Source organism: Sminthopsis crassicaudata, chromosome 1 (genome assembly GCF_048593235.1).
Source record: "Sminthopsis crassicaudata isolate SCR6 chromosome 1, ASM4859323v1, whole genome shotgun sequence".
In the NCBI taxonomy this organism is placed as follows: domain Eukaryota; kingdom Metazoa; phylum Chordata; class Mammalia; order Dasyuromorphia; family Dasyuridae; genus Sminthopsis; species Sminthopsis crassicaudata.
Window position 1 is genome coordinate 465876756 of NC_133617.1, and position 72089 is coordinate 465948844.

A 72089-nucleotide genomic window follows, 5' to 3' on the forward strand; every position below is an offset into this window, starting at 1 on the left:
GGTGGATCTGGGGATTTGTTTTCATTGTTCTTCCTAATGAAAGACACTGAACAAAGGTTATGGGGGGGCTCTCAAATAAAATGACTGACATACTTTTATATTTCAGGGCCATAACCCTTATGTCATCATCTCAAGTCTCCTAGATGCTTGTTTCCTTTACTTTTAATGCATCTTTTTGAAAAACCAGACACCAGTGAGCAATTGCAGCATGATCTTGCTGTGGTCTGGAATACCAGTGCTCAGATAGTTGATGAAAATGTGGGAGTATCTGGCACACAAAAGATACACCCCCCAAACTGACCTGGGTCTCCTCACGTCTGAAGAAACTGAAATACATGGCAATTAGACTCATAAAGCAAAGAGGATAGAAAACAAAGACATGACCCAGAAGCGAAGCAAGTGAAGAAAGTTTGGGAGACGTACAAGTTTTTACCCATTTCCTAGGAGCTTTGAAGATTCTGTGGCTCCCTGCATGCATGTGCTGAAAAGCTCTACAAGCTGACCTTCTCCCAGCTTCCAACAACCTTGCATTTTCCCCAGGAATTTATACTTGATGTGAAATGCATTTTGAAGTATGTACCAGGCCCCGGGAACTCTTCTCTGCCTTGGAGGAGCTGAAGGTGAGTTTCCTAATAGCATCTGTTTTTAATCATTTTTTGCAAATCCATTTTGAGATTTAAGATTTGTTTGTTACTTTTGGAAGGGCCTGTTGCCAGTCACCATGAAGTTCTTTGATTGAGTGTAGGAATTTGTGGAGAGTCTTAAGCAGAGAAGTTTACTAGGAGATGAGAGATGGTCCTGTTTTTTTGTTTTGTTTTGGTTTTTTGCATTCAGATAATTTTCTCATCCATTCTGACTATAGGCTGTACCAAAAGAAATTTCCTTAGTAGAGATGAATAATTAGAAAACTCACAAATTATTCATTCATTAATTCTTAAGTGCATACTTTTATTCAAGGGACTATACTGGATGCTAGTAAGAACAGTAAAATAAAATAAAATATTCAGTTTTATTCAAAGCATTCATTAAGCATTATGCTATGTGGTAGCAAAGAGATAAAGATAAAAAGGAACATGTTCCCAGCCTCTATGTAAATTTATAATCTAGTAAGGGGATATGGCACAAACAGTATTAGCTATTTAGTAAAGCTAAATTAATAAATCAACATGCAAGTAGCATGTGAACAAAGTGTTATTTGAAATCTGAAGTGGGAAAGGAGGGAAAGGTCATTATTGAAAAAAAGAGCATCAAGGAAGGCTTCCTGGGAGAGATGGCTTATATTCCAGGAGCAACAATGAGACTCTAACTTTGTTGGATCCATGATCTCATTAGTGTTGGTTATTCTCATGCCATGACAAATGGCAATAGTTTAAGGCCTTTTAATGTCTAATGTTGTTATACAGATATGCGCCATAGAATACAACTATCTCAGAACAATCCTAATTATAATTGACCTGACCCAAAGGGCAATAGAAAGATGCATGGAAGGAATTAATAGGCTGTAGCATATTATCACCTACAACCTGTGTGCAAAAAGTTCAGTAGAAAATGCATGTGGAAAAGGAGATGGGATTATCATGCAGTCAAAGTAAAGCATATCAGATTAGTAGCTCAAGTATTTGCTGCAAGTGTGCACCTGACATGATGAATGATATAGATAAAGAACTTCAGGAATGGATCCTCTTGGGAGAATTAAAGGAGGAGGGAAGAGATTAGACTCAAATAGGATGAAAAGGTAAGAATTGGTTGAGATCTATGTTAATGGAGGGAATACTAATGCCACTGAGAACATGAATCCATTGAAGAGAAAATAGGCATATGGTTATAGAATATGGAATATGGTTACCCTTTTTTGGAGTGTGGCACAAGAATAAGCTATGATATTTGCTGTTGTTCTCTAGTCTTTCCTTTCTTTGTGCTAATTTACAGATTTATACCTGAATTCCTCTAAATTTCACATTATTTATTTCATATGTATTTGGTTTGGCCTGACTGCTTTTAGAAACTTTATCATTGCCCTCTCACATAGTACGACTGATATGGAGGAGGTAGAATTCAAATGAACTGGGTTCACTATTGTTCCTTTTAAGCATGGATTGCTAAAGAAATTACTAGCAGATTTAGTATATCTATTTGGTATTGTCCTTACATGTTCATTGGCAAATGTTAATAGGATGATGTAGCTTAGTTGGGGCTAACATCTCTACAGAATAGCTTTTCCCTAAAATCCATTTCATTGTTTCATGGAGATGGGACTGCCTGTAATATTTTGTTCTCTTTGTAATGATTTAAAAAGAGCTTGTGTCCTAAGCTGGTCCTGCCCTTGGCTATCAGGTCTTTCTTCTATGTAAAATCAAGTGTTAGGTTCTTACTAAGTGCTAATGAGATAATGAGATATTAGGTTCTTACTAAGTGCTAAGTCGGTACTTGACAGTTCTCTAGTTCTGGCCTTTGGAAGGAGTTTTACTTGTGAATTTCTGGGGAAGAGCTTGCATGCTTAGGAGGAGCAAGTTCATTGGTTGAAGTAATTTTTCCCAGAAGCTCCTGCATTATCACACACCCATTCTCTGGGAGGATAAAAGAGGGAAGTCACTACTCTGGACCAGAGTTAACAGCAACTGTCTGGAGACAACGGTTCTCTACAGGAAGAAGAATCTGTCTGAGAGATTTGAGTTGACACAGCAGATCGTTAGCTTCTGGAGACAACAGCACATTACAATCAAGTATTAGTCAAATGATGCAGTCTCTGGGCTCTTTTAGTCTCCTTGATATTGTGATTGTTTTGCATCAGTTAAATTTGTGTAACACCATTTCTATGTTTCTCAGTTTTTGAAGTTGACAACTTATTTTAATAGGTGGGGGTTGCAGCTGCTATAATTGTATATACTAACTTCTCATTTTATCCAAAGAAGTAGCATGGTATACTAGAATGGGTGAGGGAATTGGTTTCAGGAGACCTAGTTTCATTTTATTCTTTTCCAAATCATAGTTTTCCCATTTATAAGTTGGCAATGCTTATAATTATATAATCTGTCTTAGAGGAGTTATTCTGAGGACAGTTTATTATAAAACTTAAAATATTATATGAGCATTAATTATTAGTCCTCTAGTTTTGCATTGATTTTGGTCTTTGCTTCAAAGTCATTGATCTGAATGTTCATAAAGCTGATTTGAAAACAACTCCTTTGTCAGCAACCACATGATTTTTCTTTAAGATATTTTAAATTTCTCTCTCTGTCTCTGTATGTCTCTGTCTCTCCCTATCTCCACCCTAAGGTTATTTCTTGTTCAATATCTATTGTCTTTTGATTTCTGATTTTTTTTTCTTTTATAACAAATGAATTAAAAAGCATTTATTGATTCTTACTATGTGCCAAGATAGTCCTAAGCACTGGAAGTACAAATAGAAAAACAAGATAGTCTCTTTCCTCAAGAAGCTCACAATCTATTTGGGTAATATAATACATATAGGAGGGTTCAGCTATAAGATAGATGAAAAGTTCTGGTGATCCTTGGAGTGCATCAATAGGCTAGTTGACAATGCCTGAGGTAGGTTGAGGGAATTGTGGAGGGTAGCTGGTGTGTATATATATATATGATAAATGTGGAAGAGGGCTTTTGTTGTTGAGTCATTTCAGTCATGTCCAACTCTCAGTGAGTCTATTTGGAATTTTCCTGGCAAAGATGTTGGAGTGGTTTGCCATTTCCTTCTCCAGCATATTTTATAGATAAGAAATTGAGGCAATTAGGGTTAAATGACCTTCTTAGGTCACAGAGCCAGCAAGTTTCTGAGACCAGATTTAAACTCAGTTCTTCCTGACTCCAAGGCCAACATCCTATCCATTATTCCACCTAGCTGCTCAAGAGACTTTGGAGGAAATCTCCAAATTTTTGGCTTCTTACATTTCTTGATTGCAAACTACATTATCCAACAAAACTCCTGCCATTATTTCTCATATTTATCTTTAGGATACATATTGATTTAATTTGTCTTATCAAGTTTTTCATAGAACCTCCTTTTAGAATACCTAGCTCCCTTCAAAGTTCATCTGAAGCACCAGCTCAGTGAGACCTTCCCTGATGTCCCCAATTGCTAATGCTGAACTTCTTCCCAAATGAAATTATCCTATAGTTATCCTATATTTATTTGGTATATAGTTTGTAGCTATTTAAATGTGTATATGATGTAAGCAGTTGAAGACAAGAATTGATTTGATTTTGCCTTTATGTCTTCAGTATCTAGCATAATTCCTGCCTCATTGTAGGTGGTTAATAAGTGTTTATTTGTTGATCTAATTCCTTCATCTCTTCTGCACAACAGATGTTGGCAAATGAATTATACATATCTTTATGGCATTGTTTATTTATATTAATCATGAATATTACAAGGTAAGATAACCAAAAATTCCTTGAAATTACTTTTCTTATAGCCCCTAGGTAAATGATGAAGGCAATTCCCTTGATTCCTTTATTACTACTTTGAAGAAGATCTGTGAGGTATCCTTTCATTTACTGTCTTCTGGTATCAATTATAGTATGAGTAATAACATGTTTATGCCTCCATCCACAGTGTTTCAATATGGTGGCCATTGGGTAATTATCTTATTTTAAGAAGTAATTATTGAATTAGTGTTCATGGATAGTTGAAAACTTTAGAATGAATGAAAAAATCTTTATTTATTTGTTACTATGTGCTAAGCATTATGCTAAATACTGGGAATTCAATTAAAAAATAAAGATAATTCCTGCTTTCAAGGAGCTAATGGGATGGAAATATATCCATTCCATAAGTAACCCATGCATCAAAGACTACAAGCATATGATTCTCCTCAGTGGTAAAGATTAACTAATTATCCAAAGCTCAATGCCTGTATAAGGGATAGAAGTAAGAACTAGACTGAAGAGAGTTCCTGGTTTTCTGGATACAAGCTTCAAGAAAAAAAGACATTTCTAATCTCTCTTCAGGTTCTTGAAGGAAAAGAAAGACTCTAGTAAGCAGCTTATATGCAAAGGAGCCAGCAAACTCTATTATTTCCCTATCCTTATCTTACTACATTAGAGATTTTGAGTAATTTTTCCGTGGGTGAGATCTGAGATACTCTCTCTTTTTAAGCTGTATTATGTCACTCTCAGAATGAGATCTCATTCACTCTGGAAATTCTTTGACATATATCTTCATATGTATACTTTATGTATGTATGTATGTATATATGTATGTATGTATCTCGAGACACTCTGTCCTTAAAGGATAGTAATCAAGAGTATAGCTTAAATTAAAAAAAAATATTTCTCACAGCCTATCAATATTTAAGGAAACAGATAGATGTAATTCTAGCCTGGTACCCCCACCCTGAGAACAGTAGAGTGGCTAGCACCTGAATGAAGTGAAACATGGCATAATCTGGTCTTCTGTGTAATGGGAAACGAAGGCAACCACCAATCACATAGTTGATATCCTGAGAAAGGAGTTCTAAGCACCATAGAGTTAAGTTCTAAAGTTTTGTTTCTGGTCTAGACTTTATAGTGGTTGGTGTGATGTCTGAGAAGATATCTTCTTCTATAGAAGTATAAGGGTATTGCTTGAGATTAAGAGTAATTTTGTATTTTTCAATCTATTTTATGATTTTCAATGGCCCCATCTTTTGACTGAATGCTCTGGTGACAAAGTTTTACTGCAATTAACTTGTCTGTTCCTCAAGCAGAGTATTTGCTAGTTCACCATGCTCTTAATAATGATGATAACAATGACAATAATAACTAGCATTTATGTAGTTTGTGAGGCACTTTACAAATCTTATCTTTTTAAGCTCAAGATAACTCTGGAAAGGAGGTGCTATTATTTTCTTTTTCCAGAAGAAACCAAGGCAGACAAAGATCAAATCTCCAGAGACTTACAGCTAGTTGGTAGATTTGAGGATGGATTTGAGCTCAGGATTTCCTGACTTCAGGTCCAGCTTTCAGTGTTTGTAAGCTGCCTTTCCAGGCTTTAAGGAAAGTAGAGTTTTTGTTACACCAACATAGGAATTTTAAAAATATTGTTTTATTTCCCCTCACAATTACATGCTAAAACCATTTTTTACACTAAAGTTTTGATTTGTAAATTCTATCCCTCCATCCATCTCTTCCCTTCCCCATCCCTGAGACAGCAAACAAATCAATATAGGTAGAAGACTTGAACAAAAACAAAAAGAATGAATGAAATTAAGGAGAAAAAGAGAAAAATGGTATGTTTCAGTCTATGTTCATACAATATCAGTTCAGTTCCCTCTCTGGAGGCAGATAGCATGTTCCATCATGAGTTCTTTAGGATTATTTTGGATCATCATATTAAGTCATTCACAAATCTTCCTTGTATGGTATTGGTATTACTACATATGCCATTCTACTGGTTCTGTTCATTTCCTTTTGCATCAGGTCATATAAGTTTTTTCAGGTTTTTCTGGAATTATCTTGTCATTTCTTATAGCACAGTAATATTTCAACACAATTATATATCATAGTTTGTTCTTCATTTGATCATCATTCAATTGATGGGTATCAATTTCCATTTCTTAGCCACCTCAAAAAGAGTTGCTATAAATAGTTTAGTACAAATAGGTCCTTTTCCCTTTTTTTTTTTTTTTTGGATCTCTATGCAATACAGACCTAGCAGGGGTATTGTTGAATCAAAAGGTATACACATTATAGATAGCCCTTTGGGCACAGTTTCAAATTGCTCTCCAGTTTTGAGAGCTCAATGTTACCTCCACACTGTGGAGGTATGTGAGGCACCAAAACAGGACTTTCTTTAAGTAAGCTGTATCTTATTAGCCCTAAGGAAATTATAATTGTCATATATACTAGAATGATAGTAATAGCTTGTATCTGTTATTGTTCATCCTACCTTTCTGAAGAGGACCAGAGGCAGGATGATGTCTTGACTTGTGTGTGAATTGGATTTAAATGAGACAGAATTACACAAAATTATCAACCTCACAGTTTCTTCCAGGGACATATCTATGCTGTACTTCACAGGTTTATAATCCATTAAATACATTATCTTATTTGTGAAATTAAGTAGTAAAAGAATTAGAATCTTCAGACTACAGATAAGTAAAATAGTATTTAGAGAGATCAAATGATTTGTCTAAGGTTAACTAGTACTGACTTTAGTGTAGATAACTATATTTTTGGGTCTGGAAGACTTAAACTCAAACATTGCTTCAGGTACTTATTGTGTAACCTTTGACAAGCTTTGGTTTCCTCATCTGTAAAGAGGAGATTGTAATAGCATCTACAACACTGAATTATTGTAAAGATCAAATATAATAATGCATGTAAAATGATTGGTGAAACAAAGAATTATATAAATGCCAGTGATGATTATTTATATTCCATATTCTTCTTGTAATTGTTACATCATTCTTCTTCCTCTTCCTTTTCTTCCTTTTCCTACTTCTCTTCCTCCTTCCATTACTTCTCCTTCTCTTCCTTCTCCCCTTCCTCCTCTGTTCAAGTGGGGAATTATATGGGTACTCTGTCCAAAGGAGTTTAGATTTTGATCACTTATACTTCATATTTTGGGCTGAGGGTAGATTTTTTTTTCTTTCCTTCTTATTTATTCTATTATTTTTTAAAACTGGCACAATTAACTCATCTCATGTATCTTTCATTTATGATTTCTTCAAATATAGCCCTGGTAAACTAGGCTTTGATAAAACTCATTGGGATTCAAATGGAGCTACTTGACCTTGCTTTTAAACTCAAATTACTTTGGCTCTCATGGACTGGCAATAAGAGGCTCCAGCCAAAGCCTCACTTGTTCATTGATTGGGTTCTGATGGCCTAGAGGGAATGTAAATAGCAGTTATTTCTATTCTGGCCAAAAGCTCTGAGGGTCTCCCTTTCCCTGATTTTTTTTTTTTTTTTTTTTGTGAAGGCAAACTAGGACATCTTTTACCTCAACTCTTAGCTTGGTTTTAACTACTGAATGGATGCTGCCTCAGATAACCTCAGATGTGGGAGAGGTCTCCCACTATATGCAGGACTATGTCCAGTCATGCTGACATGTGTCTTGCTATTAAACTCTAGTGACTCAGGAAGAGGGAGCAAGGCTGATTATTTTACACAGCTCTATCCCACTTAAATCCAAATCACTTGCAAGTCAAGACATCAACTCCTGATGGCATTGGTCCTTTAGAATGATGAAAGAACAATGTTGCATCATCTTGCCTCCCTTAGAATTCCTTTTCTACTTTTATTCTTAAGGTTTTAGGAGATATATGTACACATGTATATTCACATACATTTATATACTCATATGTTTTCTGAACACCTCCTCTCTTGTTTTATGGCAACACGGAGGTGTTTTTGAATTTTCCAAGGCTATACCTATATAACACAAACACTGGCAAGTTCTACTAAGCTGGAGTAGCTTGTACTGGCTGCAGATAATTTGCCAAAAGACCAGTCTACCTAATTTTAGCAAGATTCATTTCTAGACTGGCTACAGAGTGATGATTTTTTTTCAAAGCAAATCATAAAGTCCATCTACTAAGCATTAGAAGGATCATGATCTGCAGAGGTGGAGTGAACCCACACCCATTGTTGAACTCAAAGAACTTTGAAGTATATCGCCAGTGACAGGTGATAGCCACTTGTATACTTATTTGCATGTACTGATCAAACAAATGGATTTTATACAATATGCAATAAATGTAGCCAGTTTTCCTTGATTATGGATTGGTTCATCTTGTTTCTTGTTGATTTCAAATTCCTGGAGGGTAAGAGATGATGTTTTCAATTCTGCCAATTTCCACAAAGTACTTTTTATAGTGCCAGGGTCTCAGTGGGCAGTTCAATGAATAGTCACTCATTATCACCTTCATCATCAATTGAAAGCCTGCAGCATATTAAATACTAGATGGAACAAGTAAGAGGCATAGTCAGACTCTAGGAGGTAACATTTTTAAATGAATGAGGAAAATTAGACCTAAGAAAAAAAACAGGAAAAGAAACATATAAATAGTTTGGGAAAGCTAATATTTAGGAATTGCCATACTAATTGAAAATTTTAGGGGGTTAAGGAGAGCCATAAAGCTTTTAATGGTTAGTGGGAGATGGTCTTCTCTATTTGTTCTTATTTACCTAATTAGAGAGGTGGCATAGTGGATAGAGTTCTGGAGTTAGAATTAGAAGACTTGAATCCAAGTCTTGTCCCAGGCAATTTACTCGAGATGTGACCCTGAAAAACTCACTTTAACTCTTCTAGCCTCAGTTTCCCTATCTGTAAAATTGGGATAATAATAGCACCCACCTCATAGGGCTGTTGTGAGGATCAAGTGAGATTTTACAGATATATATTTATATGTACACACATGCACACATACATATATATGTACATATATACAATACACATATCTATATGTGTATATACAGGGTATATATCGATATACACATATATAATATGTATATACACATACACACACATATATACATTTGATTTCTGTTACAGATGATAATCTATCTTTTAAAAAAAAACTAATATTATTAGGTAATACTCTCGTGAGTATTAGCAAGCCATGGATAGAGTTTCCATCTGAAAAATAAATTAATTGATAAATCAACATATACTAAATATGTAAAGTGTTTTGAAGGCCATAAAGAGACATAAGCCATGGTTCTTGCTCTCAAGGAGTTTATCTCAGGGAGGTGATGCCATGATATGCAAGTAAATTGGATTTAAGTGAAGGGAGGGCTGTGCAAGATCACTGCCTCACTTTCCTTACCAGAGCCATCTGGGTCCAGTGCCAAGACATAATCAAGATGACTGGAGATGGCCTTGGATACAATCAGAGACCTTGGCCTTTTTGTGCTAAGGTCTTTATCAGATCTCAGTTTGACAGGGGCTACACCCATTCAGTAATTAAGGGTAGGTAGCAATTGAGGAAATGAATCTCCTCTTTTACCTAGTCCAAAAAAAATCTAAATAAATAAATAAATTGGGAAGTGAGACACATATGAATAAAAGTACAATTAGCTATTAATGGCACTAAATTGTAAGAACCAAATAAATGAGTAGTATGGGCAGTAAATACTGCAAATGGGAGAAAGCGAACATTGTGGAGGGAGAAGTCGGGGACATTTTTATACAGATGAGACCTGAACTGGATTTTGAAGGATGACTAGGATTCAGACAGGCAGAAGACTTCCAAACATCAAGAGTAGTATAGAGACAGCATTCATGAAGCATATTCATTATGTCACATTTTAACTGGTGTGGAGAACTTGTGTTCTAGAATAATGCAGGGAACATGTGACTTTAGACAGAAATACATCTAAGAAAATAACAAAGGAATCAAAAGAGGGTATCAATCACACAGATGTTGAACTTAATATTAATTATCTTTCTCAAATCCTTTGATATTCTATGCACTCAAACTTTAGGCAGTTTGGGGCATAGCCTAACTCAGAAGATATTCCTGGACACAAACACAAAGGAACAAAAATATATACAAAGAAATTCATTCAGTAAAAATAGCAACAATAACAACAAAGCACAATTGTTACCTTGTACAGCCTTGGAAATTTCTCATTTAATTCTCTATTCCTCCTTAAAGGGTAGTCAGCTTTGCAATTATAATACAGTCTAGAAAGAAGAAGCCAAGAACTCTTGCTATTTTCTCTTTTAGGCTTCTTGCTGCTCTGGTGTGGGAGACAGTTTGGTGCACTCAACAGGCTTATTGGCAATGTCAATTATCCTTCCACAACTCAACAGACTGGGCTTTCTTGCTGAGCAACAACAAAATTGGAAAGGCATTTTAGACCTAGGTTGTAAAATAGTTTGAATGTTAAATTAAGAAATTTGAATTTTTTTTTCTGGAAAAGAACTGTGTAGGTGATTTGGAAGAGTTGGGACTTGAGAAGAAGGTTGGATATTGAATTGGAGGGGTGGAATTTGGGAGGAAACAGGGAAAAATGAAAGAAACAATCTCTAGGTTCAGATTTTTTTTTCTGGCTTCTGTTAGAGAAGATTGAGAGAGAAGGACAAGGAATAAGTCATATTAAAAGAAGTGATCTGAAGAGGAAAATTCCAGGAAATAGAAAAGAAGAACATTATTGGCAAGGCAGGGTATATAATAAAAGGCAATTCCCCAAATATAAATGTCAAAGAATATGAACAGGCAGTTTTCAGAAGAACAAATAAAAAGTATCAATAGTTATATAAAAGTGCTCTAAATTACTAATAATTACAGAAATGCAAATCAAAACAATTTGGGTTATTACTTCATACCTATCTAATTGGCTAACATGACAAACAAGAAAAATGATATGCTTGAGAAGATGTGGAGAAACTGGGACACTAATGCAATGTTAGTGGAGCTGTGAACTGGTCCAACCATTCTGGAAAATAATTTGGAACTAGCCAAAAGGATTATAAAATTGGATATACTCTTTGACAGAGCAATATCATTACTAGATATGTATACCAACCAATGAGATAAAAGAAAAAAGAAAAGGACCAATACATACAGAAACATTGTAGTTCATTTTTGAGTGGCAAAGAATTGGACATGGGATGCCTTTCAATTAAAGAATGGCTGGAGAATTGTAGTATATAATTATAATGGAAAAATATTGTTATAAGAAATAAGGAGTAGGATGCTTCTAGAAAAACCCAGAAAAACTTATATGAACTGATACAAATTTAAGACAGTGGAGTCAGAACATTGTATATAATAAAAACAATATTGTAACAATAAACTGTGAAAGACTTTTCTGCTTTGATCAATACAATGGTTCAAGATAATTCTAAGGAACTCATAATGAAAAATAATATCCAACAACAGTTAGAAAACTGATGAGTGCAGATTGAAATGTATTTATTTTCACTTCATTTTTCTTGTTGTTTCCCCCCAAGATGATTAATGTTGAAATATGTTTTGTATGACTTCATTATGTATAATGAGTATTATATTGCTCGCTTTCTGAATAGACTGGGGACAGGTTGGAGGGAGGGAGAAAATTTAGAACTCAAGATAAAAATAATGAATGCTAAAAAATTAAGAAAAGGCAAGTGGAACAAATTAGAGAATAAAGTAAATTGCCAGCCTGGATTGATGACTGTGGCAATCATTAAAAATTCATGAAACAGAAAGAGGGTTGATGTGAGGAGAGGGAAAGTGAAATAGGACTGTAGTGTTAGTGATACTAAGGAAAGAAAGATAGATGGACCTAACTAATCATTAGGAGGTGACCATTGGATAGAATAGCCTTTGGGAAGTGCTTAGGGGTAAAGTATGACATTTTTTTAAGAGCTGAAAATCAGCCTATTTGAAGAGTAAGATAACTTGAAGGATCTTATGTTGACTGTGATGTTTACATTTCTGTCACAGACACATATTGTTGTATGTGTTTCAAGTCTAGCTGGTTTCTTTCCTGGAGGAGAAGATGAAGGAATTTTTTTGTCCATATTCATTAAAGACAGAATTATAAATAAGGAAATTGAAGCTCAAAAAAGTTAAGTGAGTTTTCCAGGATTACTTTGTGGGATGAGATTTGAACCTAAGTTTCTCTGATCCCAGTTTCACCATGTTGCTAAAGATAATGCAATATTCCTAAAGGAAATGAAAGCAAGATTTCAAAGGGAGAAAATCTGAGGTTCTAAGATCTTCTTAAAATACTACTCTGACCATGTTGTCCTCATACTGAATAAATTTCAGTGGCTCCCAATTATCTACACAATTTAGATCCCACTCTTCTGTTTTCTCTGACTTTTTTCTGACTTTATCTCCATAAATTCTACTATTCAGCAAAACTGGGCTTCTTCTGTTACCTTGTAAAGGAAATTCAATTGTGCAACTCTTGATATTTTCATTGGATATCTCTTCCCACACCCCAAGAATGTTCTACCTGCTCACCTTAACCCCCTGTCTTTCTTGGCTTCCTTTAAGACTGAGTATAAATCCCATCTTCAACAAGACACCTTCTCCTTCCTGCACTTTTAGTGCTTTTCCTCTGAGTTTATTTCCATTTACACTACAAATATTTTTATTGTTAATGTTGAGTTTTTTTTTTTCAGTCATATCCTGTTCTTCATGATCCCATTGAGATTTTCTTCACAAAGGTAGAGTCATTTGCTTTTTTCTTCTCCAGCTCATTACAGATTGAAGAAACTGAGGCAAGTAGGATTAAGTGACTTGCTCAGGATCACCCAGCTAATAAGTGTTAAGACTTTTTTGAACTCAAAAAGATGAATCTTTGTAATGTTCTCTGATTCTGTTTTCTTGAGGTCTCTGGGAGCAGCCTTCCTTTTAGTTCAGTAATCACCACAAGTACAGCCGGGTGTTAAAATCCAAATCCTTTGTAATCTCTTTCAAAGACCTATCTGCTTCACTTGGGGCTTGGCTAGTTTTTCTTAGAGGCCTACCTCTCTCCTTGGTTCTGAGAGCTTGAGCTCTCGTCTATCTTCTCTGCCCTCTGAATCTCTCCAAATCAATCCTGGCTGAGGCTCCTATCTTATATGCTCTACACTGAGTATAAACCAATCATTATATCATTAGGAAACCATTATTTGTTGTAAGATTAAATCTATCATATGAACTATGCTAAACTAGATAACTATTGTCTCTATAATTCCACTGACTTAGTACCTTGTAAAAATCCTTTGTTTCAAGTTCAGCATTCTGGCTTTTTTTTCAGTCATATCCTGTTCTTCAAGATCCCATTTGAGATTTTTTTTTTTAAAAGGTACTAGAGTTGTTTGCTTTTTCCTCTTCCAGCTCATTACAGATTGAAGAAACTGAGGCAAGTAGGATTAAGTGACTTGCCCAGAATCACCCACCTAGTAAGTGTTTTAAGACTTTTTTGAACTCACAAAGATGAATCTTCTTTTCTTCCCTTTCCCTTTCCCTTTCCCTTTCCCTTTCCCTTTCCCTTTCCCATTTCCTTTCCCTTTCCCTTTCCCTTTCCCTTCCCTTCTCTCCCTACCTGCCTTGATGAATACTCCTTTATGCTATATTTAAGATCTGGTACTATTTAGCACCCTTCATTTTTACTTTTTTTTTCATGATTTCCCTTGAATTTCTTGATTTTTTTTTCTCTCTAGATTGATGTTATAATTTTATAACACAATCTTTGTGTAGTCTGATTGAGATGTCACTGAATCTTTAAATTAATTTGGTAATATCATAATTTTTATTATATTGGCACTGCCTGACTGGAGAAAATTGGCATCTTTCTTTTTTAAAGTTTTATTTTTTAAGGAAAGTCTTATAATTGTATTAATATTAAATACTAAGTAGAGGAAAATAAGTAGTTCAGTGGGTTCAGAGCTCTTGTCCTGAGTTCATATCTGTTCTCAGATACTTACTAGCTGTGTGATACTAGGTAAGTCACTTCACTTTTGTTTGCCTTAATCCATTGGAGAAGGAAATAACAAACCACTTCAGTATTTTTGCCAAGAAAATCCCAGATGGGGTCATAAAGAGTCAGACATAATTGAACAGCTACAATGAGTTCTGAGTCTGTTTTGACTAGCCCCCCCCCCCCCCATGTGACTGGCCTTGGTCCCAACATGTTCCTCCTTCTGTTCTTGCTGTTCTGTCATTGTCTCCTATCATAGGTCTTTGACTATGTGCCATCCCCCTATGTAGTCTTTTTCCTGCCTTCTTCCTTCCCTCTATTTCCTACGTACGCTGGCAAAAGAATTACATAAAAATTGCTTTACGTAGAGGTCTTTTGATCAGTTCACATACCTAAAGTGACAACTGTTTGTACTGAACTTAACTTTTCTTTGAATGGCTGATTAAACTCAATCAATCAAACATTTACTAAATATCTACTCATCATCTATATCACCATCATTCTCATGATCATTGTCATTATCATCATCAATATTATATCCTCATTATCATTACCATTGTAATCATTACTAGCATTTATATACTATTTTCAGTTTTACAAAGTTCCTTACAAATATTACTTCATTTTTATGTTCATGACAAGACTGGGAGATGCTATTATCACCCCCATTATGATGAGGAAAAATGATGAGGAAATCATAATGATAAAAAAATGAAGGAATAAGAAGAGAAGTGACTGGTATGAGTTGGAGATATTAGAGGCCAGAGTTGACCGCAGGTTTTCCTAACTCCAGGTCCAGTGGAGACATTTAGAAAAGGAATCAAGGATTGCATAGCTTCACAAAAACATCTTTTCTTGCCTTTTTGACTTTATTTCCTTTTTCAACAGGGTTATTAAACTACTGGATAGAAAATATGTTGTAGATAGACATTTATCTAGATTTTAGCAAAACAACTGATAATATCTCTCATATTATCTGTTAATGTATCTGTTCTTGTCAAAAAGATAAAGAGATGATAATGCAGTCAGATGCATTTGGCTGAATTCAAAGAGCAGATATTAGTTCATTGTCAATTTGCTGGCAAGAAGTATTTAGTGGGATTTCTTAAGCCTTTATGTTTGGCTCTTATGAATAGGTATATAAAGAAATAGAATGAATAGAATGATAAATATAACAATGACTTGGATGAAATCATACATTGTATGTTCACCAGATTTTAAGGTGATACAAAGCTAGGAATGATTAACATTATTAATGAAAAACTTGGATTCAAAAAAAAGTTCTTGACAGGCTAGAGTATTATATTAGGTTGAATTCATTAAGATGAAATTCCATGAGGATAAAAGCAAAAATAATGAATTTAGTTTCAAAAATCAACTTCATCAGTACAGAGTTGGAGAAGCATGGTTGTATAATTGTTTGTCAGAAAAAGACCAGAGAGGGTTTAGTGTAATATAAGCCCTATGTGAATCAGTGTTATGAAATGGAAAACAGGAAAGCAATTCATCCTTTATTTTTATTTTTTATTTTTAAAAAAAATTATTTTTTAAAATTAATTTTATAATTATAACTTTTTTTTGACAGTACATATGCATAGGTAATTTTTTTTTTACAACATTATCCCTTGCACTCACATCTATCCCGAATTTTCCCTTCTTCCCTCCATCCCTTCCCCTAGATGGCAGGCAGTCTCATATATGTTAAATGTGTTATAGTATATCCTGGATACAATATATGTGTATAGATCCAAAGAAAAACAAAAATGCAAACAGGTTACACTCATTTCCCAGTGTTCCTTCTCTGGGTGTAGCTGAGTCTGTCCATCATTTGAAACTGAATTAGATCTTCTCTATGTTGAAGATATCCACTTCCACCAGAATACATCCTCATACAGGATTATTGTTGAAGTGTATAATGATCTCCTGGTTCTGCTCATTTTACTCAGCATCAGTTCATGTAAGTCTCTCCAAGCCTCTCTGTATTCATCCTGCTGGTCACTTCTTTTTCTTTTTTTTTAATTTAAAAAAAAAAATTTTATTTTTTAATTTTAATTTTATTTAAAATTTTTTTTACATTTTTAAATTTTATACTTATAAAGTTTTTTGACAGTATATATGTATGAATAATTTTTTTTATAACATTATTCCTTGTATTCATTTTTCCAAATTTTCCCCTCTCTCCCTCTACTCCCTCCCCTAGAAAACATGGAATCCCATACATTTTACATGTGTTACAGTATAATCTAGATACAATATATGTGTGTAAATCCAATTTTCTTGTTGCACTTTAAGTGTTAGATTTCGAAGGTATAAGTAACCTGGGTAGATAGACAGTAGTGCTAACAATTTACATTCATTTCCCAGTGTTCCTTCTCTGGGTGTAGTTGTTTCTGTCCATCATTGATCAACTGGAAGTGGGTTGGATCTTCTTTATGTTGAAGATATCCACTTCCATCAGAATACATCTTCATACAGCATTGTTGTTGAAGTGTACAGCGATCTTCTGGTTCTGTTCATTTCACTCAGCATTAGTTCATGTAAGTCTCTCCAAACCTTTCTGAATTCATCCTGCTGGTCATTTCTTACAGAACTATAATATTCCATAACATTCATATACCATAATTTACCCAACCATTCTCCAATTGATGGACATCCATTCATCTTCCAGCTTCTAGCCACTATGAAAAGGGCTGCCACAAACATTTTGGCACATACAGGTCCCTTTCCCTTCTTTAGTATTTCTTTGGGATATAAGCCCAATACCTGCTGGTCATTTCTTATAGAACAATAATATTCCATAACATTCATATACAATAATTTATCCAACCATTCTCCAATTGATGGGCATCCATTCATTTTCCAGTTTCTAGCCACTATAAAAAGAGCTGCCACAAACATTTTGGCACATACAGGTCCCTTTCCCTTTTGTAGTATTTCTTTGGGATATAAGTCCAGTAGTAGCACTGCTGGATCAAAGGGTATGCACATTTTGATAACTTTTTGGGCATAATTCCAGATTGTTCTCCAGAATGGTTGGATTCTTTCACAACTCCACCAACAATGTATCAGTGTCCCAGTTTTCCCACATCCCCTCCATCATTCATCATTATTTTTTCCTGTCATCTTAGTCAATCTGACAGGTGTGTAGTGGTATCTCAGAGTTGTCTTAATTTGCATTTATCTGATCAACAGTGATTTGGAACACTCATATGAGTGGAAATAGTTTCAATTTCATCATCTGAAAATTGTCTGTTCATATCCTTTGACCATTTATCAATTGGACAATGTCTTGATTTCTTACAAATTAGAGTCAGTTCTCTATATATTTTGGAAATGAGGCCTTTATCAGAACCATTAACTGTGAAAATATTTTCCCAGTTTGTTACTTCCCTTCTAATCTTGTTTGCATTAGTTTTGTTTGTACAAAAGCTTTTCAATTTGATGTAATCAAAATTTTCTATTTTGTGATCAATAATGATCTCTAGTTCTCCTTTGGTAACAAATTCCTTCCTCCTCCACAAGTCTGAGAAATAAAGTATCTTATGTTCCTCTAATTTATTTATGATCTTGTTCTTTATGACTAAATCATGGACCCATTTTGATCTTATCTTGGTATGTGGTGTTAAGTGTGGGTCCATGCCTAATTTCTGCTATACTAATTTCCAGTTTTCCCAGCAGTTTTTGTCAAATAATGAATTCTTATCCCAAAAGTTGGGATCTTTGGGTTTGTCAAACACTAGATTGCTATTTTTAATCACTATCTTGTCTTGTGAACCTAACCTATTCCACTGATCAACTAGTCTATTTCTTAGCCAATACCAAATGGTTTTGGTGACTGCTGCTATATAATATAGTTCTAGATCAGTCAGGTACAGCTAGGCCACCTTTATTTGATTTTTTTTTTCATTAATTCCTTTGAAATTCTCGACCTTTTGTTCTTCCATATGAATTTTGTTATTATTTTCTCATTATTATTTCATTAAAATAGTTTCTTGGAACTCTAATTGGTATAGCACTAAATGAATTGATTAGTTTAAGGAGTATTGTCATCTTTATTATATTATCTCGGCCTATCCAAGAGCACTTAATGTCTTTTCAATTATTTAAATCTGACTTTATTTTTGTGGCAAGTGTTTTGTAATTTTGCTCATATGATTCCTGACTTTCCTTTGGTAGACAGATTCCCAAATATTTTATACTATCAACAGTCATTTTGAATGGAATTTCTCTTTGTATCTCTTGCTGTTGGATTTTGTTGGTGATATATAAAAATAATGAGGATTTATGTGGATTTATTTTGTATCCTGCAACTTTGCTTAAGTTGTGGATTATTTCTAATAGCTTTTTATTAGAATCTCTGGGGTTCTCTAAGTATACCATCATATCATCTGCAAAGAGTGATAGTTTGGTTTCCTCATTACCTACTCTAATTCCTTGAATCTCTTTCTCTGCTCTTATTGCCGAGGCTAGCGTTTCTAATACAATATTGCAATTCATCTTTTAGACACTTATTAGCTATGTTACCCTGGGCAAGTCACAACTTTGCCTCAATTTCCTCATCAATAAAATGAACTGGAAAAGGAAATGGCAAATCACTCTAGTATCTTTGCAAAGAAAACCCCAAATGGGATCACAAAGAATTGGATATGACTGAAATGACTGTCCAAATGTGAGGTTGAGTATTTAAACATGGTATTAATGGAAACAAAAGAGAAAAACCTAGATGTGGGAAATGTTGATTAAAGGCGGTGGCAAATTGGTACAGTAAAAGTCAGGAGGACCTGAGTTCAAATTTGACCTTAGACACTTAACACTTACTAGCTATATGACCGTGGGCAATTGCCTCACCAAAAAAACCCAAAACAAAATAAAAAGATAAAAAGGGAAAAAAAAGAAAGCAAAGGCAATGAATCAAAGATGACGATTTTTGAGTATGGAAGATTTTTAAGGGAAGCTAATTTTGGAGAAATGGCCATCAATGTAATTTTAGACATGTTGAAAAATATCCATTTGGCAAATGAAGATTTAACAGAAAAAAGTAAGGATTGGATATGTTATGTTAGCATTGTCTAATACTGTACATAGATTAGGAGAAAGAGAATGGAAGATTTATTACTGGCTTTGACACTGAAGTGATTAGTGACTTTTGAACTTTACAAAATATCTTTCAATTAATAATTAACTTTCTTTTTCTACCTACCACCTTCCCTTTCCCCTCTGGAAAAAAAGAGAGAAAAAAATTCCTTATAACAAATATGTATAGTCAAGCAAAACAAATCCCCATTGGCCATGCCCTGAAATGTGAATTCTCAGTTTACATCTTGAGTCTATCATCTTTCTCTCTCAGGAGGCAGATAGGCATGCTTTATCACTGGCCCTCTGGTACTGTGGTTGGTTACTGCACTGATCAGAATTCTTAAATCTTTCAAAGTTATTTATCTTTCTTTAGTATTCTGAACAAGGCAATGATAAAAGCATGAGTCCAAAAGACTAAAGCTGCAACATAGCACTTATTTCCAGCTAGACAGGTAAACTTAAAAATGGAGGAAAAAATATATTTTCTGACATGTGGGAATTTATTTTGCTGAAGTATACATGCAAAGAGGGTTTTCATTCTCTTATTTTTTAAATTGGCTCATTGGAGGAGAAGGGAGTGAAAAGGACACATTATGAGATTATGAGAGCCCATATAAATAAATTTATTTAAGAAAATAAATTAACAATGTTGTTTGTCTTTATAATATTGTTGTAATTGTATAAATTATTCTCTAAATAGTCCATGTTTCATGTATTGTACACTAGGGATACAAAGACAAACTTTTCTAATACAATGAAATATTGAAGACTTCTCCAGTTTATCCCTTTAATGCCACTTAAATGCATTTTTGAGGGAGTAAGATGTTATAACTTAAACAGAATTGGTTCTTTTGCTTTGGTATTGATACTGGTTGAGTAGGGTATCTGCTCACCTCTCTAGGTAAAACAAACAGGTTCAATAGAATGGTGGAGCTGATTTTAAGAATTATGAATCAATGAAATTTCAGATCTTTAAATTTATTGTTTTTTTCTTACAGTCTCACAAAGATACCCAGCCACTGCTTATGTAAAACCAATTCTGAGCAATAAGAGTTATGCAGGTGAACTCTTACTCATATTGAGGAGACAATTTTTCTCTTTTTGGTTTGATCTGTGATGAAGAGTCCTCTTCTAAAGGAAAAGGCCTTGTTTATACTCCATTCTATTGTAGATAGAGCCTGCCTTATGTAGGCTCAAGTTTTATTGTAGATAAATGCTAATTTGTGATGGCTCAGAAACCAACTGCAAAACACAGAAGAGAGGCAGACCAGTTGGTGCTTTTTACCTTCAAAAGAGAGGTGTGAAAGGAAGAAACTAATGATTGGAAATAACCGAAGGAAACCAAAGTAGAGGAAACTTGAGAGTGTTTGAATTAACTAGGATATGAATCAAGAAAAAAACAAGATTTGAACTCAAGCCTTCCTGACTCCAGGTCTGGCATTCTATTCACAGCTTGCCTTAACTGCTCATTGCTAGAATACCCACCAAAAAAAGTCTAATTATTGTTTTCCTCAATGATTGTGACAAATGGAGAAATGGAAGGGATTGAGACAGTTTCAACTCCTAGAGAAATGTGTGAAGCTGGACAAAGCTGGATTCTGCAATTCTTCTGGCTTATTAGTTAGTTTTTTTTTTCCTACTTAGATATAATGTGTGCCAAGACTTTATACTATAACAAATCTTTGTATTCTAAATGGATGAATGAGTGTGATGATATGGATAACACTTTGAAGGAAGAGATAAGAGAATTAAGGGAGCAAGATTATATTTCTAAGGCCTCCAATTGGATAACGACTCTTTCATCATTTAGCAGAAATGAGTTTAGGGATGTTCCCTAGAATTTTCACCTCTTTTTGCATGATCTGAAAAGCACATTATAGAAAAAAAAAGAAAAGGAAAATAAGATTAGTAGAGACTTGGGTTCTAATATTTGCTTTGCTACACTTAAGACTTTGAGCAAGACTCAATTTTTTTTGTGTTTTGTGGCCTCTCCAACAGGGATACTAATTCTTTTTGTGCCTTCCTTAGAAGGTAGTTGTGAGGAGCAAATGAAAGAGAGTTTATGGAAATACCTAGAAAAGACATAAGACATTGTATAGATATGAGATAGTTATTAAAAAGGCATAATTATTATCACCACCTTGAGCCCTATTGGGGAGGAAGGGAGGAGAAACTGTTAAATCCATAATATTTGTAATTTGGGAGAAATATTTGTAGCAGTCTGGAAAATCCATTTGGCCTACAAATACTGTGTGACCTTTAATTTTTCTAAAAATTTCAAACATGCTCATTGACTCTTCCTGTCAATGTGGAATCCTCCAAGCAACCTGGGGCATTAAGAATGCATTTGCCAACCTCCTACTGTTCTGGCCAATTTGTTCCTGTACTCATGGTCGATTCTGAATAATTTTAGCTGCACTAATCAAAAGTCTCTAGAATTGAATAACTCAGGGGTAAAATGCTAAGACGGAGCCTCCTTCATGAAAAAAGAAAAACAAAAAACCCCCAACCCTTTAAATATCCAGCAGATAGCAAGAGTGGCAGTATGGTATAATGGAAAGTAATGAAGAGCTGTGTTCTAGTCCTGAGTCTAGAGTATTTAATTATGTGACTTTTGGAAAGATACTTCACATTTCTGGACTACAAGCTAATCAAAAGTAAGATTTTATTTGTAGAAGCATGAGCCAGCTTTTTATTTCCATTTTTTGAAAGTAGCAGTGATTAGGGGGAACTTCCATTTTCATTCCACTGTGTTATTTTGTTAACTAACCATGTTCCTAGATAAATGGTTTCAAATTCTAGTATTAATTCATCTTGAAGAACTTAAAATCATGAAAAAGTGTTGTAACTTTATCTCTTCTTTCCACAGAGGAGTAATTCACACTGGGACCCAGGGTGCTAGCTGGGAAGGAGGTTAGAAGTGCTCTCATTTCCCCAAAGTGTATTTCTTTATTAAGGTATTATACTGTCTTATGTCTGATATAGTTTACTTGCTTTATGGTCATCAGAGGAAGACTGAGGTTAAGGAAGAAATATAACTCAAATTTTGACTGCTAGTGTTAGCATAGTAGTCAATATAGTGTAATGGACAGAAGACTAGCCTTGGGATCAGGAACACTTTGAGAATGGGGTTTAAAATTCCTTTATCTGGTATAATTTACAGATGAATTGGGCAACTAGTTGGAACAAATCTAGCCTTAGACACTTGCTAGTTGTATGACTCTGGGTAAACTCTGCCTCAGTTTCCTCACCTGTAAAATAAGCTGGAGAAGGAAATGGCAAACCTTTCAAGTATCTTTGCCAAGAAAATTGCAAATGAGGTCACAAAGTGTCAAGCATAAAATAATGATTGAACAACAATAGTTGAGTTAACCATAAAAATAAAGTTTTATCAGATTCTCCTGGCTTGACCTTTTTAATTTCCTTTTTGATGCAAACTAGCTGGTTAATCCTGGACTTGTCACCTAAACTCTCTGTACCTCAGTTTCCTCATCTGTAAAATGAAAGTGTTGGACTTGATAGCTTCTAATGTTGCTTTAAATTCTGAATCTCCAAATCTGTGATCTCTAAATGGTTTTGTCCCAGAGCTTTTGTAAGCTTTTGGAAGCTTCCCCATCTCAATACTCCATTTCTCTCTCCCTTCTACTTTCTAGCCCTCCTTTTGACTCTAACATACAGGAAGGAGAGGGGGACCTTGTAAAGGTGATCTCACACTTTCTCTTTTGTAATTTATGTCAGAGAAGGACATTTGACAGAGATTATATAAATATGTTTGTGATTTATTTTTTTCATGTTTGTCTTCCTTTATTTGCTTCTTCTTTAAGCCTAACTTATCAAAGGGAGCTAATAGCCTCATTTGATTAATCACTTTTTGCTGTTTCTGCTGGCAACTGATGCCCAGTTCTCTTAGAAGACTCATTGCTCAGAAATTTCCCTTCTCTAGATATGATTGATCCCCACATTGCCGTTATTCTCCTTGATTTCCCTTGGAGCTTAACTTGGGAAGTTCCTCTCCATTTACTAAGATGGTAGACTTTAGAATCACTATTCATTTCTCTGAAAGACCGTGGTCCAGGAAATTTTATTCCTTTGATCATGTAGTTTCCTTTTCCTTGACTGCATGTGGCTGTGAATTTATACCATTGACTTTTTTTTTTTTTTTTTTTTTTTTTTTACAATTGAGTAAGTGACTTGCTTATGCCCAGGGTCACACAGCTGGGAAGTGTTAAGTGCCTGAGGTCACATTTGAACTCAGATCTTCCTGACTTCAGGGCTGGTCTCTATCCACTGCACCATCTAACTGCCTCTATACCATTGACTCTTTAAAAAGTGGTGGCATTAGCATAATACAAGAATTCTCCTCTGGGCCCACGTGTGCATGAAGGAATGAAGTCATTAATAACAATAATAAATATAATAATTTATATTTATATAAAAAATAAAATATCTAATATTTATGTAGAACTTTAAGGTTTGCAAATTTCCTTTGAGGGCAAGAGATTTTACTTTGTCTTTATTTCCCTAATGTTTGGCACTTAGTAGATATTTAAAGAGTGAGTTTGCAAAAGGGAGGCCCATGGAGAACTTTGAGATCTTTTTTTTTTAAATTAATTTTATAATTATAAAAATTTTTTTGACAGTACATATGCATGAGTAATATATTTTTTAAATAACATTATCCCTTGTATTCATTTTTCCAAATTTTCCCCTCCCTGCCTCTGCTCCCTCCCCTAGATGACAGGCAATCCCATACATATATTAAAAATGTTACAGTATAACCTAGATACAATAAATGTGTGTAAATCCAATTTTTGTGCAACAGTAAGTTAAGAATTGGATTCCAAAGGTATAAGTAACCTAGGTAGAAAGACAGTAGTGCTAACTTTGAGATCTTTAATGAAAGACATGAGTGATTTGTGAATATTTTAGACTAAAATAGCAGTATTTTGGGTCAGAAAGGTCTGCTTATCTATCCTCAAATAAGATGATCTGGGCAGATGCCTATTCTGCCAAAGGCTATGACTGGGGTTGTCCATGCTATATACCTGGAGCATAAAAAAACCAAAATAAAAACCACAATAGATTCAGTATGAAGGAGGTTACGGTAAAAAGGGGGAGTTATATAGTCTGGTTTTGAATTTTAGCTCTATTATTTTCTAATAGAAATTTAGGGCAAATGGCTTCTTCATTTCCTCATCTTGAAAAACGAGTGTGCTGGAGAATGATTTCCTTCCAGTTCCAAATCTATGAATTTATGAGTCTGTTTCTGAGATCTGAGGACCCAGTGGCTAAAAGGGCAAAATCAATCTCTTCACTGAGTGCCTGTGGGGAAATTTTCCTAAAAAGAATCTTTTGATGAAAAGAAAAATTAAAACCTAGTCTGAAGCTAACTTTATATCTGAGCCCTTTTTGGCTTATCACCCCAGAGACTGGTCAGCCATGTGTTGGTTGAAGCCTGATTTCTGAATCCTGCTGCTTTCTTCTTCCCATTTCTGCAGGTCTGCGTTTGGCAAGCAATATGGTCTGACTTTAGATGCATGTGAAAGGAAATCTTGATTGTTAACAATGTTGTCAGAATACAGGACATGCCTCCTTTCCAGTTCAGCCTCCTATAATGATATCTATGAATTTAGGGGCTATAAGAGTGTGTGTTTGTGTGTGTAGGAAAAAATGAGGGTTTTTGATTGTCTTCCTTTTGACTACATTATGTTAATTTCCTGATGTCTTAGAGTACAGGAGGAGAAAAGCAATAACTCAGTTATATGAAGACCAAAATTTCAGAGCTGTTGTCATGGAAACCTGGGTAAGTACTTACTTTGGCTTGAACAAATTGAAAAACCCACATTAAAAGGGTTGAATGTACAACTTATTTACACAATCTGAGTGAGCATCAGTGATAGAAAAACGGATAGACAAAGTGAATTTAGGGAAGAAAGGATGCTGGTTTGCAGAATTGCATGATCACCAATTTCTCTTCTAGAAGAAAAAAAAAAGCTGATATTTTGCTATTAAAATGAGAAGGCAGATTGATATGATGCCTGTGATCTTATTAATAGAAGGAACTCCCAGAAAATCCCTTTACTAGTGCAGCTTGGTACCTTCCCTGTAACTTACACTCTTTAAAAAAAGTTTTTTGGGGTGTATTTTGTTTTTCCATCACAAACATTTAGGTTATTCCCACTTTGGAAGAAGTCTCTTGTAACCTCATCTGAAAATACATGCAACATTTCACACTTGTGGCATCCCCCACATTTCTATTTAAAAAAAAAAAAGTTTATTTTCTCACCTTTTTATTCCACACTCCAATGGGAAAAAAATAAAAAGGAAATTGAATGATAATAAATTACAGAGAGGTTATGGATTTAGGGTTTAGAATTAGAGACATATTTATATACACATATGCAGATATCCATATAAATATTGTATATGTATATATTTCAATATACATACTTGCATGAGTACAAATGTGTATACACACATGTATACACAGATATACATAGCCCAAGCATATATAGTACAAATATATATATGCATATATATAGATATACATATTTTCTCCAAATATACACATATTATATATACACAAATAGTGTCTATTTGTATACAATCATTGGGGAAATCTGTTATGTTAAGCTATTCATATTTGTTGCAATTTATAATCTTAGAGAGTAGCCTAGAACACTGGTTCTTAAATTTTTGTTCTCAGTATCTTTATACTATTAACAATTATTGAGGATCTGTCCAAAGAATTTGTTTATGTGAGTTATATTTATAGATATTTATTGTATTAGAAATAAAAACTAATTTTAAGTTTGTAGATCTTCTGAAAGAGTTTCAGAGAACCCCCAAGCTTCTTCTTCCAATGTCCCTTTTAAGATATTGTTCCCTTTGGTAGAATGAAGTATGCTAATCTATTGTCAATACATCACATGGAAATGTGACTTGACTAAGCAGATATGGTTGGGAAGCAATTAGATTTCATAGTAGACAGTATTTCTACCAGGTTTCGTCTTTGATTACAATGAGGACAAATTATGCAGTGAGTCAGTGCCACGGTGCACAGAGTGTCTGGGGCTGGAGTCAGGAAGACTCCTCTCTCTGAGTTCAAATCTACTTTAAGACCCTCCATAACTGTGTGATTTCTGGGCAACTCACTTATTTCTATTTACGTTAATTTCCTCTTGTGTAAAATGAACTGCAGAAGAAAATGGCAAACTTCTTCATTCAGTATCTTTTCCAAGAAAAAACTAACTGGAATCACAAAGAGTTGGACACAACTGAAAATGATTAAACATCAATGTGGGTAAGTTATTCTTGGTGGCAGTATAATTTGTGTGGGAGACCCTCTGATGAGTTCATGAAAAAATTTCAAAAATTGAAGTTTGATTCCTTTTTTCAAAAAAAATGTATTTTTATTTTTAGATATGTTTTTGATACCATTTATCTTTATATCACATAGATGTATCTTTACAACAACTTTCCTTTTTCTTAATAAAAATAGCTTATTTCCCAAATACATGCAAAGATAGTCTTCAATATTTACCCTTGCAAAACCTTGCCTTTCAAATTTGTCTCCCTCCTTCCTCATCCCCCCTGCCCTAGAGAACAAGTAATCCAATATAGATTAAATATGTGTAATTATGAAGTTTGATTCATCATGGAACTAGTTTATCTACAAGATATCATGAGTAGAAAGGAATTCAGAAGTCCTAGGAATCAAAGGGTTTTATTTCTTGAAGGGACTATAAATATCTTGTAGCCTAAACCCCTTATTTTGGAGATGAGCTTATATATTTCAAGCTGGAAGGGACCTTAGAATCATTGAATCTGGGGTAACTAGGTGACACAGTGAGTAGAGCACCATCCTAGAGTCAAGAGGACCTGGATTTAAATGCGATTTCAGACATTTACCAGCTTGAATGACCCTAGGTAAGCCATTTAACTCCAATTGCCTTAGAAAAAAAAAAAAAGAAAAAAGTTATTGAATCCAACATCCATTTTGAATATGAAGAAACCATGGCAGAGAGAGAAATATTAAGTCTAAGGTCACAAGGCTAAGAAGAATGTGAGGTGAGATTTGAACTTAGGCCTTCTGGACTCCAGGAACTGTTCCCTACCCACTAAGCCATGCTGCCACAAACCTAAGAAAATCACAAGATTTATTCAAGATTATACAGTTTGTAGAAGAGCTGTTTTTGTGTGTATGTCTTCTGAGGACTTGTTTTTTTAACTCAGGAGACTAGACTTTTAGACCACTTTTATTTTTACTAAGGTTCACAATAATAACTAACATTTATATAGAGCTCTGATATTCACAAGTTATTTTATATGTTATCTCATTTAATCCTCACAAAAGTCTTGTAATTGCTAATAATGGTAATAATAATTCTTATTATGATTATTATTATAGGAAATAGTTACACAGTGAGCAAGTTTCTGAGGTAGGATTTTAATTCAGACCTTCCTGATTTCACATTCAATAGTCTATCTATCATGGGACCTTACTGCCATCCTACTTACTGATCCATACTAATATGTGAATGATTGATAGCAAATGAATGTACTTTGCTGTCGAAGGAGCTGTCGAAGGAAAAACAACATTTTAAGAGAGGTTATTTAAAGATAAAATTTGCTTCCTAATAGTAATACTTCAACATATTAGGTATGTCCCTTATGGAGAACTTATGGAAGGTGTGCATGGATGAATTGTGAGGTAAATTGTTAAGGGGAAGGAATACTCAGTGTGTTCTCAGGGATCCACTGGAATATCTGAAATAGTAGAGGAAAGTGCCTCATTTGGGGTCAAGAAAACAAAGAAGACCTCAGACATCCTGGCTTGAGGACCAAGCTTACCCTCTTACCTATCACAATGTAAATCCTACCTATATCCATTTGGGAAAAAAAAATCAGTTCTTCCAGTGTCACATGCAAGGCTTATAAGGCCCTTCAACTTTGCCACCTTGCAAGCTGCACTTTTTAGTTGCAAGAACAACACCTGCTTTGAAATATGAATCACTAACTGCCTGTCTGCTGAGCAGAACAGTTTGGATAAATGATTACCCTTTCCCCAGCCAATCAGCATTGGCTTTATGACATTTCTTTATGATAATATTCTGGGAGAGATAATAATAGTGTTATGAAAGCAGAGTCTCTTAGATCACCTGCAGGTGGGGGGTGGTGGTAGGAGAGAATGAAGGGCTCCTAAATTTGATTATCAATCGGCAAACAAGGACCTGTTGCAGATAATTCTCTAAGTTCTGATATCTGAGGGACAGTGAGCTCAGCTGGGGATGTCTAGTTAGTGGGCAAACAACAGAGCCCTTGACAGGCAGGCACCTTGACTGATGTAAAATGTTTCTACTTTGGCAAGCAGAAAGGAGAGAGACTAATAAATAATTTAGCTTTTATACTCCCCCTTTTCATCCTGGCCATGTGATTTACATTTAATTCAGTTCCTTAGACAATGAACATTTTTTTTTTAAACAACAGTAACAACAATAGCTCACTTTGATATAACACTTTGTATCAAGTTTGCAAAGTGCTTTCCATAAGTTAATGGCTAAGGTTTGCCATGTGCTTAGTGTGTCTTATTTATTTGAGCCACACAACAACTCTGTAAGCCACACAATCACACCCAACAATTGCTATTTTCATATTATGAATGAAGAAACATAAGCTGTCCAGAGCCACACATCTGGGAAGTGCCTGAAGCAAGTATTTGAACTTTATGCTTTCCTGACTCCAAGGCTGACCTTCTATTCATTGCACCATGTACCTATGGATATGTGAGTCTTACAAATCTGTGAGGTACATGCTATCAGTAATTACACCAATGTTTATACAGTGCTTAAAGGTTTGCAAAACACTTTCCCTATATTATTAAATGTGGTTTTCTCAACACCCTTGTGAGATTTTTTTGTTATTGCTCAGTTGTTTTAGTAATAGTGTCTGACTTTTCATGATCCCATTTGGAGTGTGGTTGGCAAAGATATTGGAATGGTTGCCATTTTTTTCTCTAGCTCATTTGATAGATGAGGAAACTGAGGCAAACACGTTTAAATGATTTGGCTAGGGTTAAATGACTTACACAGCTAGTTAGTGAGCATCAAGTGAGTATACAATGCTATGAAATGGGGGTTTTTATTATCCTCCCTTGATAGATGAGAAAACAGAGACAAAGAAGTTAAGTGATTTGTTTCTGATCACTCCAAGGTAGTGAGAAATCAGAAATGTGATGTGAATTGATTTGAATTCAATATTTTATCCATTATTCTGCTTGACCTTTACCTAGCATAACATCCACTATTGTACTACAGACTGTGGGGAATACAAGAGAAAGTCATGTATCTGCCCTTATAGTCTAGTTGAAGGGAAAATACAAGTTTTAATAGAACAATTGCTGGGTGGATAGAGCACCAGCTCTGGAGTGAGGAGAGTAGGAAGACAGAAGGGGAGAGAATTAGGCAGAATGGGGTCACATGAAAGCTTTTGATTTTAGCATAGGAATTTACACTTTTGTTCTAAACTGCTCAAATCCTATCTGAAAGCCATATTTCTTTATATAGTTTAATAGTTTTTTCCTTTTCTCTTTGGTGACAATTAGGGTCATACAGCTAGTAATTGTCTGAGGCTGGATTTGAATTCAGGTCCTCTTGTTTGCCCCAAGCAGTTTTTCTTTAAACTAAACCAAAGTTCTTTATCTACTTTTTTCAAAAGTCAACATTTATACAGGAACAATATCTTACATTCTCCATAAATTGATTGAACTGTTTTCCTTTACACAAAAGTTTTATTCTTCTGCTCCACCCTGCCTTCTTCTTCAGCATTAACCTGTTCCATAAGAAAGGGGCTTGAATACACATACATATGGACATTCCATATCACATGAATCCCCATTTCTGTCAAGAAGAGCATTTTCATTTTCAGTGAAAAAGTTCTACTTAATAATCTCTAAAGTCTTCTCAAATTCTAACATTTAATACATCTGTGATATAGAATAAGAGAATCTCATTAGCAATAAAAAGGAATGAAGGAAATATGGAAGAACAAGCATTAATTAAACACTTACTGTGTGCCAAGCATTGGTGTTAAACTTTTTACAAATATTTCATTGATGCTCACATGTTTTACATATGTTATTTCATCTGGTCCTCACAACCTTTTTTTTTTTTTTTTTTTTTTTTTTTTTAACAGATTAAGAACTATAGTTGAGAGAGATTAAATGATTTCCTGTGAGTCAAACAGCTAATAGATATTTGAGGCAGCATTCAAAGGCAGATTTTCTAGACTCAAGTCCAATTTTCTGTCCACTGAGACCCCAATGGTCTCTTTATCCTCTTTGCATTATTTCATCCAGTGATCTCATAGTAGGTGCTTAATAAAGACTTCTTTGATTGATAAAGATTAATCCCCACTATACCAAATTTTTCTAACACCAGATTCTTTTGAATCTTTTATGTAAATTTGGTGAGAGATCTCAGCCTACAGTGATGGCCAAGATCCAGAAATCCAGTGGACATATGATTTCATATACATAAGACATACCATTCGCAGTTAATTGTGTGTAGGGCAAGCATTATTCTTGCAAAAGGTCCTGCAGATGGGTTTTTGACTTTTGGGGAAATTTCACATTGAAGCTGCTTAACAAGTAAGTACATTTTGTTAATTCTACCATATTGTCAGGCCATGTAAATAGCACTGAATGACGAAGTTCATTATAATAGCAGCTGTACCACTTTATCACAATCAAGAATTAAAACAGGCTGAAATACTCCTTGAATAGTAGTACCCCAGGTGTTGTGTGTGGAGTGAGGGAACTCTCAAAGCTCTCAACTCACATAGGTCACTCTTTTTAGAACAAAGATGACAACAACAAAACAAAAATATGAATGAAAATAGGATTGTAGATCAAGAGATATAAGGGATTTCAGAGTGCACTTTGTCCAAAAGTCTTAGTAGATCAGGAAATTGAGGCCTTGGGGATGCTGTGACCAATCCAAGGAAAAATAAGTGGTAAGCAAGAAATATGGCATTTGAACCTAATTTCTTTGAAATTTTGATGTTTGTTTTGCAGAATTTCTGTTATGCATATTACCACACTACTAGAGTTTTCTTGATGAAAGATACTGGCCATTTCCTCTGTCAGCTCATTTTATAGATGAGGAAGCTGAGGCAAACAGGGTTAAGTGACTTGTCCAGGATCTCATAGCTCAAAGGAATTTGAGGCTAGATTTGAACTCAGGGAGATGAGGACTAGCTCTTCATTCATTTAGCCACCTAAACAACAAGGTAAATGGAATAGCAAAGAAAACTCTCATTCCTGATCTTAATATTATTAATAAAGAGGAATCAAAGGGTTGTTGAAATAAAAACAAGGTCCATCTTGGAGGAGAAGTGTCCAATCCATCTTAGAACTCATGATAGAGTAGTGGAAATTCCAAGCATAGTCTGATATGGGAGAACTGATTTCAAAACATTGCAATAGAGGGTAGGATCTCATGGCCCAAATTTCTACAGGAAAATTCAGCCTATGATTTTTGGGAAGCTCTCAAGAAAGAAATTCTGAAATAATATAACATTCTAAAGAGAAGAAAAAGAGGAAATTGCCAAACATGCTAATGGGGATGGTTCTCATCAATGAACTTAGTTTTTAAAATACATGAATACAGAGGATGGGATCAAAGGAAGGTAAAGGAATAGGATAGAATAGTATGTCAGTCTTATCAGAAGAGTGTCAGGATTCTAAAAATTCAGAATGAGTTTGGGATGGCAAAAAAAGCTAAAAAGAGATTCTTTGGACATTCTACTAGAGACCTTCTTCCAAGCTGATATCAAATTATTAATGCCTATTCCTTTAGTCATCATTCAACTGTATCTGTATCCAACTATCTGTAGTATTATTTAGTCTGAATTCTTTATTTTGACCACAGAGATAGCATAAAATAATATCAATTTACTAAAATATAGATAAATTATTTCTATAGCAGTGGCTCTCAAAGGAGATGCTGCAGGGCATCAATATGCCATAAATTATACAGAACTTAACACTTGTAAACATCTGCTAAAGAGCAAGTCTCCCAATTGCTATCATGGTATGGATAGCAAAGAAAAAACCTTTTATTTTGCTATAAGAACACCTCCCCCCAACAAAAATCAGAACCACTATTATATTGCATTTTTCTGATATACCAATCTAGCAACCTTGTTAAAAGAGAAAATGTTAGTCTGATATAAACTGTTCTTAGTGAATGAATGTTGATCTTCCTTTCCATATATTAATATATTTCCTTTCAAAAATATGTTCTATATATTTTCTTTCTACATATATTCTATATATCCCTTTGATTATTATTGTTATTATTTTATTGTTATTATTATTTTCTACATATTAATATAATTCCTTTCAAAATTTATTCTATGTATTTCATTTCTACATATTCTTTCCATATATATCCTATACATATCTTTGATTTATTTTATTTTTAATAAATGAAATAAAAAGCATTTCCAAAATATATTATATAGTAAAAAAGATAATTGCACATGAAACTACATTTCTCTTATGTGCAACTTATTATTCCTTTTAAATATATAACAAAGTTATCATGTAAATTTCTTTCTCTCCCCTTTTTTTTCTTCCTTCCTCTACCCTTCTCTAAAGAGTTGGCTAGCATTAGACACAGATATGTGTGTGTGTGATACATACATATATGTAAAACCATTTTCTATATATTTCCATTTATTGGTTCTTTCTCTGGACACCAGTAGCATCTTCCTTTATATGTCCTTTGTAGTATTTTGTTAGGAATTGAAGTCAAGTGCATTGAGCAGTTGTTTATTGACTCTACTCTCTTTTCTTCTTTGGATAGTTAGAATATTTGCCCCAGTCCTGTAGCACCTTTCCCATTCTCTACAAATAGTATGAATACAGCAGTGATCTGGAAATCACAACTTCTAGTGTTTTCCTTACTCTGGGATATGGTTTGCATCCTCTAGTGCTTTGAAATCATCGAAGACTTGGAGATCGTCTTGCTCTCCACTCTCTTATATTTGGTTTTCATGATCATTAGTCCCCTTTATACTGTTCTCTCTAGTATGTAGGTCATTCTCTTTGTCAGAAAAAAAAAAGAAAATGAGAATTGAATATTCTGCTTTTTATCCAACATCTATTCTCACTGTATATAAACTGAACATAATTGTATCTTTTTCTTTTCCTCCTATATAGTTTAAAACTACTAATTTTTTTGATGTTGTTAGTTAATTCCCATAATCATTCAATGGAAGAATTGTACAGAGAATGCCAGGTTTCATTCTGCTTTTCATGCTCATTAGGTTGTAAGCTCCTTGAGAACAAAATTTATCTTTTGCTTCTTTTTGTATCCCCAAGTCTAGTAGAGTGCCTTGCAATACTAATTGCTTAAGAAATGTTTACTTATTTATTACTTTTTACCACCTAACTGCTTTTTTTTTATTTTTATAGTCACCAAAAAGTTATCTAGAGTTCTAGATCTGGGGTCAGGATGACTCCTCTTCCTGAGTTTAAATCTGGACTTTGATACTTAGTAATTATATGGCTCTGTTTTCCTCAGTTTCCTCATCTGTAAAATAAGTTGGAGAAGAATTGGCAAACTACCTCAATATCTGCCAAGAAAGGGGTCATGAAGAGTCAGATGTGACTGAAAAATGAATAACTAAACAACAATAAAAAACAAAAGCATTCAAATAAATAGAAGAAAATGTAGCTTTAAAACTCATTCTCAAAAATTGTATATTCTATGTACATATTACAATTATGCAAGATTCCTTGATAGATATAAGAAATAAAACTTTGGTGATTCTTTAATGCCAGATAAGGCATAAAACAAGAAAATACAGTTTTCCTTAAAATTTTCTTGTAATTGTTGTGAAGAATGTCCAGCCCAAAGACCAAGTGGGAAAAGAATTTCATGAAAATAGGGAGGTTCTCTACTTATTCCCATTTGTGGATAATTGTACTGATTATATCAAATTCCAGAACATTACGGAACCCCATTAGTGTGAATCACAGACATTCATAAGAATTTATCCTAACAATCCACACTGAAAAAATGAAATGGATGAAGAATGCTTATTTCCTGGAAATGGATGTAAAGTTCATTGAACTGGTCCATCAGTACATTTATCTGACAGTCACTACATATGGATAATGGGTTAGATTGAGAATAAAACAAGAAGGGAATGTTTTGCACAACATTTAGGAAAAATGTACACTACTTTCAATGACTGAGCTTTTGAAACAAACAAAACACTGATCTTTTTAATGCTAGAATTCTGGGATGGATGTTTTATAGATATGCTTGATGGAATGTCATAATATGCAACAAATAAAAATTGTAAGTCACTCAAAGGGCAACAGAGAGACATGTAGTGAGCATAAATAGGCTATTGCACATCACAATGACTCACATGCATGCAAGAAATGCTGTAATAAGGTAACATCCAAGAGCTTTAAGATAAGAAAAAGGAGATGAACTACTTATATAGCAAGAACTAGAGAGACCAGATAGAGATTTTGGGTACTCCATTGGCATGCTTACAGACCTAGAAAAAGTCTCCAGAACATTGAGTAGATGTCTCTGAAAGATTTCCCTAAAGACTTAAGTATGGATTATTCAAAATGATAAGATGAATATATGGGTTGTGATTTGCATGTAAAGAATAATAATCTTAGTGACATCATAGAATTGAGAGAATTAAGAAGATTAGAACATAACAAGGTATTTCTTGACAATTCTAGAGTTAACAGTTCTCTTTTTATTCAGTGATGAATCTAATCTAATTTCTGATTTGTAAGAAAATTTGTTCAATTGTGCAAACTGTGAGAAAACGTTATTCCCATTATTAAACCTCTTCCTGTGTCACTGGGAAGGTGGATTACCTGTACCTGCTATTAAGAGACTCTTAACTGAGAACCTGTGTTATGCTGATCAAAAACTGGGTCAGATACAAAGATTAATGCAGGAAGTTTTCTCACAATTATATATCTCAAGTATTTGAAAACAGGTTTTATACTGGTCAATCAGTTATTGTTCCCACATTCCTTTGATTGAATGCTAATACTTGGGGCAAGTGAGACACTTCTTTTTCTGATTTTAGGAAATTGTACCTCTTTGTTCTCCCTTTTTCCAACTTGGAAGTTCTCAATCTTTTCACCAATTAGAAATCAATTACCTAATTTTATCCTGGTTAATTGTTTTCTTTTAATTAATCGATCTTATTTGATTAATTATTTTTGATGTATCAAAATCTGTCTCGGACTTCCAGGGACAGAGCCAAGATGGCAGGAAGCAGACACAACTCTCGGGGTCTCCTTTGACTTTCTCTCAAACCAACAGTAGATTAAGCGAAATTGGTTTTGGAGTCAAAGAATTCACAAATATTTGGAGTATAACACATTTCTAGAAGAAGTTACCTTGGAAGAACTTCAGAACAGGTCTGTTTCAAATGGTCAGGGGGACAATCTGCTGAGCCCAGACCACAGCACAGGGAGATTGGGGCAAGAAGCAGGGGCAGGGAGTTAGAGTGTTACAACTTCCATGCACCTGAGAAACTTCTGTGAGCCGCTTAGGCGACTCTGCCCTGGTTGCAAGCAAGTAGTTTGGTAGATTTGCTACAAAAGGCAAATTGTAAACTACTGAGTCCCAGTGACCTAGCCAAGATTACCCAGCACTGGAAATCAATCAGCAGAACTGGTCCCAGGGCAAATTAAAGCAGTTGTTGCTCCTTTGCATTGTGCAGCCTTCAAGCCTTAAAAAATGAATAACCCCCCAAAAAAACCTCTCACCATAGACAGCTTTTATGGAGAGAGAGAGGAAAAGACCACAAATCCTGAGATTCCTAAAGGCAAAAGAATTCCAGATGAAGCCCCAGAGACATGAGCTGGTATCAGTTTCACAAGGTTTTCTTAGAAGATTGCATAAAGAATCTTAAAAGAGAGAAAAAACATGGGGAAATGAAATGAGATCATTGCAAGAAGGAATAGAAAAGCATGCAATGCCTACAAAAGAGATATGAAAAAGACACTAATTCACTGAAAAACAAAATTTGTGAAATGGAAAAAATTTCAACGAATCAAAAAATTCAATTGTCCAATTACAAAAAGAGCTAAAAACGATAGTGGGAAAAATAATACATTAAAAATTAGAATTGAACAAATGGAAATGAATGACTCAATAAAACTTCAAGAATCAGTCAAATAAAACAAAACAAAAAGAAAAAATAGAAGAAAATATGAAATACCTCCTAGGAAAAACAACTGACCTGAAAAATAGATCTAGGAGAGGCAATCTAAGGATTATTGGACTTCCTGAAAACCATGATAAAAAAAATAACCTAGACACTATCTTTATCATAAAATCATAAAAAGGAAACTGCCCTGATATTTTAGAATCAGAAGGCAAAATAGCCATTAAAAGAATTCAACAAACACTTCCTGAAAGAGACTTCAAATTTAAATCCAAATTTAAAGGAATATCATGGCTAAATTTCAGAACTATGGCACCAAGGAAAAGATATTGCAAGCAGCTAGAAAGAAACAATTTAATTACCAAGAAACCACAATTAGGATTATCTAGGACCTAGCAGCTTCCACCTTAATGGATTAAAGGACTTAGAATCTGATATTACATGAGGCAAAGGAACTTAGATTACAGCCAAGAATAAGCTATCCAGCTAAAATGAGCATTATTTTTCAGGGAAGAAGTTGGACATTCAATGATATAAATGAATTTCACCTATTTCTAATGAAAAGATCAGAACTGAACAAAAAATCTGATCTCCAAACACAGAACTCAAGAGAAGCATAAAAAGGTAAAAAAGAAAGGAACTCTTGAGAACTATATTTATATTTTGTATATACATAGAGATGGCATGTATAATTTGATCTTACTGTTATAATATAAAAAAGAAACTAGAGGTGGAAAGGGGATTGTACCAGAAAAAGGGAATGTGGAAGTAAAATGAGGGAAATTACATCTCAAGAAGAGACAAAGAAAACCTATTATAATTGAGAGAAAGAAGGGAGGGAGATGAACATTGTGTGAATCTTACTCTTATCATATTTGGCTCAAAGAGAAAATATTAGACATTTGGTTTCACAGAGAAACTTCTCTCAACTTATAGAAAAGTGGGAGGGGAAAGGCAAAAAGGGAAGGGGTAGGCTAAATAGAAAAGAAAACAGAAATAGTAGGGGAAAGGCATAAGAAAGGAGAAGGGACTCTAAGTGGGAAGGGCTGCTTGAGGCAAGTGGTGCTCATGAATAAAATACTGGGAACGAGGGAAAGGGGAAAAGGAAAGAGAAAAGTATAATTTGGGGTTAATAAGATGACAGGAAATAGAGAATTAGTAGTTTTAATCATAAATGTGAATGGGGAACTCCTATAAAGCAGACGCAAATAGCAGACTGGATTAAAAGACAGAATCCTACAATAAGTTATTTACAAGAAACACATTTAAAGCAGAGCAATACATAACAGAGTAAAGGTAAAAGGCTGGAGCAGAATCTATTATGCTTTAGGTGAAGTTAAAAAAAAAAAAGCAGGAGTAGCTGATCTCAGATCAAGCAAAAATTGATCTAATTAAAAGAGATAAGGAAGGAAACTATATCTTGCTAAAGGGTACCATAGATATTGAAGCAATCAATACTAAACATATATGTACCAAGTGGTATAGCATGGAAATTCCTAATGGAGAAGTTAAGAGAACTGCAAGAAGAAATAGACAGCAAAACTATAATAGTAGGAGATCTCAGCTTTGCTCTTTCAGAACTAGATAAGTCAAACCACAAAATAAATGAGAAAGAAGTTAAAGAGGTAAATAGAATGCTAGAAAAGTTACGTGTGATAGATCTTTGGAGAAAATTGAATGGAGACAGAAAGGAGTACACTTTCTTCTCATCAGTTTATGAAACCTATACAAAAAATTGACCATATATTTGTACATAAAGAACTCCAAATTAAACACAGAACAGTAGAAATAGTAAATGCATTTTATTCAGATCATCACGGTGCAATAAAAAATACATTTAAAAAAAGGCCAGGGGAAAATAGACCAAAATGTAATTGGAAAGTAAATAATCTCACCTTAAAGAATGAATGGGTGAAACAGCAAATCACAATCAATAATTTCAGAGAATGACAAAAATGAGACAACCTAGCAAAATTTCTGGGATGCACCCAAAGTGATAATAAAGGGAAATCTTATATCTTTAGAGGCTTACTTGCATAAAATAGAGAAAAGAGAAGATCAGTGAATTGGGTTTGCAACTAAAAAAGCTAGAAAAAAAGCAAATAAAAAACCCCCAATCAAATACCAAACTTGAAATTCTAAAAATAATAGAGATTAATAAAAATGAAGGTAAAAAAATTGTTGAATTAATAAATAAAACTAAGAGTTGGTTTTATGAAAAAACCAACAAAATAAATAAACCTTCAGTTAATTTGATTAGAAAAAGGAAAGAGGAAAATCAAATTGTTAGTTTCAAAAATGAAAAGGGAGAACTTTCCATCAATGAAGAAGAAATTACAGCAATAATTAGGAGTTACTTTGTCCAACTTTATGCCAATAAATTTGATAGCTTAAGTGAAATGGAGGAATACCTACAAAAATATAAATTGTCCAGATTAACAGAAGAGGAAATAAATAGTCCCATTTTAGAAAAAAAAAATAAACAGGCTATTAATCAGCTCCTTAAGAAAAAATCCCCAGGACAAGATGGATTTAAATGTGAATTATACAAAACATTTAAAGAACAATTAACTTTAATACTATATAAACTATTTTTAAAAATAATGAGTGAAGAACTCCTACCAAATTCCCTTTATGACATAGACCTGGTACTGATACCTAAACCAAGTAGGATGAAAACAGAGAAAAAAAATTATAGACCAATCCCCTTAATGAATATTGATGCAAAAATCTTAAATAAAATATTAGCAAAATGATTACAGAAAGTAATCCCCAGGGTAATACGCCATGATCAAATAAGATTCATATCAGTAATGCAGGGCTGGTTCAATATTAGGAAAACAAAAAAACATGTGATTATCTCAATAGATGTAGAAAAAGCATTTGATAAAACTCAACATCCATTCCTAGTAAAAACACTTGAAGGTGTAGGAAGAAACACTTTTCCTTAAAATAGCATCTATTTAAAACCATCAGCAGTTATCACATGTAATAGGGATAAATTGGAATCATTCCCAGTAAGATCAGGGGTGAAACAAGGTCTCCCACTATCACCATTAGAAATGCTAGCTTTGGCAATAAGAGAAGAAAAAGAAATTAAAGGAATTAGAGTAGGTAATGAGGAAACCAAATAATCACTCTTTGCAGATGTATACTTAGAGAATCCTAGAGAATCAACTAAAAAACTATTAGAAATAATCTACAACTTTAGCAAAGTTGCAGGATACAAAACAAATCCACAAAAATCATCAACCTTTTTTATATATCACTAGCAAAATCCAACAGCATGAAATACAAAGAGAAATTCCATTTAAAATAACTGTCGATAGTACAAAGTATCTGGGAATCTATCTGCTAAGGGCAAGTCAAGAACTATGTGAGCAAAACTATAAAACACTTCCTACACAAAAAAGTAGGATCTAAACAATTGGAAAAATAGCAAGTGCTTTTGCATATGTTGAGAGAATATAATAAAGATGACCATACTATCTAAACTAATCTATTTATTTAGTGCTGTACCAATTAAACTCCCAAGAAACTATTTTACTGACCTAGAAAAAAATAACAAAATTCATCTGGAAGAACAAAAAGTCAAGAATTTCAAGGGAATTAATGAAAAAAAAAAAAAAAAAAAAGGAAATGAAGGTAACTTAGTTGTACCAGATCTAAAACTTTATTATAAAGCAGTAGTTATCAAAAACATTTGGTACTGGCTAAAAAATAGACTAGTTGATCAGTGGAATAGATTAAGTTCACAGGACAAAATTGTTAATAACTATAGCAATCTAGTGTTTGTCAAACCCAAAGACTTCAATTTTTAGGATAAGAATTCACTATTTGACAACAACTGCTGGAAAATTATGGCAGAAATTAGGCATTGACCCACACCTCACACTGTACCAAGATAAGATTGAAATGGATTTATGATCTAGATATAAGTAATGACACTATAAACAAATTAGAAGAACATAGCATAGTTTACTTCCCAGACTGTGGAGGAGGAAGGAATTTGTGACCAACAAAGAACTAGAGATCATTATTGATCACCAAATAGATAATTTTGATTATATTATATTAAAAACTTTTTATACAAACAAAACTAATGCACACAAGATTAGAAGGGAAGCAATAAACTGGGAAAACATTTTTACATTCAAAGGTTCTGATAAAGGCTTCATTTCTAAATTATGTAAAAAATTGACCCAAATTTATAAGAAATCATGCCATTCTCCAATTGATAAATAGTCAAAGAATATGAACAGATAATTTTTAGATGAAGAAACTGAAACTATTTCTAGTCATATAAAAAGGTGCTCCAAATCGCTATTGATCAGAGAAATGCAAATTAAGACTATTCTGAAATACCATTACACACCTCTCAGATTGGCTAAGATGACAGGAAAAGATGTGAGAAAGCATGTGAGAAAACTGGGACATTGATACATTGTTGGAACTGTGAACAGATCCAACCATTCTGGAAAGCAATTTTTTTTCTCTTTTTTAAAATTAATTTTATAATTATAACATTTTTGACTATACATATGCATAGGTAATTTTTTACAATATTATCCCTTGCACTCACTTCTATTCTAAATTTTCCCCTCCTTCCCTCCACCCCCTCCCCTAATGACAGGCAGTTCCATACATGTTAAATGTGTTATAGTATATCCTAGATACAATATATGTGTGCAGAACCAAATTTTTTGTTGCACAGGAAGAATTGGATTCAGAAGGTAAAAATAACCTGGGAAGAAAAACAAAAATGCAAACAGTTTACACTCATTTCCCAGTGTTCCTTCTCTGGGTGTAGCTGATTCTATCCATCACTGATCAATTGGAACTGAATTAGATTTTCTCTTTGTTGAAGATATCCACTTCCATCAAAATGCATCGTCGTACAGTATTGTTGAAGTGTATAATGATCCCCTGGTTCTGCTCACTTCACTCAGCATCAGTTCACGTAAGTCTCTCCAAGCCTCTCTGTATTCTTCCTGCTGGTCATTTCCTACAGAACTGTAATATTCCATAACATTCATATACCATAATTTACCCAACCATTCTCCAATTGATGGGCATCCATTCATTTTCCAGTTTCTAGCTACTACAAAAAGAGCTGCCACAAACATTTTGGCACATAACAGGTCCCTTTTTCTTCTTTAATATCTCTTTGGGATATAAGTCCAGTAGTAGCACTGCTGGATCAAAGGGTATGCAGAGTTTGATAACTTTTTGGGCATAATTCCTGATTGCTCTCCAGAATGGTTGGATTCTTTCACAATTTCAACAACAATGTATCAGTGTCCCAGTTTTCCCACATCCCTTCCAACATTCATCATTATTTTTTTCCTGTCATCTTAGCCAATCTGACAGGTGTGTAGTGGAAATCTCAAAGTTGTCTTAATTTGCATTTCTCTGATCAATAGTGATTTGGAACACTCTTTCATATGAGTGGAAATAGTTTCCATTTCATCATCTGAAAATTGTCTGTCCATATCTTTCAATTGGAGAATGGCTTGATTTCTTATAAATGAGTCAATTCTCTGTATATTTTGGAGATGAGGCCTTTATCAGAACCTTTAACTGTAAAACTGTTTTCCCAATTTGTTACTTCCCTTCTAATCTTGTTTGCATTAGTTTTGTTTGTACAAAAGCTTTTTAATTTGATTCCTTCCTTCTGGAGAGCAATTTGAAACTCAGAAAGTTATCAAACTGTGCATACCCTTTGATCCAGCAGTGTTTCTACTGGGCTTATGTCCAAAAGAAATCTTAAAGGACAGGAAGGGATCCACATGTGTAAAAATGTTTGTAAAAGCCCTTTTTATAGTGGCAAGAAACTGGAAATTGAATGTATGCTCATCAATTGGAGAATGGCTAAATAAATTATGGCATATGAATGTTATGGAATATTTTTGTTCTGTAAGAAACAACCAACAGCATGATTTCAGAGAAGCTTGGAGAGACTTACATAAACTGATGCTAAGTGAAATGAGCAGAACCAGGTGATCATTATACACAACAACAAGCTTATATGATGATCAATTCTGATGGACATGGCTCTTTCAACAATGAAATTATTCAAACCAGTTCCAATTGTTCAGTAATAAAGAGAGTCATCTACAACCAGAGAGAGGACTGTGGGAACTAAATATGGACCACAACATAGCATTTCTACTCTTTCTTCTGTTGTTTCCTTGCTTTTTGTTTTCTTTCTCAGGGTTTTTTTTTCCCCTTCTTGATCCGATTTCATATTATTTCTCTTGTGCATTTAGCATATATTTTGACATATTTAACTTGTATTGCCATCTGTGGGAGGGGGTGGGGGGAAGAAGGGGAAAATTTGGAACAGAAGATTTTGCAAGAGTTAATGTTAAAAAAAATTACCCATGCATATGTTTTGTAAATAAAAAGCTTTAATAAAAAAAAATCTGTCTCTCCCTCTGTTTGGGGGTCCAGTCCTACACTGAGGAAGTTTGGTCCTGATTTGTTATGCAATTGGCATACTTTGCTTAATAAATTGATAGCTCTAAACCTTTATTTCCTCAGTCATTCATCTTTCAACTTCTACAAGAATAATTGGCTCAAACAATATGCATTTATTAAGTACTTATGTGCCAGAGTTTGCTAAGGTTATTAAGACAAAGAGTAAAATAGTCCTTGCTTTTAAGGAATTTACATTTACGTGTGGGAGATAATAGGTATATGAATAGGTATAGATAAAATACTTATAGAATAGATTGAAGATAATTTTTTTGGGGGAAAGCTCTAGTGATTAGTGCAAACTAGGAAAAGCCTTCTGCAGAAGACAACTTTTGAGCTGCTTCTTGGAGGAAATCAGAGATTCTAAGAGATGAAAGTGAAGGGAGAGGAACAATCCAAGCATTGGTGACAGTTAGTAAAGGTATGGATGTGGGAGATATATGGCTGGATTGTAGTGTATATGGAGGGGAGTAATGTGTAAAGATTAGAAAACTAAGAAAAGGGCAGATTGTGAAGACATTTAAAGGCCAAGTGCAGCAGTTTATATTTAATGTGTAAGTGGATAGGTGCTGACTTTGAGAGAGGGTGTAGAGATCAGAATTAAAAGATTTGGGGGAAAAAAAGAATTAAAAGATTTGGGACTGATTGAATTTTCAAGGTGAGAGAGAAGATGGAGGAAAGGATAACATCTTGGTTAAAATATGGGGAACTAGAGGGATGGTGGTGCTCTTAATAATTATAGTGAAGTTTGGAAGAATGTGGACTTTTTGGAAAAAGATATTTAGCTCTATTTTGGACATATTGAATTTGAGAAGCCTATATGCTGCCCAGTTGAAAATATCTAATAGGCAATTGGTGATGTGAAACTGAAGCTCAGAGAGACTAGAGCTGGATATATAGAACTGGAAGTCATCTCCATAGAGTTAGTAATTGAACCAATGGGAATTGATGAGGTCATCCAGTGAGAGTGTAAAAAGGAAAGAGGACTCAGAACTGAATCTTGGAGAGTGTCTGCAGTTAATTGGCATGTCATGTACATTAGCAAAGGAGATTCAGAAGAAGTGGTCAGATGAGTAGGAGGAGAACCAGGGGAGAGAGGTGTTGGAAAAACCCAGAGAGTATCAAGTGTCAAAAAAGGATCAAGAAGAATGAAGATTAAAAAAGGACTTTTGATCTGTCAGTTAAGAGATTGTTGGAAAGTAATTTTGGATAGAGTAGTTTCAATTAAGATTTCAGAATAGAAGCTAAATTTCAGTAGGTTTTGAAGAGAGTAAAAGGAAAGTAAGTGAAGGTGTCAGGGTCCATGGCTTTTTTAAGTAGACTGAGAGTAAAAAAGAGAAGAGATTTAGATTAATAAGAGGAATGAGGAAATGTAATGAAGTTTTTAAGACATGAGGAAGACTTGAGTTTGTTTATAGATAGCAAGGAAGGAACCAGTAGATCAGGAGAGAGTGAAGATTACAGAGGAGGGGGAAAATGCTTGAGGGGACAATATATTGGAGAAGGGGGGAGGTAATGGGATCAAGGACAAATATAAATGGGTTGGTCTTGCTGAGAAGGGGAACCACTTCATTAGAGATTGGAGTAAAGAAAGAAAATTCAAACTAATTGCAAAGAGCTCCCCCTTCTCTGATTCTCTTTATCTCACAAGCCATCTTCTTTATTTAACAACCTACTTAAAATAATCCTCAATTCATTCTTAAGTTTTAATGCTCATTGTATTTTGATTAAATACTGTTGTTATTCATCCTTCATTTCTGAAGAAAACCAGTGACATTTTGACTTTGACTATGAATTGGACTAAGGTGAGGCAGAGTTGCACAAAGAGCTGAACTTCACTCTCTTCCCAACTCCTTGAAATCCAATGGTGGGGCAAAAGTCAAGACAACTGGTGAGGGCCCAGGATGCAATGGATGATCTTGATGTCTTTGGTGTCTGACCAAGGTTTAAGTCCTCAACACTGCTTGCTTCAGCTACCTTCATGATGGTCACAACAAATTGTTCTCTTTTACCTATTCTTCCAGAGAAGCCTTTCCATACTTGGGGTAGACATCCCCCTAAATCATTGATGGGTTTGAGGTCTATTGGTTACTCTCTTTTATTTTTATTTATTTTTCTTTTTCTGAGGCTGGGGTTAAATGACTTGCCCAGGGTCACACAGCTAGGAAGTGTTAAGTGTCTGAGACCAGATTATTGGTTACTCTCAATCTAGTTTATTCCATTTGCTAAGATGGTTCACTGCTGTGCATGTTTTTGGAGTCACCCAGATGAGAACTGGGTGAATCAGGTAGACATTGAAGTTGGATGAGTCATCCTGAAAGGTTTGTCCAGCACTCATACCACAATCCTCAAGGAGGACTACCTTGAACACATATAACACTGACAAGATGGTGGAAAGGGGAGATATGAGAATATTAGGGAGAGGAGAGAAAATTTGGAATAGCTTCTATGAGTGTCACAAAGAGAATTTATTAGACAGGAGTAAAAGAAAAAAATTGCCTTATTGCAGTAAGGGTCTAGTGGAGGTCATCTACATAGAGCTGATAATTGAGCTCATGGAAAATAATGAGATTAAAAAAGGAAAAGGGAGAGAAACAAAAAAAGGTTCAGGATAGAGCTATGGCATACACTCATTGCTAGAGGATAGAAAATATATGATCCAGCAAAGAACTCTTAAAAAGTAGTCACACAGGTAGGAGGCAAAATAAAGAGAAAGCAATCACCTACCTCTCTCCTCATCCCTGGAAAAACAAAACAAAACAAAAAAACAAAACCAAACAAACAAACCAAAACAACACAGGAAAGAGAAAATATCTAGAAGGAGGTATAAGATATTTGAATGCTTCAGAAATGTCAAGATGGGTGAGAATGGAGAAAAGACCAATGGATTTGATAAATAAGAAGAGATCACTAGTAATCTTGGAGAAAACAGTTTCAGTCAAATGATGAGATTGGAGACTAATAAAAGATTGAAAGATGAATGGAAGGTGAGGTAGAAGTTATGAGTGCAGATGACTTTTTCTAGTAATTTTAATATTAATGGGAGGAGAGGTGTAGCCACAAGTGTGCTAGAAGCAGCTCTAACTGGCTTGACAAAACTGACTGTTAAATTTTCATTGTAAACATTTAGGCATTAGAAATTGGCAAACAATAATTGGCAAAATAAATAAGAACTTTATTTATTATTTTGCTGATTGTCTTTACTTAAGATAGTGATGGACTGGAAATTGAGTGGATGCTGATTAGTTGGGGAATAGTTGAATAAATTGTGGTAGATTAATATAATAGAATTTTACTGTTCTATAAGAAATGATTTATAATATTTATAATATTAATATTTATATTAAACATAATATTTATAATATTTATTTTATAATGTTTAAAAATATTTGCAGAACAAGGCAATTCCAATAAATTTGGAATGTAAAACACCAATCACATCCAGAAAGATACTTATTGAAACTGAATATGAATCAAATCATAATATTTTTACTTTTTTGTTTTATTTCTTATTCTTTTTTTCCTTTTAGTCTGGTTTTTCTTGCACAACATGACATATATGGAAATATGTTTGCAGAGATAGTTTTCAACACTCACCCTTGCAAAATGTTGTATTCCAAATTTTTTTCCCTCTCCCTTTCCTTCTTTTTTAGAAGCAAGTAATCCAATATATAAACATGTGTAATTCTTCTATACATACTTTCACAATTATCATGCTGCACAAGAAAAACAAGATCAAAAAGGGAAAAAAAATGAGAAAGCAAAATAGTAAGCAAACAACAACATTAAAATGAAAATGCTATATTGTGATTCACATTCAGTCCCCACAGTTCTTTCTCTCTGGGTGCAGATGCCTTTCTACATCATAAGACCGTTGGAACTGACCAGATATTTACCTGAGCCATGTAAATATGGAAACATATTATAAAAGATAGGGCATATTTAACCTATATCAGATTGTTTGCTGTTTGGGGAAGAGGGGAGATGATAGAGGGAGAGAGAAAAATTTGGAACATAAAGTTTTACAAAAATAAATGTTGAAAACTATTTTTACATGTCTTTGGAAAAATAAAATACCATTTAAAAAAGGAAGTAATGGAGAAATATTAATAATGAAAATTAAACTTAAAAGTATGTTGTATCTATATTATTTTCCAGCACACTTCTAGATGATATCTTAAGGGAAGTTAGGATCAAGAAAAGATTTTTCTTTCTTTCTTTGTTGAGAAACGGGGTGATCTGAGAGACCTTTAAATAGTAAAGAAAGATAGCAAATAGAGTGCAAATCAGTTGCGAGGAAATAAAGGATTTTGGCTTGCTTCTTTTTCCAAAACATAAGATTTGTTGCATTTATATCCATATGTCTTTTTTCTCTAGCCCTCTCCCTCTCACCCCTTTGCAGTTATGCTGAGTCATCCAGGCAAGAGGCAACTGGGAATCCATCTTCATTGCTACAGGAAATATGAACAGCTGCGACAGAATGGATAAAAAACACTTTGCCAAGTTAATCTTCTATGATTTACTGCTTACACCTAATCTGTTTTGGAAACCACATTGAATATTCTAGCACCTTTGGGAAATTCCTGATGGAGATCATAGCTACTAGGAAACTATATGAAGCTTATGACTTGGGGGTAGATAGGACCCCCTTCCAATCAGTCTATCATAATATAAAAAGTTGATTAAATGGAACAAGATTGCTTTCTTCTATTTCATTCAAGTCAACAAATATTTATTTAGTGACGAATATATAGAAAGCACTGTGGCAAGCTTTGGGAAAGACTCATCTTTCTGAATGCATATTTGGCCTCAGACACTTACTAGCCATGTTACTCTGGGAAAGTCACTTAACCCTATTTGCCTCAGTTTCCTCACCTGTCAAATGAGCTGTAGAAGGAAACCTCTCTAAAATCTTTGACAAGAAAATTTGAAATGGGGTCACAAAGATTTGAACAGAACTGAAATGAAATGAACTTCTTGACTCCATACCCAGCAGTCTATCCATTGAGTCACCAGCTGCTTTTAAGATAATGGTCTCTTAAAAAGCTTTGTTGGCCAGAGAAACAGGGATTAGATACATGAAAATACTAATATGAAGCAGCATGTATTCAAATGCAAGATTGGATGGTAGTGTTGTTAAATGGTCTTGATCATAGAAGAGAGAGTTCACTGATGGTTGGAATTGTCCATTAATGATCCTTGGAGTGAGGTGAACCTTGACCTGACCTTCAAAAGATGAGTTCCAATAATAGCTAACATTTATGTAGGCTTTTTTCCCCCTTATTTTCTAGTTTGATCCTCACAACACTTCTTTGAGGTCCATATTGCAGGTCTGATTTCATTTATTTTACACATGAAGAAACTGTGTATATGAGAAGTTGAATGACTTTCCAGAGTTCTTAAAGCTATATCTAAGTATCAGAGGAGGGATTCTAGTCTTGTTCTCTCCAATTTGCATGTCCAGTACTCTTCATGCTTGGAAGGATTTGAATGGACAAAAGACATGAAAAGACCCAGTGAAATCCTTGGGTATTGAGACAATGGATTAATAGGAAGTATCTTTGACATGATTGAGAGTAAGTAGAATCCAACTTGGCAACACTAATTTGAAGGGGAGTGGGTACAAGAAGTTGAGAATTCTGGAAAAGAAGGAAAAACCATTTGTATGAATGTTCCTTTATTATTCTACGTAAGGGTATCAGAAAAGATCTCCAGGGCTGGCACAGGTTCATAGAAAGGTACTAGGTGTGGTGAGACAAGTATCATGGAATGATACCTCTCATTTCTGGTCAAAATGATCAAGTTGTGTTGCAAGGAGAGAACAATGATATGAATGAGTGATCTCCACATGAAAGGAATTTGGTATGTATAATGGAAGAGTGATGAAGAAAGTCTGGAAAAATGGATGAAGTGGATTCAAAGGAGAATATTCAATGAGTATAAGGAATGAAATGTGAGAGCACAGCAGAGCCATAGGTAGCAATTTTTCTGCCTAGGGCAAGTACTACAAACTATTCCAAGGGAAGAGTGGAACATGCTGTAGTTTGGCAGCAGAGAGGAGGGGGAGAGAGAACTTCAGGACTCTTGTTTTGTTGAGGGACACAGTCACCTCAGTTCATTCATTGAGACTAGGCACTTAGGAAGGAATTGAAGACTGGGAGGAGTCCAACTAAGTCTACCATCCATTCACTTCCTATTTTAAGTAATTATTTCTGGTCACTAGATTCTAAATCTGTTTTGTTTTTATTCTGTTGAAGGACTTCAAACATTGTTAGGCCTATTTACATTTATTGCCCTCTAAATTTAGGTGTTCCAGAGCAAAGTCTAAATATAAAACTCTAATTATGACTCTGGGGCAGCTAAGTGGCACAATGGATAGAATGCTGGGATTGGAGCAAGGAAGATCTGAATTTAAATATAACTAGTCATGTAACCCTGTTTGCTTTAGTTTCCTCATCTATAAAATAAGCTGAAGAAAAAAATGGCAGGTCATTCTAGTATTTTTGTCAAGAAAACCCCAAATGGGGTCACAAAGAGCCAGGCACAGCTGAAGTGACTAGATAACAGAAATGATCACATAATCCCTCAAGTCTTCCTGCTCTAACATTTTGTGGCTCCATTTTGGCAGTGAAAAGGTCATAGATCTGGAAGTCAGAATCCCTATCCTAGTACTGGCTACTAACTAGCTGTGTGATTTGGAGCAAAATTCTTAACTTATTTAGACCTCCATTTTCTCATCTCTAAAATAACAGGGTTGAATTGTATCCTCTCTATTGTCTCTTCTTGATCTATGATTTCATCCCATTTTAACACCATCACTAACCTATTATACAACTTTGGACTATCACCTGACTACTCTATGGTATGTCTCCCAACTAGATGTTTTAAATTCCTTATGGGTAGGATTTTGTAGATTTCTTCCAAAAAAATCTTCTACAGCAATTGACTGCAAAAGATTTGATAAATGTTAGATAATGAGGAAGAAAATAAACATTTATTAAGAATCTACTATGTCCCAAGTATTGTGCTAAATGCTTGCATAAAAATTAAAATTAAGTTAAATTTAAATAAAATTTAAATACAAATATTATCTCATTTGAGCCTCATAACAACCCTGGAAAGTAGGCATTGTTATTATTCATATTTTAGTGATGAGAAAACAGACTAGAAGTTAAATGATTTGTCCAGGATTACATGGTTAATGAGTGTCTGAGATGAGGCCCAGTGCTCTAACCACTGGATCATCTCGCTGCCTCTAATAATACTTCCTCTGCTAATCGTGGGAATAAAATGATAGAATGGTTATTCTAAAAGTATATTAAAAGAACAACATAAAAACAATATAGTTCTTAAATGCAAGGCAGCTCTTCTGACAATCAATCTTTTCCCCCTCCAATACCACATCCACAGTAAGTTTATGTTGCTCTGGGACATAATAACACAGATGGTGACAAGTTATTGACATTTTATGCTGGCATTATCCCAGCACTGTCATACAGTGACATGGGTAACAACAAGATGGGGATCATCAGATGAGACCAGGAGAGACAAGCCACAGGTTGGACTTGAGGTGATAGGAAAACAACCTATTGTTCAGTCATTCTTAGCACTTTATGACCCATGGACTTGTTTATGGATTTTTCTTCACAAAAACTCTGGAGTGGTTTACCTTTTCCTTCTCCATTGTACCCCCATTTTACAGATGAAGAACTGAGATAAGTAAGAATTAAGTGACTTGTGCAGGATCACACAGCTAGTAAATGTTTGAAATCAGATTTGAACTTAGACTTTCTGGATTCCAGGTCCAGTGTTCTATATATTGTCCACCTAGTTTCCTTAGTAAAGGAGAAAGAAGACTGATTTTAGAGCCAGAGGACTTGGGTTCAAATTCCACTTCTTATATTATCTATATGATCTTGGATAAAAAAAAAAAATCACTTAATTTTCTTTTTTGGTACAAGGAGGGGCCTGGAGAAGATGGCCTCTAAAGTCCATCCCAGTTCTAGACCTGTGATTTCATGAATGCTGCCTGGGGCTTTAGAGGAATCTAAGCAATGGAGGTGGAATTAAGGCATCAGGACAAGCCAGACTAAAAAGTTGTAGGCATTATTGAGAGGGTCTTGTGGGACTCAAATGAGTAATGGATGTAAAGCATTTCTTAAACTTTAAAACTATAGTGGCAGTTACTATTATTATTATTAATTGTTGTAATTATGATTATTAGCCTCCAGTCTGATGATGACTTTATTCCTTGAGCTTTCTATAGCACTTCTACCAAGCTCAAGAAATGTTTCCAGATATGCCCAAATAGCTATGAAACTATGCATTGCCTTTGACCCAGCAGTGCCGTTACTGGGTCTGTATCCCAAGAATATAATAAAGGAGGAAAAAGTACTCACATGTGCAAAAATATTTGTAGCAGCTCTTTTGGTGGTAGTAAAGAACTCTCAATTGGAGAGTGGCTGAACAAGTTGTGGTAAATGAAGGTAATAGAATCTTACTGTTCTATGAAAAATGTTGAACAAGCTGATTTTAGAAGGGCCTGGGAAGATTTACATGAACTGATGCTGAGCAAAACAAGTAGAACCAGGAATACACTGTATACAATAACAGCAAGAAAGTGCAATGATTAGCTATGAAAGGCTTGGTTCATCTCAGTGGTTCAGTGATCCAAAGCAATCCCAATAGACTTTGAACAGAAAATGACATCTGCATTCAGAAACAAAACAAAACAAAACACAACACAACAAAAAAACCCCAAGGACACTGAATGTGAATCAATATATGCTGTGTTCATTTCTTTTTTCTGTTTTTTTTTTTTTAATCTCTTCCATGGTTTTTCCCTTTTGCTCTGACTTTTCTCTTCCAACATGATTCATAAAACAATGTGTATTAAAGATAAATAAATTTGCTACAATAAAAAAAGAAATGTTTCTAGAATAATATAAGGACAGCTGAATAGTGCAGTATCAAGGGTACTGGCCCTAGAATTAGGAAGCCCATTTTGCTGAGTTCAAATTTAGCCTCAGACACTTTTTTTTTTTTTTTTTTTTTTTGCTGAGACAATTGGGGTTAAGTGACTTGCCCAAGGTCACACAGCTAGGAAGTGTTAAATGTCTGAGGTCAGATTTAAACTTGGTTCTCCTGACTTCTGGGGCTGGTGCTCTATTTACTTCACCATCTAGTGAAGTCACTTAAGTCATTTAATCCTGTTTACTTCAATTCCTCATCTAGAAAATGAATTGGAGAAGATGATAGAATACTGTTCCAATATTCAAGAAAACACAAAATAGAGTCATGAAAAGTTAGACATGATGGAAATGATTGAATAACAATAATAGAAGGGTGTGCTGAAAAATGTTTAACAATGGGTCTTTCTGGGGAAAAAATGGAAACCCATCTATTTTAAAGTTTAATCTTCTTGGGCTTGATTTGAGTCAAGGAGAGGACTTCTCAGGCTTCCCTGAAGTTTTCCTGGGAAATCCTCTCCTTGACTCAAAGCAGACTGACTTCCCCACTCAATGTCACCTCCTTATATCCTCCCAGAGAATGGGCTTGTGGGTACTCCATTGGCTTGTGGGAACTCGTTAAAAAAAACCAATGAGCAAACTCCTTTAAAGATTTAAACTCCTTTAAAGGTTTGAACTCCTTTAAAGGTATGAACTCTGAACCAGAGAATTGTTAAGTACCAGACAACTGACTTAACACCTTGTAATAATCCTAACAAATCTGTGTTATTAACCTTTTCTTAAATCTAGCCCATCAGTAAAAGTAATATATAACTACTTAATATGTAACAACTGGCGATTTCTAAGGTATAAATATTTAAACTGAAATTGTAACAAGTTAGATCTGGCTCCAGCCCACCTCTGCTTTTCATCTTGGAACAAGGCATAGAAAGCCATTCATTCACTGGTTGATTTTATTGAATTGTTATTTCCCCCATAGTTTGGGGAAGGAGAGGCAGAAACACAAATGATGTAAAGACAAAAAATAGTGTGACAAATTTTGTAAAAGGAAGATGTTACCTCATTCTGATGCAAAGGTAAGTTTTATTCTCTTTGCACAGAAACAAGTATTTGGATAGAGGAGTTGTTAGATCTATAGGTACAAATGGGAAATGATAGTAATTTAGGTAAACTAATGGTCCTCTGCTTCCAGGGGCCATCATATTGGCACTATATTGATGCCACAACTAATATAGATGCCCAATTGACTTTAGTTCTACTAGCTGTTCACTACTCTCAGCTCAAGTCTCACCATAGAAACTTAGTAGTTGTTAAATAACCTCTTTGTGCCTTACTTTCCTTACCTAAAAATGAGGGGGGTTAGACTTAATGGTCTCTCAAATACCTGTTTATGAATTTATGAACTTATAGGTTCCATATTATTCTCTGCAAATGAAATTAACTTTTGTGGGTATTCTGTAGTTTCATTTGTATCTAACTTGTCATGATCCATTTGAGGTTTTTTCTTGACAAAGATACTAGAGAGGTTTGCCAATTCTTTCTGTGGCTCACTGAGGCAAATAGGTTAAGTGACTTGCTTCGCATCACACAGTTGGTAAGTATCTGAAGCTGGATTTGAATTTAAAAAGATGAGCCTTCTTGATTGGAGGCCCAGTGATCTATCTATTGTGCCATCTAGCTGAGTCTAGCTTAGATAACTATTTTACAGATGAATAAAACTTATCTGAATGTTGCTTCGATGCTAGTTTCCCACTGCCAGATAAAATAATATACTTCTCTTTTGATTAAATCAAGTAGTGATGAAGTTGGGAATATCTCAACTTTTACTAATAAAATAGAATGCATAGATCTCTCTTAAGGCATCAAGTTAAGTCTTTCTTTTGGGATGAAACCTCACTCTCTGTGATCTTGCCAGTTGTTATAAATTTCAGCTTCCAGTTTGACAAAGGGATTTCTGAGTAGCTCACATGGATGAGTTGGCTCTATAACAAATGGATTGTTGGCATATACCTTTCCTGTCTTAAGTCCAAGTTTGATTTGTTCAAATGAAGATCATGTCTAAAACCCAATGGGATGTTCCAGAAAACCTAGGTTTACATATGCATAACCTGAATTAAACAATCAAGATTTATTTAGTGCCATTATATGTGAGACACATTGTGCTAAGAACTAGAATCATTGACTTAGAAACAATAATGATGTTTTTCCCCCATTACTGATGAAGGAACAAATGGGATAGTTGTTAAATATAGTCCTAAAAATATTAGTACAGATACTTGGCATGCTGTGCCTGGAGTCAGAAATACTAATCTTTCTGAATTAAAATCTAGCCTTAGACTTAGTAACTGTATGATGCTGAATAAGTTGATTTACTCTGTTTGTTTTAGTTTTCTCATCTGTAAAATGAGCTGGAGAAGAAAATGGCAAGCCACTCCAGTATCTTTGCTAAGTTGTTTTTTTTTTTTTTTCTAACTCAAATGAGGTCTCAAAGAATTAGATATTCCTAGAATGACTGATCAACAATAAAAAATGAATAATTTTAACCCCTCCCCTCCCACATGGAGGACAAGAAACAAAGCTTGTCACTGGATGTGTTAGTGCATAGTTACAATACCTACTTTTGGGAGACAGATGGATCATGCAAGCTCAAAAGTTCTAAGCTGTAGTAGAGCTAAATTTATTTGGCCATCCACACTAAATCTGGCACCATCAGAGAACTTGGAAGCAGAAGACCACTAGGATTTCATAAGGAGAAATGAATTAGTGCTTGAAAACAGAGTAGATTAAAGATTCTGTGATGATCAACAATGGGAATGTAGCATTGGGCCTATGAGTGTCTGCTACACTTCCTTCCTGAGCTAAATAGGGAGACTTATTTTTAAAAAAGAGAGAAAAAAAGCTCCTAATTTGGGTTAGAAGTAGAGAAAGTTGTTTTCAATTCTGTCTGCCTTTTCAAATTCGTTTTGAGCTTCTTGATAAAGATATTGGAAGTATCTGACATTTTCTTTTTCAGTTCATTTTAAGATGAGGAAATCGAGAATTAAGGGACTTGCCCAAGATCACACAGCTAGTATGGCTGTGTCTGAGGTGTCTAAGATTTTAACTCAAATATCCCTCACTTCAGGCCCAGTGCTCTTTGTATGTGCCACTTAGTTGCTTTAACCCAAGGACTGAGCCTATCAGTGGCTGCTACACTTCTTGGAAGGGCTGGATAGGGAGACTCAATTAAAAAAAAAAAATTTAAAAAAAAAATATATATATATATATATATATGTATATTCCTAGAAGTTTGAGTGAGGAGAGGAATAAAAGTCTATAGAATGGAATGGTGATTTAAAACTAAGTCAGCAAAGTGCCCAGAGGTGGGTCTGGGCTCCCACCTTTTTTTCCAGAAGAAAAATTTGAGGCCAGTTTGGTCACCTATGCTAAGTTGGTTCAGGGTTCAGAAATGTGATTTAGTTTCTTAAATGTGTTCTTTTTTACTCCTGTCAAATTGCCTGAGAACCCCTTCCTTGCTCATTGAAAACAAAATGGAAAGGTTAGACAACTTAAATATTTTAAACATTTTTGTATTAATTTCCACAAGGTAATGTAACCCTTCCAGATTGATGTCACAGTTGAGCTACTGCAGCCTATCCTGTGTAGTTGTCACAGGTCACCAGCATTTAAGACCAGTGCATACTTTTAATTGGAGTCTCATACATTTCAGACAAACATTTTCTTTCTTATGTGAAGAGGGGAAGAGAGAGCTGGAAGGAAATGGAACTGTCCACAACATTGACAAAATATATCTGGCATATGTGCCTAGGACAATTCTTAATCTTTTGTGTGTCATGGATCCCTTTGATACTCTGATGAAAAATAATGTTTTTTAATGACTAAAAAATGCATCGGATTATAAAAGAAATGAATTCTGTTAAAATATGATTATAATGTTTCCCAATTCAGTACTTTTTTTTGGTAATTTAATTGAGCTGGCATTGAATACGTAAATGAGTTTAGTTAAAATTGTATTTTTATTATATTGGCCTTGCCTTTCCATGGATAATTCATGGATATGTGTATATGCCATATAGGATACTGTTTAATATTGGAATATTAATATTATATGATAATACAATAATTCCATATTGGAAGATTACATTATAAGCTGCTGTCAAATAAATAAATAAATAAATATATAAATAATTTCAATATTTTATAGTATATCTAATGTCATATGTGATATGCATTTAGTAATATGCATAATTGTTACAATGATTCATTTCTGTATATGTTTACACATGGGTATATATTCACATACATGAGATGGCATGATGTGGCATAGCAATGATATGATGTAATATGACAATATAATATATGATCTATAAAACATGTCATAATAATGGAGATGAAACTCAAGACTACTTAACTTCCATTCCATCCTACTTTCCATTATATTGAGTGATAGGACAATAGAAAAGAATAAATTAAAAGAGCTTATAGTGTTATAAAGAGTTAATTTTTAAGGAATGGGTTATAAAAGTTAATTTTTCTATGTCCAAAGAACTATCAAATTGTGCATACCATTTGATTCAGCAGTGTCTTTATTGAGTCAGCTTCCAAAGAGATTATAAAAGAAGGAAATGGACCCACATGTGCAAAAATGTTTGCAGCAGCCCTTTTTGTAGTGGCAAGAAACTAGAAACTGAATGGATACCCATCAGATGTAGAATGGCTGAATGATTTATGGTATATGAAAGTTATGGAATATTATTGCTCTTTAAGAAATAATAATCAGGATGAAATTGAAACTATTTCCACTCATATGAAAGAGTGTTCCAAATCACTACTGATCAGAGAAATGCAAATTAAGACAACTCTGAGATACCATTATACACCTGTCAGATTGGCTAAGATGACAGGAACAAATAATGATGAATGTTGGAGGGGATGTGGGAAAACTGGGACACTGATACATTGTTGGTGGAGTTGTGAAAGAATCCAGCCATTCTGGAGAGCAATCTGGAATTATGCCCAAAAAATTATCAAACTGTGCATACCCTTTGACCCAGCATTGCTGTTATTGGGATTATATCCCAAAGAAATACTAAAGAGTGGAAAGGGACCTGTATGTGCCGAAATGTTTGTGGCAGCTCTTTTTGTTGTAGCTAGAAACTGGAAGTCCATCAATTGGAGAATGATTGGGTAAATTGTGGTATATGAAGGTTATGGAATATTATTGCTCTGTAAGAAATGACCAGCAGAGGAATACAGAGAGGCTTGGAGAGACTTAAATCAACTGTTGCTGAGTGAAATGAGCAGAACCAGAAGATCACTATACACTTCAACAACAATACTGTATGAGGATGTATTCTGATGGAAGTGGAAATCTTCAACATAAAGAAGATCCAACTCACTTCCAGTTGATCAATGATGGACAGAAATAACTACACCCAGAGAAGAAACACTGGGAAGCGAATGTAAATTGTTAGCACTACTGTCTATCTACCCAGGTTACTTATACCTTCGGAAGCTAATAATTAATGTGCAACAAGAAAATGGTATTTACACACATATATTGTATCTAGGTTATATTGTAACACATGTAAAATGTATGGGATTACCTGCCATAGGGGGGGGGGAGGGAGTGGAGGGAGGGAGGGGATAATTTGGAAAAATGAATAAAAAAAAAAAAAAAAGAAAGAAATAACAATCAGGATGATTTCAGGAAGGCCTGGAGGGATTTACTTGAACTAATGCTAAGCGAAGTGAATGTAACCAAGAGAGCATTGTATAGAGCATTGTATACAGCAATTCAGGCCAATTCCAATAGACTTGGGATGGAGAGAGCCATCTGCATCCAGAGAGAGGACTGTGGGGACTGAATATGGATCACAACATATTATTTTTACCTTTTTTGTTATTGTTTGTTTGCTTTTTTTTTTCTCATTTTTTTCTTTTTGGTCAGATTTTTCTTGTATATCATGATGGATGTAGAAATATGTTTAGAAGAATTACACATGTTTAATCTATATTGGATTACTTGCTGTCTAAGGGAGGGAGGTGGAGGGAAGAGAGGAAGAAAAAATTGGAACACAAGCTTGTGCAAGGATAAATGCTGAAAACTTTGCCCACTATCACCATTACTATTCAATATAGTACTAGAAACTCTAGCCTCGGCAATAAGAGCCGAGAAAGAGATTCAAGGAATTAGAGTAGGAAATGAGGAAATCAAACTATCACTCTTTGCAGATGACATGATGATATACTTAGAGAACCCCAAAAAACTATTAGAAATAATTCAGAACGTTAGCAAAGTTGCAGGATACAAAATAAATCCACATAAATCCTCAGCATTTTTATACATTACCAACACAATCCAAGAGCAAGAGATACAAAGAGAAATTCCATTCAAAATAACTGTTGATAGTATAAAATATTTGGGAATATATCTACCAAAGGAAAGTCAGGAATTATATGAGCAAAATTATGAAACACTTGTCACAAAAATAAAGTCAGATTTAAATAATTGGAAAGACATTGAGTGCTCTTGGATAGGCTGAGCGAATATAATTAAGATGACAATACTCCCTAAACTAATCTATTTATTTAGTGCTATACCAATCAGACTCCCAAGAAACTATTTTAATGACCTAGAAAAAATAACAACAGAATTCATATGGAACAACAAAAGGTCAAGAAATTCAAGGGAAGTAATGAAAAAAAAATTAAATGAATGTGGTCTAGCTGTACCTGATCTAGAACTATATTATAAAGCAACAGTCACCAAAACCGTTTGGTATTTAGGCATAAAGAATGAGATCATAAATAAATTAGAGGAACATAGGATAGGACCTCTCAGACTTGTGGAGGAGGAAGGAATTTGTGTCCAAAGGAGAACTAGAGATCATTATTGATCACAAAATAGAAAATTTTGATTACATCAAATTAAAAAGTTTTTGCACAAACAAAACTAATGCAAACAAGATTAAAAGGGAAGTAACAAACTGGGAAAATATTTTTACAGTTAACGGGTCTGATAAAGGTCTCATTTCCAAAATATATAGAGAACTGACTCTAATTTGTAAGAAATCAAACTATTCTCCAATTATTAAATGGTCAACAGACCATTTTCAGAAGATGAAATTGAAACTACTTCTACTCATATGAAAGGTGTTCCAAATCACTATTAATCAGAGAAATGCAAATTAAGAAAACTCTGAGATATCACTACACACCTGTCAGATTGGCTAAGATGACAGGAACAAATAATGATGAATGTTGGAGGGGCTGTGGGAAAACTGGGACACTGATGCATTGTTGGTGGAGTTGTGAAAGAATCCAACCATTCTGGAGAGCAATCTGGAATTATGCCCAAAAAGTTATCAAACTCTGCATACCCTTTGACCTGGCAGTGCTACTACTGGGTTTATATCCCAAGGAAATACTACAGAAGGGAAAGGGACCTGTATGTGCCAAAATGTTTGTGGCAGCCCTTTTTGTAGTGGCTAGAAACTGGAAAATGAATGGATGTCCATCAGTTGGAGAATGGTTGGGTAAATTATGGTATATGAAGGTTATGGAATATTATTGTTCTGTAAGAAATGATCAACAGGAGGAATACAGAGAGGCTTGGAGAGACATATCAACTGATGCTGAGTGAAATGAGCAAAACTAGGGGATCATTATACACTTCAACAACTGGAAATTGAATGGATACTCATCAATTGAGAATGGCTCAATAAATTGTGGCATATGAATGTTTTGGAATATTCTTGTTTTGAGAGAAATGACCAGCAGGATGATTTCAGAGAGGCTTGGAGAGACTTACATGAATTGATGCTAAGTGAAATGAGCAGAAGCAAGAGATCATTATACATGGCAATACTAAGATTATATGATGATCAACTTTGATGGATGTGGCTCTCTTCAATAATGAGATGATTCAAACCAGTTTCAATTGTTCAGTAATGAAGAGAATTAGCTACACCCAGAGAGAGAACTATGGGAAACTAGTGTGAACCACAACATTGCATTTCCAATCTTATTGTTACTGTTTGCTTACATTCTTGATTTCCTTCTCAGATTTTTTTTCCTTCCTTTCTAGATCCAATTTTTCTTGTATAGCAAGATAACTGTATCCATATGTATACATATATTAGATTTAACATATACTTTAACATATTTAATATGTATTGTACTACTTACCATCTAGGCGAGGGGGTGGGAGTGTTAGGATTCTTAAAGGTGCTACGTAACTGGAATGAATAGAGACAATTGATTTGATCTACAAGGAGATGTTGTGGGCCAGAACTTGAAACAAGGTACTGAGTGGAATTGAGGAGACAATGATTAAATCTAATTTAGCATTGATTTAATCCTACAACAAATAATGGTTTCCTAGTGATGAAATGATTGGAGTATACTCAGTGTGCAGCATATAAGCAAGGAACTCTCAGGGCCAAGGACACAGAAGCTCACAATCCCACACTCTTGGAGGCAGAGTCAGATTCATTTCCATGTCTACCTTTGTAGTGGCTGGAGACATTGGGAGGACGAGAGGCTGGAGGCTGAAGGATAGACCTTTGGATTTGAAAACATTTGGGCAAGAGCTCTCAGGGAATCAAGGACAGAGGAAGGGCTCCAGAAAACTAGCTGAACCCCAAGTGAAGGAGATAAGATTTGGAAAGAGACAGTAAAGGACTTTAACTCCTGGCTAGATTTGGGATTATTGAACTGAACTGAAAGTAAGGCTGCCTCCAGAAGTTCCACAAGAAACATGTCCCTAAGAGAATGATTATAATCTAGAGAAAAAGAACATTACATTTTGGCACCTGAACGTAGGACAGACAGGATTCTCATTTCAGTGGAAAAGCCTCTGATCCTGATCCAGTGAAAAAGTCTTTCTGACCCAGAAATTAGGGTGAGTAAAACAAGGAAACTTTGTTAAAGAGCTAAAGTAGATTTTCAGCAAAATGGGGCAAATTTTTAGAAAACAGCCTTCTGTTTCTGTTCAAGGAAAATTTTTAGAGAGCATTGTCAAGGTTATGAAAAAACCAAGGATTGACTATAATTTTGGAGGGGATCACTGAACTTTTAAAAACTGTGCAGTTCATATGTCCTTGTTTTTCTGTGGAAAAAGAATTGGATCTAGACCAGTGGGAATTCCTAGGAGAGCAACTAGGTGAATACTACAATTCCAATCCAAACTCAATTTCCAAAGATATACTTCATACATACAATTTAATTCAAGTGACTTTTAAAAGTGTTAGACTAAAGAAAAGGAAGAAAGAACAGGAGGGGGAGGAGTCAAGGACGAAGAATCAGATAAGAATTCACAGCAGGAGAAATTAGATCATTTCCAATCCCCTGATGTACCTCCCTCAATTAACCCTTGATGGGTGAAGGAAGAAGGAGGAGGGGAAGAGGCAGTGACACAAATAGAATTGCTTGTTAAGCAGCCTATGACAAGATTACAAAAAGCATTAGTTAAGGCAAAAAATGAAGGAGATGATAAGTGATTTTATAGATGCATACCCTGTGATTGAAGAGCTTGACTCTTCAGGTCAAAAAAGGAGAAGATACATTCCTTTTGATTTGAATAACATTAAGGATTTGAAAAAAGGTTGTACTCTTTATGGGGCTACATCCTCTTATGTTAAAATGTTACTAGATAATTTGGCTTATGAAATTCTAACCCCAAGTGATTGGAAATCCATAGCAAGGACATGATTAGAACTTGGACAAAACTTGTTGTGGCTTTCAGAGTATCATGAATTATGTAGGACTTAAGTCAGACACAATAGGTAAATAGGAGTTAATGTACAATTCACCTTTTACCAATTAGCTGGTGAAGGTCAGTATGGAGAGAATTTAGAACAGCTTTATTATCCCATAACAATGTATGAGCAAATTTCTAAGGCTGCAATAAAAGCTTGGGGTTCCCTTCCAGGACAGAAAGATCAAGGGGAAGCTTTCACAAAAATAGAGCAAGGTCCCAATGAATCTTTTGTGGATTTTGTGGGATGTCTACAAATTGCTGTCACAAGAACTATTGGAGAGAATGCAGCTACAGAAATAATGACCAGATATTTGGCTATGGAAAATGCCAATGAGGTTTGCAAAAGAATTATTTGGGGACTACATAAAGATGCTTCTTTAGAAGAGATCATAAGACGCTGTGCCACAGTGAGTGCAAATGCTTATTATACTCAGACTATGATGAACATGGAAAGAAAGAGTCCTTCTAGACAAGGGACTTCTAGAGAAAATCATTGATGTTTTCAATGTGGAAAAGTTGGACATCTAAGAGCTCAGTGTAGGTATGGAGATAGAGTGAGAAGACAGGCTGAGAGAAGACCTAAAACCCCATGTCCAAAATGCCACAAGGGCTTCCACTGGACCTCAGAATGTAGATTGACTCAGAGAAATGTTAAGTGGGACCCAGTTCCAAGATATCAATCAAAAGATAGGTGGGGCATGATGGCAACTGAGGTTACATCCAAAGAGCCTTTAGAAGGTCAGGACTTTGATGTGATCAATCAGCCAAAAAGCAATCACATGTCAGAAAGGGATTACACTTGGGGAGAATACAGGCCTTTTAAACCAACAGGACAGTGTCCACTACAAACAATTCCAATGAAATTGCCAGATTATGAGAAGAGATTTAGAAAGTGGCAAATAAAAAGAAATTAGATAAGTTAACTGCCTGGGAGAAACGGTTTGCTTGTACTTTTACAGACAAAGAAGGAAACAAGACAGAGAAGGAAACAGATGGGTGGCAACAAGCACCTGGAAAGAGATAGAAAAAGAGAAAAATCTGGAAACAAAGAAGACCTAAGAACAAAATCTGCAGGAATCATTGGATTCCCTAACATAAGATAAAATCCTGTTAAAGGACTTGAAAACCAGCAGGTATCATTGGATTCCTTGAGATGAAAAATTGTTGATGAGGCTATTGCAGGACTTCAAAGCTTGCAGGAATTATTGAATTCCTGGACATGAACTAATGGACAATAGATTCCTTTTGGACTATTTTTAGGACTTATGGATATGTTTCTCATGTGTTATGTTACTATGTACTTATGTAATTTATGTAATTATGTGTAATACTTCCCATATTAATGGATTTATGTATACCTGTTTCAAGGTCATGACCACCCTATGTTCTAAATCAAAAGAAAAGGGGAGATGTTAGGATTCTTATAAGATACTTATGTACTTAGTTCACACCTTTAAAGGAGTTCAAATCCTTAAAGAAGTTTATACCTTTAAAGGAGTTTGCTCATTGGTCCACACATTAGACTCACACCGTTAGAGAGCATATAAAAGCCCACTCTCTAGGAGAGGATTCAGAGCCAGGATTCAGTCAAGGAGAGGACTTCCTGGGAGAACCTCAGGGGACTTTGGAGGAGAGGACTTCGGGAGATTCAAGGCCAAAGAGGACTTTGGAAGAGGACTTTGGGAAATTCACAACTAGGATTGACTTCCAGGAGAGCCATAAGCCCACTCTCTGGGAGGAAGAGTCTGATTCATTCCAACTTTGAAGTGTGTGCTGGCTGGAGACATTGCGAGGATGAGAGGCTGAAGCTGGCTGGAGACATTCTGATAAGAGCTCATTGGGTAACCAAGGAGAAAGATGGGCTCTAATAAAGCTAGCCGGACCTCAGGAAAAGATTCAAGACTTTGAAAGACACAATAAAGGATCGGGACTTTTAACTCCTTGCTGCATTTTGGGATTATTGAAAAGAACATTACATTTACATCATAATAAGGTAAGCCAAGGTTGCCTTCAGAAGGTCCCCAAGAAACCTGGCCCCAAGAAAACGATTGCAATCTAGAGAAACAAGAACAGGAGGGGAAATGTTGGAACAGAAGGTTTTGCAAGGGTCAATGTTGAAAAATTATGCACGCATATGTTTTGTAAATAAAAAGGTGTAATAAGAAAAATTAAAACCCTTAAAAATGTTGTTTAACATATTTAACATATATTGGTCAACTTGCCATCTGGTGGGGAGGGGAAAAATTAGAACAAAAAGTTTGGCAAGTGTCAATGTTGTAAAATTACCCATGCATATATCTGGTAAATAAAAACTATTAAAAATAATATTCCTAAAAAAATGTTGTTAAACATTAATCTATCTAGCAATGGACTATTCATCTATTATCTTTTACTCTAGTTACCCTCTTTTCATATAATTTATCTAAATGATGACTTTTCATACTGATGATTTTTCTTGCATCATGTAAGCAAAATGATTCTTATGTCATTATTAGTTATATGCCTATTTAACCAGGGTCTCTCTGTTGTTCTTTGAGTGACCTATGGTTTTGATTCCTCAAAGATTCTTGTATTCACTGCAACATAGCATCACTTGTTGTCAAAAAGATGGATTTTGGTTTCAGAGAGAAGCCTGAAAACATAGTGCAATTTCCTAAATAGAAAGCAGTTCACTTTCTTCTTCCTATTCAGTCCTGCTCCCTGATTTATTACCTATCTACAATACCTGTCTAAGATATATGTCTAAGATAGAGCAATTAAATGGGCTGTTTCTTCATCCCAATATCATAGTAGGGACAATAGGCATTCTTCATCCACTTTTTTTTTTTTCTTGTGTGGACTGTTAGTACAAACTCTTTTGAGGGTTGTAGATCTCATTTAGGAGGCTTTGGAGTGTTGGGGACTTGATGAGATTAGCACAATCTCATCTACAAATGAGAGCATTTAGAGGATCCCACAATCAATAGAGAAACCAATTTTATTTGCAATGTGCACTGGACAGCACCCAGGACTGTGGCAAGCATTTTTGGCATGCATTTTTGTTTTATTCCTTACTCAATTAATAAAATCGAGAGGATCATAAAGTTAATGCTATTGTTACTTTTATAGGGAAATCTTTTATGTTTTTGACCTGCATGGAAGATACCAGACTGTTGAAAAGACTTTCAATATTAATTTTGCTCTACTGATTTTATTTATTCATAATCAACAAACAAATGTCATAAGGTATTACAGCTTAGTTGGCTCAACTTCTAGTTGGGAGGTAAAAAAAATCCTAGTATTTGGAATGACATTCAAAATACTGTCCTATTTAATTTTTGTATACCACAAATTATTCACTAGCTCACTTCTTTGTAAGAACTCTGTAATTCAGAACTAATACATTTTGCAAAGAAATTAATGATCATAATAAGGTAAGTTAGCTTAAAAAAACCCACTATACAAATCAAGAATTATGAATAATCTAAAGAAAAAAGAAAAATCTTTGTGCAAATACCTACCATTTATAGACATAAGGGAAAGGTTGAGGAATCTAAGTACTTCATTAACTTTTTGGGGATTTCAAAACCAGCTGCCTTTAGACACATTCCTCTTTCACAAGTTTTAATAGATGGAAGTAACTTGCACCGTCTCTCTCTATCTCCCCAACTATTCTCTGTTTCTATCTCTTGATTTTTCTCTGTTTCTCTCTTCTTTTCCTCCTTCCTTCCCTCCCCTCCCCTCCCCTCTTTCTGTCTCTTGTTTCTCTATCATCTTGACAGCTTTCCTTCCCTTCTTTTTTTTTTTTTTGGTCTCTGTATCCTCTTTCCCTCTTTTTTTTTCTTTCTGTCTCTGTCTTCTCTTTCTTTCTTTCCTTCTTTCCCCTCTTTCTGTTTTTGTCTCTCTATTCAGTTATAATTTATTGTTCCTTCCAGCATGGGAAAACTTAATGAAGGACTACATTTACCAGAAATCCATGCAGCCAGCTGCCAAAGGAAACTGGTTTGGGAACCTAGCTATATTAAAACTAATGGCATTGTATTTGGAAATTGTTATACTTAGAAGCTTCTCTAAAATATATTCAATATTTATTCTATGGTGCTTTGCTAATATTGATTAATAATGGCTTTATTATTATTCATTTTTTCAAATCAATTTCAATTTTTCAATTATAATTCAATTTAATTTCAATTGAATTCAATTCAGTTTTTCAATGAGTTTCAATGAGCTATGTTAGGCTCATGTTCCCATTGTATTGCTTGGAAAACTTAGTCCCAAAGGTGTTAAATGTTTTTACAAGGCCATGTACTAAAATAGGATAAGATTCGTCTTGAGTTTCAGGTTTGCTCAGGAACTAGCTTTATTTGACAAAGTCAATTGACACCCACCCTCTCACCTACTTTCATAAAGAACCTACCTGCCTTCATGAAAAATATCACAGAAGCAGCTGTTGAATTTCTGATTTGTGATATTACTGGATTTCTCTCTGTCTCTGTCTCTGTCTCTATCTCTCTCTGTCTCTCTCTTTCTCTCTCTCTCTTTCATGTTAAACTTTTGACTCTTCAGGGCTTTCTGGAGAAAGTAATAAAAGAAAACCAAATTGACTTAGTTATATTCCCTTTACCCAATATTTGCAAAGATCAATCTTCAGTATTTATGTGCACTTTGCAATTTAAGAAAAGTAAAGCTTTTTTTTCTTTTTATCAATATCAACTTTGCTTACATTGATCAAGCCTTCATTTAGCTTTTCACTCCCATTAACCTGAAATAGCCCAGGGACAGAGATATATGGGAAAAGGCTTCAGATGATCAAATTTCCCTGGTGCTTCTGTCTTTTTTCCAAATTAGTTGCAGAACAGTAGCTAACTCTCATCCCATTGAGAACTGAACTCTGGGCCTGAAGTATTCATACTATTGGGCATTTAATGTGCTTTTGTAAGTCCAGATGGTGGGGGATGTTAATTAAGCAAACCATTCTGCTTTTTGTTGAATTTTTTTGACTACTTTCTCTGTCTCACCATGTCATACTTGGTGGGGGTTGTTTTCTGTGTGAATTAGTGATGAGAATAAAGAAGGAAATGACATTTGAATAGCTACATGGGAGTTCAGAGAGACAACTTGGTAGAGAATAGAGGGACCTAGTGTTTGAGTCAGGAAGAAGTGGATTCAAGTTCTGACATTGATATATCCTGATTGTATAAACCAGGATAGAACAGTACCCCCAGAAAACTTTTGAAGCTATAGAATAATTGTTGATTTGTTTTATTAGAATGAGTTTCTTTCATTTGCCATTTTCCCATCACCCTTCTCTCCAAAATGGATACAATGGAGAAATGTCTTGAAGAGTGCAGGTCAGGAGAGGAAAGCCTCTGGTCCAAGGAACTCCAATGACTTTCTATTATGTCTATGATCAAATATAAAATCCTTTAACTTTTAAAGTTCTTTACAACTTGACCTCTTTCTACCTTTACATTTTTCTTATACTTTTACTCCATTCACTTGCTTTATGATTTGGCCACAATAGCCTTCTCTTGCAGTTTCTTGACCTGACACTCTCATTTCTAAACATTTGCATTAGTTGTGTCCCTTCCCTGGAACATCCTGTTCTCTCATCTTTGCTAAAAAGATGGGATATAGAAAAATAGATTGGAAGCTGGCCATACAACATTTAAATTAGCTATGCTCCAATTGTACCAAAGGCTAATTCTGCTTGAAAGGTTTTACCCAGTTCTGACCCCCTAATTCTTCAATGTGCTTAGTGTCCTTAGATTTCTCCTTGGTTAACCCATTTCCCCTCCATTTTGCAGAATAGAAAACTAAGGCTCAGAGAAATTAAATGAGTTAAATCACTCACCTAAAATCATATATACAGAAAGAGGCATAACTGGTATTCTCTGAGTCCAAATCCATTGTTCTTTCCACTGAATAATCCTGCTTCCTCAAAAAATGTGATTCTTAAATATTCTTTCTGTAATAATTTCAGTCTTCCTAGTTGCAAAAATTCATACTTTCCAGATGACAACTTATATCTATGTGATCTGGAGGATCTGAGTGGGCTAACCTACCTTTCTAATCTTAGCTCCTATTGCTCTTTTTTCTTGATTACATTCAACACAGATATCTATAACCTTTGTTGTTATTCAGTTGTTTCAGTTGTGTTCCTGTGATCTCAGTTCAACACACTGTATTTCACCCTTATTGTGATGTCATTGATCTTACTTGAATATGAATAATGAATTGCAAGGAGATTAAAAAGGAATATATATGCATAAAAAAGATATTTATAGCTCTTTGGGGGTGAGATGGTAAAGAATCAGAAATCAAGAGGATGCCCTCAATGGGGAAAAAGCTAAAGAAATTGTGGTATATGCTTGTGATGGAATACTATTGTGCTATAAGAAATGATAAGTGATATGGTTGCAGAAAACAATGGAAAGACTTATATGAACTGATGCAACATGAAGTAAATCGAACCAGGAAAATATTGTATATGGTAATAGCAATATTGTATCATGGTCAACAGTTATTTTCAACAATACAATGAGCTAAGACAATACTAAGGATTTCTAAAAAATGTCTACCTTCAGTGAAAGCATCTAAATGCAAATCAAAGCATACTTTTTTTTACAACATGGCTAATATATGACTAGCTCCTGAGCTCACGTAGAAGGGAGCTGGAAATCACAGAAGATTAGGAAGGAATGGAATTATGCTCAGAACTGTTGTTTTTGAAGGCAGGACCCATTGAAAGCACAGAATAGCTCCTTGGAAAGCTGGGAATTCCTAATTTCAGTATCACAGGTCTATTCTTCCATCTGTTAAAATGAAAACAATAATGGTAACGAAAAAACAGTCCATGTCAAAGGAATAGCTTTCTTTTAATTTTGTTTTTCTAGGCACTTTTATTTATATTTTCTGGGGAAATTCCTTGTCCTTCAATCTCTGCATTTTGGGCACCATTCATGTTATTCATTATAGTTTTTCCTAATGCCCCCAAAGTGTACCTTTTTGACAAGAGTGATAGCCAGTCAGAGGTGCCAGCTTATAAGGGGAGTCATGGTGACAAGAGGGTGTTTTGAGTTTGAAAATAGCATATGGGATTTAAGAGGAAACATGTTGTAATGGAAAGAATGGAATAGGCATCAGGAAACTTAGATTCTGGCCCTAGTTCTGTTCCTAATAAGCTCTTCAATCTTGTATGAGCACAAAAAGTGGTTATTTTATTTACCTGTGCTGAAATTTATAGAATATCAAATATATAAAGAAATTCTGACAAGATGGCATTTGAACATTATTGAAAAAAGATGAGAGCAAAATGATAATAATGATGACAATAATAACTCAAATTTGTAAATTTGCAAAATACTTTATCTCATTTGAAAATCATGACAATCTTGTAGGAAGGTGGTATTATTACCCACATTTTACAGATAGGAAAGGTGAGGCTCAAAGATGACCTCCAAAGTTCCTTTTACTGAAATCCAAAGTCCTATGATCCTATGACTTCATCTTTTGTCACACAACTTAGTGGGTGAGGTAGAGGTTGAATCTTGGTTTTTAGGCTGCAACAACCCAAAGTTCAACCTGAACCAGATTAAAATGCAACTGGGAAATTTTTTTAACAAAATATATAAAAATACAAAGATGTTGTTCAGACATGTCTGACTCTTTGTGACCCTATTTGGAGTTTTCTCAGCAGATATATTGGAATGGTTTGCCATTTCCTTCTCCAGTGTATTTACAGACGAGGACACTGAGCCAAACACGATTAAATGACTTGCCCAGGATCATATAGCTAATAAGTTTTTGAGGTTAGTCTAAGGTTGAGGAAGATGAATCTTTTTTACTTCAAGTCCAGCATTCTGTTCTAAGTCTATGTGTGTTCTGCAGGAATTTGTTTCTGAGTTTGATACCACTGCTCTACAAAGTATGTCATAAAGACTCTGTGAAGGAATTCTGCAATATTAAATACATTTTAAAAAGTAAATGGGAATTAGATTTTAGAGAGCTTTCAAGGCTGAGATGAAGACCTTGCGCTTTGCCTTAGAAATAATAGGGAGCTACTGAAGGTTTTTGGATAGGAGTGTGACATGATCTGACCTGGAAATTAGTACTTTGATACTCATGTGAAGGATGACTTCAGAGGTTTTTTGGAGCCAAGTCATAAGGCTAATAAAAGCTATTACATTTTCAGTGTGAGCATTTATATCTAGAAAATCAGTGTTGTTTTTTTTTTTTTTATTCTGATGATGTAAACCATCAGACTTAAGAAATTAATGGAGAAAATATGAATAATGCAAATTAAACTTAAAAATGTATTACCCCTTTTCTTCCCTTCTACCTTCTCTACTTCATCATTAAGTATTTGTCAAAACACTACTGAATGGCTTGGAAAGAAAAACAAATGAATTCAGGAAGATCAATTCTGAGACTATTTAAATTGTTGGGCAAAAGTGTCTGAAATGAATTATAAATGGAGGGGTAGAGCTAGGATATAAAGACAGAAAAAGCTGGAATATTGAAGAGCTAGCATGACATAGTTTAAAAAATGGATCTAGTGTTTGGAGACATTAGTTCAAATTCTGCCTCTAACACTAGACAAATCAGTTAATGTCTCTCAGTTTCAATTTCCTCATTTGCTAAGTACTTACTTCATAGGGTTGTTGTCAAGATCAAAAGAGAAAATAAAGCTTAAAACTTCACCAAGACATTTGGAACAATAAATACACATATATGCAATAGACACATGTATTATATACATAGATATATATATATACATACACACACAAAGACATAAAATACCTTAGTGAAATTGAAATCTGTTTAGCTTAAAGGGGCTGAATGAGACTATTGTCTCCAAGAATCCAGCAAACAATGTGAATTCTCAAAGACATATATACACGAGGCTCAGATGCAGGGGCGGAGTCAGAGTACTGAGTGCAGGAATGGGACTCGTTCAGGGTGGAGTGAGCCAAGGGAGATGGGATGACATAATCAAGGGGAGGCACCCTGGACGTGGAGAGAAGCATCTTGATAAGACAATATCTGATGTTCGAATACCTTGGGATGGGGAGAGGCATTCTGATATTCTATCAAGTATTCTGATAAAGGAGGGGAGGTTTTGCAGAATTGAGCTTTGACTGAAGCAAAGAAATTGAGTCAGGATTGGGTCAGGATAATTAGGGAAACTGAGTCAGGACAATAAAGAGAACTGTGTCATAATAATTGGTAGGTTCAAAAGAGTTAGCATGTATAAAATACTTGCTACATGCTAATTATTATTATTGTTGTTGAATGAGATCACCAATTATCCCAATATAAATTGTAGAGAGACAACTTCCATCTTCCTTGAGAGGAGCAGGATAGGAAAAATGGACTTGAGTGAATAAGTAGAGCAACACTGTGAAGGTTATTTGGAAGGTTTCAGATTTTTGAGGAGGCTAAAGAGGGCAAGGGAGAAAAATCTGAAGAATTTGGGAGTAGTTGAGGGAAAATGTAATAACAATAAAAAATTATGACAATTAGCATTTGTTTAGAGTTTTAAGCTTGGAAAAATACTTTCCAAATGCTATCTCATTTTATTTTCACAACTCTGGGGTCTTCCTGACTCCAGGTTTAGGGCTTTCTATTCTGTGATTTGAACTAAAGGAGAAATCAATTTAAAAGAAAAAGAGGAGAAGAATTAAAAAAGAAATAGAAGATAGTTGATAGGACAAGGTAAATATAAAAAAGGTAAGTAGATAGCTATAAGAATTTGATAAGAAAAAAGTTGATGTAGATGTCAAGTTGTTAAGGAATAGAAAATGGAAAAATTTTGTCAAGTGGCTAAAAAGTAAAATGAAATTAAACAACTTAAAAGAAAGTAAAGGTATAATGGGAATGAATAAAAGGTAGTAATTACCTCTTAACTATAAAAATCAGGAAGATTTTTGTAGGGACTTGCATTGAATGGGAAATGTTTACATTTTTGCCCTGGTCCAAGAGATTGCTATTTATGCAGAAAATTCAGGCTGGTCTCATTCCTAAAAGAGAGGAGATCTAGGGTGACTACTCCATACTCAAAATTTTGAGGGACAATAAAATGTTTCCCCCCCAAAAGAAAGAAAGAAAGAAAGAAGCTTTCTAGTATGAAAACCAAAAAGAGAAAGTATCTGACGAGTGAGCAGAGAATCCTAGCTGGTATCAAGAGGTTAGAGCTGTGGAAGAATGTCACCATAATGGAAAGAAGTAATCTTCCAGTGATATCTGGAGCTAAGAAA